Raw genomic sequence first — 71,529 nt, forward strand, 5'->3', positions numbered from 1 at the left:
TTTAGAAAATGCCTAATACTACTAGCTACCTAGTGTACTGAGGCAGCATTAGTATATAGTATATAGTATATAGATTCCCCACTATGACTAGCACTTCATAGTTTGATCTACTTGAAGCTCTTACTTACTTCTAGCTCTTATTTGTACCCAAATGTTTAAATGCACTTTTGTAAGTCTGCTAAATGACATGTAATGTAATGTAATGTAGTACTTAGTACTACACTGAGAAAAGGACAGTAGTCCAATTAAATGTCAAAGTCAAACTACAACTGTACATGAAGCGTACTGACAATGATAGTAGCATGGTATTTTTTTTTTTGTAAATGGCAAGTAATGGTAATATGGGACACTCAATACCACGTCTGATACATTTGCAATATCACAACCTTCATTATCAACTGATACCAATATCTTTGTCTTATCTACTGATATCAATATCAGTCCAATATAATCTTGTTTCCTATTTGAAACAACTGAGCTGTTAATAAGAGATAAGTCATGATGTCATAGGAATCTGAACTCACCAGCACAATGTTGACAATATGCAAACCAATGTTCACAGACATCACGTTCAACCAGGCTCCTCTATTGGACAACACCAGCTGTCAATCACACAGGTGTCCACTCACATGTGCCATGATTTATCTTCTATTTTCTTAAAATTTGGAACATAATCCACAAATTAACACCTTGTGCCGTTGAAGAAGACATGAAACCATACCAACTGAGACTCCTCAGGAACAATGTTACTGATGTTATGAATCAAGTGAGAATTAGACTAATTTTCCCATAGACTTTCATTAAAATGCAGTTTGTTTAGCAACCAGCAGAGTGAAAACATTTCCCCTCCTATTTGAATTCAGGAAGAACCTGGTCGACTACATTTATTTAAAAATACTATTCTAGTCTATAGCCATTACAGTAACATTTAGTAGTTTATATCTAAACATGTTTAATTTTAAAAATCCAATTGTGTCAGACTAAAAACAGACTTTTAAAATACATGTTAACATGTAGTCTGAATTTATTTTGTTCTGGATGTTGGACAAACACGCCCAGATAATGTTGTTTGGAAGCAAATTATTTCTGCATGTGTACATTCAATTGGACCCAAACCACAAAAACACAGAAGAAGAAGACAAGAGCAAGACAAACATGGTGACATCCAGGGCGGTACATTTTTAGAGTAATGAGAAGTCAACTTATGGAAAAACAGAATTTAAGGTTCCTCAATATTACAAAACAAACAACTAGCTATTATTGTTTTGGTCTGTGATTTAATAGGTCAACCAAAATACGCCAAAACACGCCGCACACGAACACACTTCATTCAATACATTGATTCCCCACTAGTGCTTGTATACTGAAACAAAAACGGTCCAAAAAACGACGTTGTTGAGCTACAAACGTAGCCCGACGTAATTGTGCAATGAAACGCAGTGATTATGGTAACAGTACGGTCACATACTAATTTCCATCATAGAAACAACTTAGCTGTTAATAAAACATTTACCACAAGCCAAAAATATAATGCTCCAACTGTGTGGCAGACATTTGGAGCCCTCACTCACTTCCTCGTCACATAGTGGAAATCTCTCCTTACAGCATGTTGCCTTTGTTTAGTGAAGCATTCATGTCATATTAAGGATTTACAAATCATATCGGATTTCATTTCTTTTTCCAATATCTGAGCCAGTGATTTTGGCTCTTGTCAGACATAAACAGATATAGAGTATCACGTTGGCTCATTCCAAGTAATAACATCTTATTATTTTTAGCTCAATATTAACATTCATTTTTAATAAATCTAACTTTATAATAATGTTAATTATACATTTTGATTGACAAAACATGTTCTCATGCCCAAGGTATTACCTGAATATTTCTTTTTGAAAATAACATTGTATCACTGTAATATTAGCCACACTATTATCATTTTTATTAGCATGGTGGGAATTGCATTATATATAAGAAAGAATAATCCAAATGATACTTCTCAATTACAGAATTATTACAGTGCTCTTACTGTAAAGTGTTACCATAGCTTTAATTCTGATACTCTGAGTAAATTCAATTTAAATGTGAGACCTAAAAATAACAATTTTAGGAATGACTGTTTGTGATTTCACAGATGAAACGTCCTTTAAAAAAGCATCATCCACACACGTTTGCAATCGACTGCAATCTCTGGTCAAGACATCAGCCATTTTCTCACAGTTACCCCATCTTATCTCCACCTGTGTTTGATCCATCTCCATTAGACACCCTCTTATACGGCCCGCCATCATTCTCACTCTTTCACTTATTCCGTGTGTCCCACCCAATCTTACTCCTATCAGCACCTCAGCATTTCCATCTTTCCCACAAATACCCTTTTCCTCACACAGCTCATATAATAACAGGCTAAAAATATGCCTTCTTTTTTTTTTCTTTCCAGTATTGATTTTGCCCATAGCATTGTCTATGGAGAGAGAGGGAGAGGGAGGAAGAGAGAGAGAGAGAGAGAGATGGGGGAAGTAGAAGTAGAAACAACTGGGAAAAGAATTACTTTCTACATACGTGGTAATGCTATCACCTTTCCAGTATTACTTAAGCAGAGAACCATGCTTTACCTCAGTGCAATACCTTTCAATTAAAAGGCAAATGTGTTTACTGAAGTCTTCTCTCAGCCACTTTCACCACTCAGCATCGCAGACCACCACAGCCCTTGCACACTGTATGCATTTAATAATAACCCACTGAAATTAGAGAAACCTTACCATTGCAAATATGTTCCAGATCAGCTTTTCAGGGGAAATGGTTGGCTCTTTTGGCACTAGTGTGTAATGGGAATGGAGAGAGCTGATCAATAGGCTATTGATCGTAGCTGGCCAGAGTCTGGGGAATTGAGAGTGAGAATAGAGGGGGAGTTAGGGTGGGGGTTGGCTCCAGGTTGAATTTTTAAAATGCTCTATTTCAGAGATGACAAATAGTCTATTTGAAAAGAGGGAAACAAAGACAGAAAAAGGCAGAGAGAGAAAGAGAGCGTCATAAAGAGAGCCTCTGCTTGTAGTGCTCTGCAAGCTGAGATCTCCGTTTCCCACAAGTTTTGGATGGGAGCTGCTCCACTACAAAGACAAAGGGAGCAGGGACTTCTCAGGCTACAGTAGCCTGTGTGTATGTTCTGTCTGTTCGAGGAGGAGGAAGGGGGATAATATTAAAAAAAAATTCTTCTGATCTTGAAGACTGTGTTGTAAAGGGAACACATGAACAAATGATTTACCACCAGAATGAATCCTGCATCTGATATTACATCTAACCTCAACAAATCCATAATCAAGCTATACATCTGCACAGATCATATATTCTGGGTTTTACAACACAGGTCTTGAGTTCTGAATATTTGCCAATATCTGCTTTTAAAATGAACCATATTCAATACCTGAGTTTGCATTCAAAGTCACCCACATAAACCTCAGATATATATATAACTATCATCTACAAGTGCAACCAAAGCGCGTAGATGAAATATGATTTTACTTCCCGCGCGAGGGTAAACCAGGCAGTTTTACTGGAGGCCTCTAACCCACAACGGGGCAATATAATGACTGCTTATACTTCTTTTAAGACACTAAAGAGAGTAGGAAGCATTTGTAATCTACAGTATGTAAATCCTGAAACCCTTCCACTGAAAATAGATTGTGCAGTCGATAAATGTGGCAGGTACAGAGGAAGTTGTGTGCATTTACAGTCATATTTTACATTTTTGTATCTACACGTTTGCGAGCAGGCACCGCCGCCATGGCAGCGTTTTACAGGCAGCGTCTTTTTGTGTGATTGTCAAAGACAAGCAGATCATGGTTAGGTTAACTGGGACTGAGGAATAACCAGTTTGTGTGAATGGTGCTGGTGACCTGCCCACAGGGTTTAGCCTGATTCTTGACCCTCAAAGGATAAGCAGGGATGGAAGGATGGATGGACGGATGAACAAACAGACCGAGAGATGAAATGGTGAATGGTTGGACGAGGCAGCAGGCTTAATGTGGAGGGGAGTTCTTTGTCGTGGTGACATGTGGCTGACACTTCAATCTACATTAGCAAGATTTAAAGCACCTGAAAGCACAAATTCTAGCCATTTAAAGCATTTAATATGCTAATATGATTGTGATAAGAGTTCCTTATCTTTATTTGGGTGTACAAACAAAACAGAATAGTTTTTCCTGTGCTTCTGTCCCTCTAAAGGTCCAGTGTGTAACATTTAGGCAGGTTTATCAACAGTAATTGAATATACTGCCCATAAGTACGCTTGTGGAAGTGTGTAATCGCTTTAAAATAAAAGCTGTTTACCGTAGCTTAAGTGAAGGCCTTTGTGACCAATCAACACAGCATTCACATTCACAAATGTGAATCCACAGCGAACCAATCAGAACGCGTGTTATTGATGACGTGCAGTCCTAACAGTTAACGCGCTATCAGACCGCTTCATTGTTTGTTTCCCAAAACCCAGTTGTTTTTAATAAACAAGAAAAAAATATAAGACGTGTGGGTTGTGATGGAGCTTCAGTGGGACGCTTGTGTGTAAATCAAGCTTCAAAATAGTTTTCATCGACGTTCGCTCTGAGCTGCTGTCTCCGGCTGCTGCTGCAGCTCAGTGTGTGTGTGTGTGAGAGGCAAGACATGTGATTTCTTCTCCTCGTCCTCATAATTTATTCGTTTCTACTCATCGTGCTCGATGTGCTAGGGTGTGTTGTAATTCGCATCTGAATTATCTGCACTTTCCTCTTGTATATTCCCATCGCATCCAGTGTGCAAAGACCTTAAGTCTTTTACATGTACTTTAGGCAAGGGCCTGCTTTGCAGAGGCTGCCATCTTGTGCCTCCACTGTTCTGTAGAACGACTCTGCCTCCATAAACCCAAGGCTTAAAGTCACAAAGAAGGAGGAAACAGGAAATAGATGGAGAGAGTTGTGAAAGTGCTCACACCCTTTCTGCTATGTGAAGGCCACCGTGCATCAATAATGCTCTAGGAAAAGGGGTGGGTGAGCGGAGGTGGTTTGTGGCACCTTTAAATATCATTAGCTTGTATACAGTGTACCTTTTAAAATAGTTTCACTATCACTGTTTCATAGTAATGTCGAGTCATATGAGAATATGATCTGTGAACAAAAAGGAAATATGTTTGTTTGTTTTCTTGGTCTTCTCATATTTAGGCTTGTGTACAACATAAAATGCTTGTTAAAGGGTGATGAACAACAGATAGAAAAAAAAAACCCCACTAAATCCACATTATATTCCCATCTTCTAAATACTCCACAGCACTATTTATAAACTGCATGTACAGGCTTGTATACATGAGGAAGCAAGCTGGAATCATTACTTCTGAAGGCTTCCCGACTCAACTGCAGGCAATGGAAAGCAGTTAGAGCACTAGTCTGTAAACACCCCAGAGAGGAACCTATACCTCAGTAAAAATTCAGCTGTAAATAATGTATTGAATGCAAAGTTAAGGTCCACAGGGAGATGTAGATAGGCTCATTACTCTTTTAGTTTGCTGCTCTTTTACGTAGTCTACACAGCTCTCAAAAATCGACTCCAGATGCTGCCTTTCTCTGTTTTGATTTAAAGATGCTTTTACCTGCGGATATTGTTATGGACATAGGCATTGTTTCTTTTTTTGCACATTGCCCTGAGGTTTGAAAGCTGTTAACTCATGCACCCACCCACATGGTCTGTGCCCTGTTAAGGTTGGTAAGTGCACATATGTGTGTGTATGTAAGAGTGTGTGTGTGTGTGTGTTATCTGTGCCGGTAGTTGAAGTGAATGTGTGGCCTGTGTATGTGTGTGTGTGTGTGTGTGTGTGTGTGTCCTGTCCGGGATGCATTGATCTCGAAGCAGGATGTCAAACATTTTAACGCCGATCTTGTCCTTGTTATTGCCTCGCACAGCCAGGTTGTTAATGCATTAAAAATCGTTTGTCCCTATCTTTCCAAACTTATCTCACCCTACTGCCCAGAGCAACACAAGAATACCCCTCCATTGTAACATACACTGCCGCCGCCCCTCCTCCCTCCACCCTCTGGTTTTAACCGTGTCCCTCCATCCTCAGTCTCAATCAATCTTTACGACACCCGGTTGCATCTCTCTAATGTTTCCGGACTTGACCGTATCCTCGTTCAAAAATTCTTAATTAAGCCTGTTCTGTATGTTTACCGTTGGGCAAATTACAATCTGACAGGGCTAATAAAACAACACTGGCTAGAGAAGGCCGAGAGGAGCATGTGCTACGACCCTTACCTCCCTGTCACCTGTCTCTATCTCCACCTCAGCTTATCTCCCTCCATCCCCACCTCTTCATATCTCCCTATTTTCTACCTCATGGGTTTTGAGGAGGAAAGGGAGGGGACGCGAGAGAGAAGCAGTAGTTTGGCACCAGTTGGTCAGGATCTTACATCCATCGTTGTCAACACGACCATTTGTTTTAAATATTCACATGTCATTACACGGACATATCTTGGTAATATCACTCAACCTACACGCTTCTCATCTCTTGATGATGAAGATTCATGAACCTGCCTGCCTGCGTGTCAACTCTTGCAGATGTGAGTCATACATCTATGTTCACATCAGCATTTTTCTTCATTTAGGTATTGACTCATGCAGCGTTTTCACGCTCTACAATCTATAGCCCACACAGTGTGCAAGTTCTATCTCTATTTTTGTGTAAGTTTTGTCAGGTCACTTGAGAATTGCCATTTGCCTGACGCTAAAGCGAGATGGAGGCCACGGAGGCCATGTCGTCAGAATCTTCCCGGCTCAACGTTGAACATTAAGTAGCAATAATAAACAGTCTGAACCCAGTAGTGCCAAATGAAATGACCTTTGTCTTGTAGTACACACATAAACAGTATGAAAGAACAACAGCAGCGATGGAAGAAACTAGAATACAAAGATGCTTTTTTTATCAATCCACACTTACTTATTCTATGCAGGTTTTGTGTATGTGGTGTTTTACTAAAACCACACACTATATATAGACACTACTCTCTCACAATGCAATGCACAGAAGTAATCTGAGGTTTAATTGACTGTGACATTCCAAGGTTGCCACTGATTGATGTCTTGTGCGGTGCATACTGTGTTGTGAAATGTCCTGCTCAAGCAAACAATGAAATAATGTTGTTGGGTTTGTCTGTGTCTGAAAGAGTGTAGAATGACTAGTGGTACACTGGATATACAGCACTTTACATACAGTAGTTAGCCGTTTGGATTTGGACCACACTTCATTCCACACTTCACGCGTATAGTGTTCATTTTGAGACATACCCATTATATAACATTGTCAGTGAAAGTTGAACTTACCCAGGTTGTGTACAGTATTTTCTATAGCCATGCATAATACTAATAACCAGAGCAGCAGCTGTCTATACAAAGGACACTTTCCCTTTAAAAATAGCAACATATTGTTCTGTATTATCCAAAGTAACATGAACTATAGGTCAAAGGCCCATAGATTTAACATTATGGCACCCTTGGTTTCAACATGCATGGTAGTCAGAGGCTCTTTCATGCCGACAAATCTTTCTGCTAATAGTTATTGCAACATGGGGACAAATATATGTACATACTGATGGGTGGTGCATTGTAGAGGTTGCTCAGTGAAACATAAACCCAATATGAAAAGCAGCTTTGGTTATTTGTACCTTTTTTCTTTTTTTTTAGCAAACCACAGATCCATCATATGCCTCGGACGTACAATAGCCAATGACTCGGTCCACACTTCACACTGCGGCCATCGGGCCACAGATACTGTGTAAGACAGGGACCTGTTTTTGCTTGTCAGATCAGCATCTGGCTGCACTTCATATTGTATAACACGAACCTGCACAAAACTGGTCTGGTCTTTGTGTCTACTCTGCATGTTTGTTTTATCTATTGTGTAGCTGCTGTGTGGGATTAGAGGGTAGAGTATCAGTGTTATGTGTGAATGTGTTCTAAATTCTGTACATGACTGCACAGACTGTGAAAATGAATGTCCCCCCTTTGGACAATAAATGCTATCTAAATGGTAAAGGACGTGTATGCAAAAGGGAAAGGTTGTTGATTCATTTTTCTATTTTGATTTCAGCATCATGAATAATTAATGGGCCGCTCTTACATTAGGGTGAAAGCAGGACAGTACCTCAGAACCCTGAGCATATCAAGCCAAAACTATCTCACATGGCTGGATAAGAGGGGAAAAATGTGTTTTTGAATTTCAGTGAGCAGATGTAGTGCTCTCATAAATCAACCAGACTGTCATAAAATCAAAGTGAGCCAACAAAACTCAACAATGGTCTGCTTTGCTAGATCAAAAATAAGAATAAAGTGGTGCAGACCCAAACAGAAATATAACTGCGCTATGAAAGCCAAACACAGTTTTTGAACCGGTGTGACTTTGTCACTCAATCTTATGCCGGTATAAAGTTTGTAGGGGGTAAATATCTTTAGTGGACATTAATTATTACAGTGTGAAATTACAAAATAAGTATTTTATAGTATATTATGTAGCTGCTGTCAGAAAGGCCAGTGAAGCCAACAATGTAAAGTTGCTGGTCACAGGAAATCTGGTGAAGCTGTGAGCACACATGTATGTGTGTACATGTGAGTGACAACATGAATGTCGGTGTGTGTTCGGCCGTCTGTATATGTTGCACTACATTACCTGACAGGTGCAAAGCCCTGTGGGATGGCGCTGCCGCATCTTCCACTTGACTGAACATATACAGCAGATCAGAGGTGTAACAAATCCATTCCTGACTGCCAGAACCTTTCAGAGAGTTTCTCTGCCTGTGAACAACACATCTGCAGGTTTCCACACCTCAGAGCTGAGGTGTCTGGCACACGGAAGTGTGTGACGTTGAGAAAAGAGGCCCGGAATCGTAAAGAGTCAGTACAGTATATGTGTGTGCGTGTGGCTGCAGGTGCACGTATGTTTCCATGTGAAACGTGTGTGTGTGTGTGTGTCAGTGGCGTCTATAGAGTGGTTAATCAGAGGAGAGGTTGAGAAGAGTGTCAGAGTGTCAGGCCGGCGTTGGTGAAGTGTCCTCGAGTCCGCTCTCTTTCTGTGTTGACACCTCTTAACCTCAGTCTATCATCTCTCTCACTCACACACTCCACTTCTATTGACACTTGCTACCCTGCAGCTCTCAAAAGACCTGAGGAGAATCCACTACAGTGATTGTCTGTGTGAGGGGAGCCTGCAGAGAAGAAAGCATTATATAATAGAGCTGGGATGATATGTTTTTTTTCACAATGACATTGTGTCACGATACATGGGTGTCAGGTCGTATAGCGATCCTGGTTTACTTAGTATTCTGATAATATCAATAACTGTGATTCTTAAAATACAGTTGAATGATACATTATTCGAGACAATAGCTCACAAGACAAATCAATCCACATTACATGTCAGTCAATCTGACATTTATCTTTATATCATTATAGGTTAAAAACACCACATGTTTTGATGATGGCTACATTTACCCGTCCCTGGTAACAATACAATAATAATTTCACCTACTCAGTGTTCACTGAGCCTCTCAAAGAAGGACACAGCACAAATCAACATGCTTCGTATGTCATTTGTGAACAACACAACTTCTCATACTTTCTGAGGTCGGGGCAGTTTGATTTAATGATTTCTGAGTTTCTTTTCATGTCATTTTTTGGATAAATGAAAGGGAAAGTTACGTGCACAGACACAAATACATTGACAAACTGAATCCGTCTTTGTCAGCCCTCGACAGAAAGTGTAGCATCCTCACATGCATCACTTTGTAAATGAATCTCTTTGTCTTCTCACACCAGGAAGTGTACTGTCCACCACTGTCACTGGCTAGTGTAAGTGGGGTCAGGAGCTCGGGGTCAACCGAGAAGAGGTCAAAGGTCCTTGAGCAGTGGGTCTTGTTAAAACGCCTTTTAGCCTCCTTCAGGGAGATTATGTAATGGCTCTGGGAATAGGTTAGGTTCTAGGTTGACTGTTTTGTGGTGGAGACTGGATGATGTATGTGTTCCGCTTTATGTTAGATGTATTACCCTTTTTAAAAAAATCAGGATGCAAAGGAAGTGCTGGGGGGTCAAGGAGGTCACGCATAAGAGGTCACGTTTATGTGTTTTTCTGATGTATCTTTGTTTTAGCAGGATACATCTAGAGGGAAACGCTCATCTTGTATAACACCTCGGAAGGTTCTCAGGTTGTTTACACAAACGGTAAACAATAAACTCCTCCAAAAGCTTCTCTTTAAAAAAAAAAAGGCTTTTTCCACTTGGACTGTAGCACACGTTTACCTGAGGAGGTTTGGGGTAAAACTGGCTGTTGATCAATATATTGGAAGCATTTGAATATCAATACAACGAATGCCCTGTCCTCAATCTTAATTTTTAATATGGTGATAATAAGTGTATTAATTTTCATAAGTTTCATTCGATAACCTTGGACTGTGAGCGATGGCGGCCCACTTTTGCACAGCGAATATGCATCTCTCTTCTCAGAGTTGCCATTGATCACTCTTGTGCCATTTCTCTCCCTCTCGCTTTGTCCTCCATGTTTCCTGCTACCATTGTACTGTAAAATTCATTCTCACTGCCCGCTTCAGCAATCTAACTGTGCGCATTACCTTTTATCAGTCCAGAACTGTTAAATTAATAAATTGATATTGACGAGCTATCAGCTGTGGGGGGGGATAAATTATTTGGGAGCAGAAGGCTTGGGTCACATGACTTCTAGGACCTACGATTCTGTAATTATCCCCCGAACTGTGGTGTGGTGCAGTGCCCTTCCCCCCTCCAGAAATGAACAAACACACACACATACACAATGAATCACACATAGAACTATAAATATCCTCACATACAGTGGATTACAGGTGCCATGGGAATACTAATGATCATTACTGCTATCATAACCGTCATGATACAGGATGTTCACCCATATCATGCATTTTATCATCACAATTTACACAAAATGGTGTAGAAGGAAAGTGTAGCGCTGAATGCAAATGATATGATACATCATACATGTATGTTGAGCCGTGCATTGCCATGAGCACAGAAGAAAACTACCTGCTACATCGCGGTGCACTGGGGCCAACCTCCTGCAGCTGATGGTCTTCCTCGCTCGGTGATAAAAATGCAAATGAGAGGTGCAAACTGGGAGAGAGGTGAGCACTGCAGTCAGAGGAAGTAGGCAGCAAACATGTCATATGTGTGCCAATCATGGAAGTGCTCTTGTTGCCCTCCGGTCATCGCTGACCTTTTGACCCTGGCCATGGCCTAAATGTCAGAGGTCACCACTCAGGGTCAGTAGGGATCACTGCAAGACCCTGGCCGTATCACCATGGAAACACTTGGCTCACTATACAGGAGGAGAGATGGGGGTGTTTTGCATTCTGTGTGCTGAAATCACACACCTACACAAACACACACACACACACACACACACACACACACACACGCTCCAGGATGAGTTTCATATCTGTGCCGAGCATCAATGGGAGTCAAGCTTCCCCAGTTGGTTTCCAGTAAAGAAGACCATTGGTTTGGGTGAGGAACAACTCCAAACCTTAAAACAAAACTTTTAAAAGGGTAAACCACAGAAAGAGCCACAGAGGAGGGGTTAATCTTTCAAGGTGGACAGATATGCAATAAATATTGTGTGTACAAAGCAAATACATAAGAAAACACATTGTAAACTATAGACACACGTGGGTGCCGCATTGACTGTTTGCCCGTTGCAATGTCAGCATGTCCGCCTTCTTGGTTAGGCCTTCTTGGGAACTGTTGTTGTTTTGGGTGTTTTTCCAAATAAATATACATTTTATATTTAATCATTTATACTGACAATTATTTTATTTGATATAAGTTCCCTGAGAGAGCGAGGCATCCTTCACACTCTCAATGACAATCCCAAGATGGCAGCGACGCTGACGCATACTCCAGCCGTCAATATGGCGTCTACGTATGCTGCATACTCTATGTCTATGTTGAGAGTGATTATGATAATATGTGATGATGCATTACAGTACACAATGTAGGGCTGAACAATTAATCAATTTCAAATCAAAATCACAGTTTGAAACAATAAAATTAGCAAACTCCCCCAAAAAATGTAATTTGTTGTTGTATTTTTGATTGTTCAAAAATATCAAAATATATATTGTTTAATTGTACATTTTTAAAAAATGTTCTCATTGTTGTATTAGAGTGTAGTATTTTGATGATACATCATGTGGTGATGTTAATTCTATACTAAAGTCAGTTGTGGTCACAATTACACTGACTGATTGATTTTCTTTTTCCTGTCATGCACAAAAGTGCCCAATCCTAATGGATTTATAAGAAACCAGAAATGACCGCTGCCGCAGTTTGTCCAATATTTCAGTACATTTCAACTCATTACAACAGTTACGAAATATTGTACAGCTTGATTTTAAACTAAATATCCAGCCTTTTTTGTCTGCTATAGCAAAGGTTCCTTTCCTGTTGTCATCCAACCAAAGGAAATCAGCGCAGATAAAGGACATCTTACTAAAGAGCGCTGATAAATAGGACAATACAGTTACAAAAAACAAGCTTTATTCTCAGTTTCTGATCAAACAGGGATCAACTTCAGCTTTATTAGTATTTGGAGGGAAATTTGCAGAAGCAAAAAATCTGATTTATCTGTTTATGATATGTGACATAAGATTCTACAGTTTTACTACTCTAGACACTTTCCCCTGATCCTTCAGCTCTAATAGATCCACAGTAGTACTAGTATTGGACTAAAAGCATGAGAAGGAAAGAAAGAAAACAACATCTCTTTGTCAATGTATGATTTGTCCTGCTGCAGAAGTCATATTTTGTCTCTCAAAATGGCCGCACACACGATATTCTTTAGTGTAGAGGTCAAATGTCACCAGAAAAGAAAGGATGTGGTAAAGAAAAACATCTTCCTTTGTCAATGTTCATGAAGAAAAACAGTGGGGGGGATATAGACATTTAAATAAAAACATATCCATAAATAATGAGGCTGTCAAAGTCTCGATGAGTCAAAGAAAATAAGAATAATAATCAAAAAAGACGCACTTCCATTCAATGCTTCCCTGTTACACACATTCGCTTGCACCTTGCGACATCTAGTGGTCAGACGAGATTCTCAGCTCGGTTTTTCTCGTCTCTCCTCTTTCTCCACGGGTGAAAGAGGGGGAAAAAAAAAAACCCCACTCGTCTGCTTTTGTCTCCCGGGAGCTGCGGTCGATGCCTCGTCCAACCATATGTCTGATCGCAGCTGCCAATCAACAGGTCAACGCGACCCCGGGGAGGCAGACACTGGTGGGGAGAGATCAAACACTGGACCTCAGGGATGACAGATGCAGATGAAAAAAAAAAAAAAGGCAATAAAACATTGCTTCAAAGATGGCAACGGTGCACAGGGAGGCAAATTATTGTTAACAGTAATCTGCAGAATAGCGCCTCGCATTCTGATCGATTGACTATTATGGAGCCTTTGAAGGTAACGCCAGACTATTGTTCGTGGTGAGACACAACCAGAAAATAGCAGCTGCTTTTGGTTCAACTATAGCGCTTCCTCCTAAGCCTCAAATACTACTTACTTCTGTGCAATCATGCTTTCTAATAGACTCGCAATTTGGACTCCTCCAGGCTTTAAGGCCTATTAAGAGTCACCCATGCAGCTGCAGTCGCACCACGAAGAAACGCCACAAAAAAAGAAGCAAATAATTAAGGGAATAGCGTCAAATAAAAGGAAAATGAACGTTAACGTTTTTGGATATTGGTTGCTTTTAAGGGGTCTGGAAATATAAGCCATTATATTTATCATGAATTATCACCTTTTCCTCAAACTCTGGATCTACATTTTATTTAATTAAATGTAATGTGATTTACATTTTATACATTTCCTCAAGCATTTTATGTATGTGCTTGGTGTGGGAAATGTTTGATTAACTGTTGCTATGAGTGACTGAATCTAATATGATAATAATAACACCAGGTTTTTCCAGTAAATCTTGATTTTATTCAAATATACTGCACACAATAGAAGCCGAACCTGCATTCATTTGATCTATAGTTGCATGTGTATAGGTTCAAGCAAGGGTTTCGTCCTATTTATGTTGTGTGAACTGTTATATGTTGTCAAAATCGATGAGATACATGTAAGCTAAAGGGAATCAGCTTTGGAATGCTGCTGCTGCTGCTGCTGCTGCTGTAAATGTGTTGTATTAAAGCGCAGCCATAATGTTGCATCGCCATCTCAGCCGGGCTGATCTGCTTAGCTCACTCTCTGTTAATCAGGAACTAATCTTTGTTCCTTAATCTACGGCCTCATTACACTCCCTCCACACATCTCATTAGATTAACAGAATGACATGAACACACACGTGACCTCAATCTGACACCTAATAAATTATTATTCTTTTTTTATTGGCTTAATTTTAACCCTTTTTTTGTATGTGAAAATATAGTAGAAATGTTGTTAATTAGTTATTTACATGCAATGTGTGTCTGCAGGAGTCACATATGTGTGTGAACTGTACTGTGTGTGTGTGTGTGTGTGTGTGTGCAGCAAACATATGCAACCAAATTAAAGCCCCAAAGCTGGTAAATAGAAGAGGATTTGATGCAGAGAACTATTCATGGGAATTAAGCAAATTAGGTCTCCAATTAGCAGCTGACATTGAATAGGAAGATTTGGTGCACAAAAATTAATTAGATGGATTTGTCATTGTTCTAATGAACATCACCAAAAAAATAGCTGTTGTGAATAACGCTCTTTCTCCCTCTCTCTCTCTGTCTCTCTGTCTCTTAAGCCTTATCCCTCTGACATATTGTTTGTCTACTCCGCATCTAATTTCATGTCAACTACTCTGTTAATCAAATATTCAATAATTTGCGAATAAGAAGTCCACATGAGCCGAGACAAACAAACTTCAGAAAAGTCAATGTATGACCTAATCCTCTTTGGCTGGAGCACGGGGGAGGTAAATGCCAACCTTTACAAGTCAGAGAGGAATTTCACTATTGATGTGAGAGTTGGACAGGAGCAAAACTGACTTGAATCTCTGGGCATTATATCTTTAATCTTTAATTGAATTGTTCCTGGTCTAAAGAGAGTTTTTATTGTTTTTTAGAGTGTATATGCATGTGTGTGTAGTGTTCTATAGTTCAGTTTATTAAGTGTACTTTACATATTGGCACAAACATATTTATACTAATACCTTAAAAAACCCATGCTCCCTCCTCCCTCCAATAAATGAGCACCTCTCTCTCTGCCTCCTTTCCTTTCCTCTGCTCCCTTCATTCCTAACCTGCAGTCCCTCTTTTTCTGCTGCAGCGGCTCCAGATTATGCTGCATGATAAGCTTCCAATTTCTTGAGACTATTTGGGATTGCTCAGATTATCTGGCCTCACATCCTTGGGAGTGAGCTTTGGGAAGTCCGATTTTAGTCTAATAAGGCTGAAGATTTTGCATCCCAACAGCTTTGGCTAATTAGCCTTTAACACTGGGTGGTATTTCAGCACTGGGCTCACTTTTAGTGCAATCTGTGCACACACACACACACACACACACATACAGAGGGAGGGATTGAGAGAGAGAAAGAGAGAGAAAACTTGAATTTATTATGATTTAATGAGACAAAACTTTATTTTTCATATGCAGACATGTGCATTAACATTTACAAAAAGCCAAATGTAATTTATTTTGCTGAGTCATGTACTTACATTAGCCAAAAATTTACCAACATAATTTAAATTCATAGAAATCCATATTACTATTCAAGGCCTGTGTGTGTTCACTAGTGGTGTGTAATAAGGGTGGGTTAAATGCAGAGGACAAATTCACCATCACTAATTGGTGTGTGTGCAACAATAATATAATAATTCCAATTCTAATTCTACTGGACTAGTTATTTTTGGTCACCTTTTAATGATATTATCCACTTATCCACTAATATTCAATACTACTATTAGTCCTCGTTTGCTGCACGTTCTGCCACTGAAGCTCTCTCCTTAAAATGCAGGTGCACAGGGGAACCAAACAAGACAACAATAACCATGATCCCATGCTGCTTCCCAACATCATCTATTATTTTATTTCATTTTTTTTGATTGAGAGACACCTAGTGGCTGCAATTAGATACAGTACATTTAAATGATTCTTATACATTTTATTTGATCGTTCAATGTCTAAAACTGAATATAACAGTGAAAAAAGGATCAAAAATATTTCTTTTACCAAATAATATTTCACACACAAACATTAAGTGTAACAAGGATAACAAACATTTACAACATGGAATACATCAATACTATCAGTGTACAGAGGCCTGCAGGCCCAGGTGAAGATGCATTTGTCGGTGCAAGCAGGAACAAGGGCAGTAATGTCTGAGTGCCGAGCATGACAGAGGCAGTCTTCGGCCAGGATGGCAGCACCAACAGGTCATTAGATGGGGGTGGGTGAGGGCAGGGTGGTAGGAGGAGCTCAGGGAGGAGAGAGGAGGCTGTCCCGACACCCTGCGTGCTCTCCGCCGGACCCTCCGACAGTGATAGTCCCCGTTAGAAAAGTCCTGATAATTAGATGGGTGAATTGCCCAGAAGTGGCCTCTGCCGTCGCCACTGCGGCCTGCTTTGATGAAGCAATCATTCAGAGACAAGTTGTGACGAACACTGTTCCTCCAGTTTTTGTCCTGTTGGAGCAAGAAAACGTTGTTATGGACTGAAAGCAAATCCTGAATGTAAATGAGAAACAGTGGGTGACCCTTTTTTTTTGGCAGGATACACAGTGTTATGTGTATATGATCACAGTGAGACACGACACCCTAAGTTACCTTTTTAGTATGTCAAACCAGTGATCAACTATAATCAACTAAGCTACATCCAATCTGTTGCTGCACCTGCAGAGGCAGTTTGCAAATAGCAACAGGATTACTTTATTTGTGAATTTGCCAAGTGGGTCGCTCCCTTTGAAAATAGCTGCCATATTATTCTGCAACTACACTAAACCTAAACCTAAAGACTTTTGGGCCTTTAGGCTTTACGTAGCAACTAACAGGTTTGTAGGATTTACTTTTGATTATCACCTCATTTTATTCTCCAAACTGCCTTATCTGGGTGTAATATATGTTGTAAGACATAAGAATAAGGGTGTAAACATACCTTACTCTTGAAGTAAGGGTAGTGGTCCATGATCCACTGGTAGATGTCACATAGCAGAAGTTTCTTTAGCCTGGATGACAGGATTGCCTCAGAGATGAGTGTAATGTATGACTGGTTGGGTTTGTTTGCAGATTTCTCTGAAGCGCTGCGCATGGACGTGGTGGTTTTGGTGGTGGTGGTCGTCACGTCCTCCTCTCCCTCTTGTTGCACTTCATCCCCCTCCTCTTCTTTGACTTTCCTTCCCTCAGAGTCTACCTCTGACCTCTGTAGCTGCTTCTCTTGTATCTCAGGACGTATCCCCACCTCCTCGGGTTTAGAATTCTGACGATTAAGCATGTCGTTCGCTGTCTGCACGGCCATAAGACTTATTGTTGCTTCTTCCTTAGAACCTTTGACTCCTTTATTGAACAGAAGGTAGTCAATAGTGAAACTCAGTCCCAGACTTTCCCTGATGCTGGTGCAGCTGCTTCTGTCCTCCGTTGTCATTTCTGAGTTAAGATCTCAGACTCGTTACAGGCGTCTAATTGCTCCAAAACTGACTGACTGTTGAACAGCTATTAGATGATAAATGTAATCGTCTCTCACCAAAGTCCTCTAAGAAATGTTTGTCAGAATTTCACAACATGATTATCTTCTTACCCTGCTTTAACCCAGCGCCTTGTATCTTTTGCAGATGTAGATCACTGATAAAGATGAGCCTCTCAACTGTGGTTAACCCTGATGCTCTCATGAGTGACACAATCTTAACCTTTGGAAATTACCTAGGTTTTTAAGATTAAACAGAATCTCTATGTTAGCCAACAAAGTTTAAGTATTGTTTTCCTCTGATAACTGAACCTAACCAAAACCTCCCTCACAGCGTCCAACAACCTTTTGCTCCTGAATCAAAGAGCTGTGCTTCACAGTTGTGAAGGTGACTATTTATATGAGTTTGAATTTATCCCTCACAGAAAGGGGCAAAGGAAGCACCAGGGAGGCCCATGTAGGGGGTCTCAATGTAGGCGGATTATTTTTATTAACCTAAGCAAATCTTGTAATTACGGGAGATTAAACACTTAAGATTTAGTGAGACATGCGGGTGCAAAGGGTGAACCATGTATAAGGCCTTGTAGATGCCAGTGTTATCCTGTCAAAGTTGTTTTGTCTCAAGAATTACCTCAGTTACCCCAGAGTTCACTATTTTCTTTTCCTGTTTTTAATATGAACCTTTTTACATTGTGTCTCCTGTGACTTTTATTCCAGTTCTTGCCATATATTAATATAAAATACACTTCTCTATATTCCCACTGAAAATGCTTGTTTTTCATATGCAACAGCTGAATGATTATATACAGATTATTTCCTGTTTTGTCTTTCTTCTGATTTGTTACAATTTTACTGATTGTGTCTTTGTATTTGATCTCATTTTGTTTCTTTAGTATTAAAATTTGTTTTGATTGTGATGCTGTTTTAATGTCAGCAATTAGTTGAGGTTATTTTTGGTTCATTATAAAAAATATACCAGACTTTTTGTACAGTTCTCTTTGCATTACATAATATACATATACGTATATTGACGATATTTGTTTTCCTATTCTTATATTTTCCCTATTTTTATATTTTTCCAATATTTATATTGTTCCTAGTTACATATATATATTATGTTTATATTGTTCTTATACTTTCATATGCCTGTATGGAACTATTGCAGCTTTACTCATTTATTGTGTTTTTCCAGATCCAAACTTCCCTGCTGTGAAACTACTGAAGGATTATCTCGTCTTTGAATATGATATACACATGAAATATAGACACTTCAGGCTCTAGTCAGTTACAGTGAAATGTTGACATGAACTGTGGATTTAATCGCTACACTCATCTGATATGATTGCCATTTAAACAGTTAACATTTGTAGTGGGAACTGTGTTTTTTACATGAAGACCTTTCGATCATTTCTGGGCCTTTTAAATTAAACACCTTATTCATCTTAAGATGTTATAATTTACCATTTTAAATCTTCATCTACTAAAAAGTCACCATCGATTATGAAATTAGTAAATCATGTTTAAGATAGTTTAAAGAATATATCCGCATTTCTTACTGTGTATCTGCTTTCTCATATGAGTCAATAAGGCACTATCACATACAGAGATCCTTCAAAAAGAAAAAAAAATGTCAGTGGGATCAATGTTGGGGATTCTAAACTAATAAAGGTCTATTTTAACAGTGTCTGTGTGCATGAAATCACAAGCCCATGAACAGTGAAACTGCAGAAAATTTAATCTGGACGGTGCTATCACCTCACATTTGTTAGTGTTCTGTCAGTTTTACAAAGGGCATGAATTAAATGACAGTCAGATCAAACCATGGACCAGATTGCCATCTTCTGTTTAAATAATGAAACATGAAATAAATGAATAAAGTAGCACAGTGATTTGGATCTACACGTGTGATATTTTTCAGTGTGTGACACATAATTATTTAAATTGATATACGTACAGTATATCTCCTATATCTTCTATATTTTACCACACAAAATAACAAATTATACATATAATTAAACTGTTTCATGAAGCCGTCTGTTCTTTTGAATGTAGCCCACGATATTATGTATCGATGTTTCACCTCCAAAGTAAAGCAAAACAAAACGCACCATGTTATTACATGATACTGCAATTCCCTCAATTGATTTTCTCTCCATGAGGCTCTTCTCTGCCACATATGAGGCGCTTTGGAAAATGTGGACTGGATCAACAGAGGGAGCATAAACGTGCCCCTTACATGCGTTCTTTACAGTACACTAAAAGCGTGACACAACGTGATCTTTGTGTATTAGATATCGTATGACCCGTCTACAAGCTGATGTGTCTGTGGATTTTGTTAATTATTTGTTTTAATTCAATAGTGTCCAGAGCTCACACAAAGAATTAACACTAAATCTCACGGCTGGACGATAAACCTGAAATGGAATATTTTGCTCGGGGCGGACTTGTTGGGGCCATGCGACCGGATCCACTTAACACCCCAATGCTTTACAGACACCTTGAATTTTGTCCGTTTTTAAGACACACGTCCACAAAATCTCGATACCATTAAACCGAAATTTCATGGATATCAAAACACAACAACACGTGGTGTAATTACAACAAACCGCGGCCTATTTGAGAAATCAGACCTATCTCTTAGTGTTTTTTTAAAAGTTGTACTGTAACTTTAAAAAAACCGTTATCCCGCCCATTTTGTATGCAGTTCTTCGGGCGCCGGATGAACTCGTGGTGTGATTGGTTCAGGATGCGTGTCCATCAAATCAACCTATGTGTTTCATTGGAGAGACACTAGCAGCCGTTTGTGACTCTCGCGGTACTGCTGCTCGAAGATGGCGGCCGAACTGGTGGAAGCGATGGTAAGTAGAGCTTGGCTAGTTTTGGTTTGAAGGGAGATGGGCGCGGGTATGATAGCCAAAGGTCAGCATGTTTTATGGAGAACCCTGGCCTTTGTATGAATATGATTTGGGGTTTGTATTTTCACAGAAGCGGCCCATTAAAGTCACAACAAAACGAACTAGCCTTCACCGCTAACAAAGCTAGTCTGCTAGGTAGTGTTAACAAGGCAAATGCGTTGGCTGAGCTAGCATCACGCTGCCTCCAAAGGGAGACATGGGAATGAATGATGGGATCAGACACACGTTAGCGGATTCGCTGCCAGCGTATTTACAGCTGTGTTAATACATGGCTTTATTTGTTCACCAGTCATGTTTGTCTGAAATAAGATGGTTTGTGGAGCTGCGCACCTGTCAAAATGTCCTGTTGCCATGATTGAATACCGACAGTCCCAGTGTTAGGAGAAGCTAGCCAGTGGGTGGCACTTTATTGTTGATGTTCAAAGAGGCGCTAGAATCCTCAATGTATGTTTGCCACATATTCTGCTCTTTAGCACATTATTGTTCACCGAGGTAGACGTCTGACGTTTTTCTCGAAAAACACAATTTTCGCTTGTTGTCAAATTCCCTCACTCTTCGTTGCTGCTGCCACGAAAACGGCATGGTTTGTCTCCTTTTGCCGATACTGGAATTATTAACTATTCTTCTTAATGTGACAATGCTCCAACATTTATTTGATTGTTTACCAATCGATTCCGCCTACTATTTTCAAAATGTACAAGTTTGTTTGTTAGGTTTTTGGTTTTTTTAATAAAATTTGTTTAAATTTTATTTCAAGGAAACCATTTGTCCCAATGTGCAATTCAAGAATTGCTTCTTAAATGTTCTGGTTTCTTTGCTCCTTATGTTTTTTGTTTGTGGAACTGACAAAGGTTGCCATACTAGAAATTCTGAGCGACATACATATTTGATATATTTTCATGGACATAGTTGCAATCATAATATTGACAATAATTAAAATCTGGACCCATTGTTTAAATTAAATAATAAAATTAGCTCTGTTATTCCTCAGAATTAACTTGGAACAATCATTACATTTCATGAGAAAACTGGCCAAATTATATGATAAAAAAAACCCCCAGCACACATCGATAATTATTGCAATAAATGTCAGATAACTGAAGATTAAGTTTGGCACCTGAGTGGAAGTTGGGGACAAGGTTGTGTCATTTATGGAAGAATAAAAAAACACTTTTTTAAATGGAGAAACATGTCAGATCTAAAGTAAAACTTTCATAGCATTTTTTTGTTCATATTAAAATATGTTTGCACAGTTCATAAATATTACCTACTATCTTGAACCTTTGTTATATCACTATTGGAGAAAGATACAGATGCATATTGTTATTGAATTGTTGTCCATCCTGAGACTTCACACCCAGAAAGTGTTAGTTTGGGTTTCCTCCTGCCCAAGGTTTGGTCATTGCTGTACACCTCCTGGGTAAATCAATTAATCATTTAGTCCTGCTAAATGTCATTTGCAATGATATATTGATAATCAATATACCCATTATACTGGATCATATTGAAAATTTAACTGGAATTTAAAGAACTTGGCTATTTATACATATACATAAGTTGTTTTCTACCACATGGGACTGTAAACAGTTAACTTTGCACACAGCCGTTTTTCAGCATATTGATTACATTCACATTTTTGTGATTAAATCTATGTTGCTTTCAAACCTCAAGCACAAATTCTACATTACTTAGATGATGGTTAAGACATGTCATTTTAATGGTGCTTTATCAGCACAGACATTTTGCCTTGTGACACAGGAAAGACTACAGATGTATGTAATCAAAATAATGATGACTAGAGTTGAAACAATTAATCGATTACTAAATTAATCGAAAACTATTTTGGTAATCGGTTTGAAGCTTTTGTTGTTTAACCTTCTTAAATGTGAATATTTTCTTCATTTCTTTGCTCTGGATAACAAAGAAATTATTAAAAGTTAATCATTTTGGTTTGTGGACAAAACAAGACATTTGAGAACATCATTTCCAGGTTTGACGAACACCAATCAACTTTTTTTTAGGTTTTCTGTTATTTTATGGACCAAACGATTAATTGAGAAAATAATCAACAGATTAATCGATTATGAAAATTATCGTTAGTTGCAGCTCTAATGATGACTGTGTTCATTTAGCTGCCTCAGTTCTAGGGTGTATGCTGCCTCACTACCACACTGTCCTGACTTTCATGAACTGAACAGAGCTGATGGTGTGAACAGTTACACCGGAGTGTTTTCTGCTAAGACATGTCAAAAAAAGCTGTGGTGATGTAGATCCATTGCTATTGCTACCAGAAAAGAGTCAGTTGTGGTGATGTGCTCTGCGTTTTAAACAAGTATCAGTAGGTATTTGTGGCTCTCCCATTAATTCTAATGATAGACTAAAATTTCATACTCATTGTATTAATTTCACATCTCTAAATCTGTCTTTTCCTCCCCGTAGAACATGGTTAAAAGTTTCCGGGTGTCAGACCTGCAGACGCTGCTGGCCTCAATGGGTCGCAGCAAAAGTGGTCTGAAGCAGGACCTTGTGGGGCGAGCGTTGAGGCTGGTGCAGACTGAATACAGCCCAGAGCTTCTGAAGAACGTCAGGCAGCTCTACGAGTCCCGCTTCCCCAAAACATCTGGCTGGCTTGCAGCACGGCGTCCAGAGGGCGTTTCAGTTGCCTACTCATCCCTCAACTCCTCCCCCACTGCCACCTCTCAGGGCGCAGACTACCTCAATGGTATTTCCAAACCGATCCCCACACCTGCAGCAGAAGTTAAACTGGTGCCACTGCCCTTCTACCAAACATTGGAGACACTCTTGCCACCAACAGAGCTTAGTAAGTTTCTTCATTCTAGTATTAAAATGATTGATTTTTTGCATCATGATCTTGCCTTAATTATTTAGCTGTGTTACTGCAACTTGTTGACACTTGTTTACAGTTGCCCAGAACAATGAGAAACTGCAGGACAGTCAATGCATATTTGAGTTAACTCCAAACCAAGCAGATCAGATCAGAAATGCAAGGTAAGAAGATTCCAGCGTTTTTTCACAGATAAGTTATTTTGAGATAAAACCAGAGTTATCTAAAAAGGCATAAGTGATACTCATTTTAATTGGTCAATTCTCCCTTCCTTAGTGATCTTCGTCCAGGAATGAGATCAATCCAAGTCGTTCTTAGGTAAGTTCCCAGTAATTCCTGTTGAAACTTAATATATGTTTCAAAACCCTGCTGTCTAGGTTGTGCCGGTTCTGAGCAGAATATATTGTCACTGATGCATGAGTAAGAAAGGGAAAGGAAAACTGTATTTTTGTCTTTTTCAAAATGATCATTGACTTGTGGGAATAGTTCAGTGCCTGGACTTAGCAGATAAAGATATAGTTATAGTAATTGGCTCAACCAGTCAAGTTACTTATGGTCCAACCAGAAGTAATCTTTCTCTCTTGTCTTTGTCTGTTACAGAATCTGTTACACAGACTCCATTGGTGTCCAGGAGGACCAGTATCCTCCTAATATTGCTGTCAAAGTCAACCAGTCCTACTGTCATGTGCCAGTGAGTTGATTTACTCACTTGAGTTAAGCTACAACCTCAGAACACAAACAAAAACAGGACATCTCTTTGGTTAATTTCTGTGTTACAACAAAATGTTGTTGTACTGGTGTGAAGCTTAAACCTCCCAGATATGTGTATACTGTATAGTTTCATACACGGGTTGTGTAGTCAAAGGAAAAAATGTAATATGATAGCCTTTGCAACACAGCAAGTGATGTTTCCATATTGCACTTGTACACTGAACTGATTCAGACTCTGCTGCAGCTGCTTTTTTGACTTGCACCAAACACTATGCAGTGGTATTAAAGTTTAAAATTTCTTGCATTTATTGCATTTTCAGCATCAATGACATGGTTTACAGTGATTAATCATGGCTCTTCTAGACTTTATAAATAGTTGCATCGTTGGTGTGTTAGGAATGGTTATGTTGGTATAAGGACAAGCATTGATTGAAGCCAGTCGAAGAGGACACCTACATTCTTAGTTCCATTTTATCTCTACAAAAGTGAAGACTAGAAGCAGTTAGCAATTGTATGTCTCTGTTAAAAAACTATGAATAAAAACTCTGCCACCTGGCATTTAAGCAACTCTCTCAACATACATAATAATGTTTTGTGTTTTTTACAGGGATATTACCCCTCTAATAAACCTGGCGTTGAACCCCGTCGTCCTTGTCGACCTGTAAACATCACTCCCTGGTTGCATCTCTCCACCGTCACTAACAGAGTCACTGTCGCCTGGGGAAACTTTGGCAAGGTCAGGGTCTGATGTTTGATCTCATATTCTGGTAAAGCTTATGGTTATTGTGGCAACTATGCAAGAAGAGCTTGTTTCTCCATCTTGTAAATAACAAGGGACTATATGTCTCCAAAAAATGCAGCCATCGTATTTTAACCGTCCCAATTAGCCGTGGGTGGTATAAAATCTAAAGAAGGATGAATTCCATCTTCTCAACTGCAGCTGGAAGACCAATGAAAACACTCTCACCTCTATTTACACCAGGATTAATCAATTATTACTTGATTATTACATTACATGTCATTTAGCAGACGCTTTTATCCAAAGTGACTTACAAGGGAATTGAGTACAACCTGCCAGGGGTGGAGTTGAACTTGCGACCATGATGTCTTTTGCACATAGGGTACTGGTCTTAAGCACTGAGCTACCCCACCCATGATTACTAAATTAATTGTCAACTATTTGGAGAGTTAAGTGGTTATAATGTGTGTTTTTTTTTTCAACAATTAAAACAAGCTTGTTTTCAGCTTTTAAAATGTGAACATTTTCTAGTCTCTGTGCTTCATATAACAAAGAAATCATTACATTTTTTGGTTTGTGGACAAAACAAGATTTAAGATCATAAGCTGCAGCTTTTTGCCCCGCCTTTCCATCATTAAATTAAGATTCAGGGTACTTTTTCAAATGAGAGTTTTCTTGATATGCGTCACTGGGACAACAATTCAGTGTACATAATATTGTAGATATTTTGGAGCTGTGCTATGCTCAAGCATACTCACCGTGTCTGACTTGTGTTTTCAGCGGTACTCTGTGGCAGTGTACTTAGTGAGGGTCTTCACTGCAGCAGACCTCTTCAGCCAACTCAAACTCTGCTCCGTGGAGAGTGCAGAACGTTGTCGTGAACGCAGTAAGTTACTTGTAAAGTCTGCTCAATTATCTGTTCCTTAAAGACTTAAGCATTCTGATGAATTGTAATCTAAATTTTTTTCTTTCTACAAGTTATCAACTCTCAACCTTTTTGGTGTCACCATTTTGATAGGATTTGATTGTGTACATAATGTCGTATGTGACACAATATCATATCATATGTCATATTATACTGTCTGCCATCTACTTACAGTACAAGACAAACTACGCTTTGACCCAGAAAGTGAAATTGCAACCACAGGTCTTCGGGTTTCTCTCATCTGTCCAGTGAGTATTAAACATTTCAACATTAAACTGTCACATGTCTTTTAAGCATTTGTTCCTCTGAGAAGGTCAGTAGTTAACACACTCTCATGTCCCTCTTCCTCACCCTTTCCCCAGTTGGTGAAGATGCGACTCGGTGTACCGTGTCGGGTTTTAACTTGTGCCCACCTTCAGTGTTTCGATGCAGTCTTCTTCCTGCAGATGAATGAGAAGAAGCCCACATGGACTTGCCCCGTCTGTGATAAGCCCGCTCCCTTTGAGCTGCTCACAATTGACGGGTAAGGAGAAAGAAACATGCACTGACTTGTGCCATTCTTGATCATCAACTTTTCAATAAATTCTGAGGATTTTCACTTGTGCAATGTTAATGACCATGCATGTTATGGAAAATTAATGATGTTGGGGGTATTTCAGCACTCTAGATACAAGTTGAATCATGCACCAACCCATTGTGCTTTCATTATTACGGCTTTGTGAGTTTTGTTTGCCATGTTTTCTACACCTGCTATCGGGTTATGTTTCATAGGTTTTGATCCAGCAGGATGACCGACTTATTCTACTTGTACCAACAATGCTAAAATATGTACCTATAAGGCGCAGCTTATTGACACTTCTAAAGGCAACATATTTCAAGCAGAAAGATGTGCATGTTATCATTTTCATTTATGGCTATTTCCCCAGGAAGGAAAATACTGCAGCCCATTTTTAAACATAACTTTTGGGCATGTTATTTCTTGTATTGCTCAACATCTCTGGCACTACATCACTCAAAGACTACAAGCATAGTGTTACACTGTGGATTTGGGGTGTAGTTGCATTTGTTAAAATACACTTGTCAAAGCCCCACCTTTAACTCCTCCTTAGTTTCAGTGGTCTAAATACTTAATTTTGGTGGGTTTGTAGATTGGTGTTTTGATGTTGATTTGGACATTTTATGTAGATTTCTGTAATGGGGCCTAGCTTGAATAATATCTAGTGATTTAATGAAAATACTCAAAATTATAAAGAATTGTTAAGATGTGAATGGCAGACAAAATGTGGTGCCTGGCTGCCATGAATCTTACTTTATGCAGACCTTCACTAGAAATGGCTTTTTTTTGTGTCATTTTCTTATGCAAAATCTGTTATATAAGCCAACTCTAATAGTGGTGTGTATTTCAGGCTGCTATCTGAGATTCTGAAACAGACGAGCGAGGACATTGAGGAGATTGAGTACCTAACTGACGGCTCCTGGCAACCCATCAGCGATGACAAGGAGAGGGACAGGGAAAGAGAACGCAGCGACACACCGGAGTACCCTGTTGTTGATATATGTAAGTGTCAAATCCTGAAACAATACCTCAATATGTGCATTTTTCCCACTTAGGTAAAATGTAAAAAAATTTAAATGGCATCTCTATCTGCAGGCATTCCTGAGGCAAACGGTCATTCGCCGGCCCACAGCAGCACCAGCCTGACGGGCAAATCTGGAAGCAGTTCCGTTGGGATGGCAGGAGTCGCAGGAGGAGCTGCTGTGGCGCCAGGAGGAGGCGCAGTGGTAGATCTGACTCTTGACTCCTCCTCTGAGGAGGAGGGGGGTGGGGCAGGAGGAGACAGTGAGGACACGGAGGATAGCGCTGACAGTCCTGCTCCCAAGAGGGGCCGATATAACTATGACAAGGACCTGGTTACTGCCTACTGACCCCGCAGCTCTGTCCCCTCATAGACTGACACACAGACAGAGACAGAGGCAGGGGGCTAAAAACATGAGGACAGGAACACAGTAATCCACTAGATGCAACGACCCTCCTCGATGCTCCAAAACCAGAGCCTTTTAGCAGCTCTGATTTATACCCAAACAAATCAAACATGCACTGTTGATGAATCTTCAGTCTAAAGTGATTAGGATTCCTCTTTGTACTGTACACCACTGGAAGCAACTAACTCTTTTTGGTCAACTGTCACCTTGCAGTGAATATCTGCACCATCCTGCCTGTACTAAAGAAACTGAGTGGATCGAGCACCCCAACAGCACCACCACCACCCCCTCCCCCCCTCCTTTCTTCCTCCCCTCCCTGACTATTTCCTCTCTACAACCCATCACTCTTTGTATTTGACTTGGAATGACAGGCTCTTTTTTTTAGCCCTGAGCGTTCAGTGTTTGCATTCATTTTTGTCACAGGTGTGATAAACAGGCAAGTTGAAATGGAAGGTCCTCAGTAGTTTTTCTTCTTAAAGGCGACCAATTGGAAAAGAGCATGGCTAACTTTGGGGTTGGACAAGGTAGAATATGTGGTGTGACGCTAATTTAAACCTCTTCTCTTAGGTTATTGTTTCTTAGTTAGCAAAATGAATTCAAAGCTTGAAAGGGTTTTTTCAGGAATTTAAACCTTTTTAATTATGAAAGGGCAAAACACAATACTGGCCTCAATGTGTGATGCTTTCCATTTTTATTTTGTCCTTCGATAAAAAGAACCTACCTCAGTCATAACAACTTAGCAGACTGACCAGGGAGTAGCTAAGAAAGAAGCATAGGGCAGAATTGATGAGTCTTTCTGAAGCCAATTTTACACTGGAGATTTTGTTTTTCCGCATTGTTTTTTATTCTTTAATTCAACGTTCCATGCTGCTCTGTTTCGTCCAGCAACAACACCATCTTTATTGAAGGGCAAGTTAGACTGTGTTGACCATTGTTGCAGTTATCTTGCTTTTAATATAATTTATTGAGGTGTATATATATCAGCATTGCAGTTGAGATAACTCATCAGAATTGCTGTATGGCAGCTGTGCCATCGCAGGAGGGATTTAAGAAGGAAGCGTTCATAAGATTTTGGTGCCTTTTTTGTGGTAAAGAATGGAACCTGTCATTTTTAAGACTAAGCTGAGACCTGCAGCTGAGACCCCAGTCTGAGGTTTTATTTCATTTATTTTTTTCCTTTGGTCTTTTCCAGTTAGAGAATGTGGTACAGCATTCAGAAGAGCTCTCCTCCTTAATTTTGCCCGTGTGTTGGCATTGTTCTCAGCAAGTATTTTTTCCTTATTTTAAAGCTTCAGTCTCTTAACAGTTATTTGTGATACATCAGCATCATTTTAAGGCTTAGTTCTGTACAGATTGCAGCCTTCAGTTGTTTGGGTGTTCTGAGGCTCCTTTTTTGCCCTGTGATTGAACCTGACCCGGGTTGGAGAAACATTCAGAATATGGTTGCTGTGATGGTTTCAACATGTCTGAGACAACAGAAGTTAGTTAAGTGTGATCAAGTAAGACCCCACCAAGCTTTAAGTCATTGATGAAATTGCAAATTGTCCTGTCTGGAACAAGTCGAGCTACTTCAACCAATGATCCTCCCTCAGCCTCCCTTCAGTGTAGATACAGTCATCATATCTTTTTGCTGGAATATAATTGTTATTAAATGGGTACATGCAGTAGGCTTACATCTAAGATTCCCCTGCACCTGCACTTATATTCTGAGTATGTGATTGCTGTTCCTCAGGTAAGGATACACAGGCTGCATGTGTGGGTGTTTCAGTTTGTCCTCTGGAAGCTGGTTTGCCTCAAGAGAAACTATGTTGCTGTGTTCATTGAGCTGTTTGCACTTTCATTTGATAACATCATCCCAAGTTAATGGCTTTTTTAGTTCAGTTCCAGTCGTGTAGTGAGTATTAATTGAGAATAAATGACCATTGAGACCTGATCTCTTCAACGATGCATGGGAATAAGATGTGATTCTCGGAATGGGAGCAGTCCTACTTCACTGTAAAACACCGGAGGGAACAAGTCTTGACTCAAGTCGTGCATGGGTTTCCCCCTCTCTTATCATCGCCTTTGTTGCGTTTAATCTGGTTTTCTTTTGCCTCGCTCAAATGCACAGAGAAATTATATTTTACACATTAATCTGGGGCCTTGCTGTTAGTGAATGCGTCACATGATAGAGTTGGTGTTAAAAAAAATAGTCAAATCTGGTCTTCCATTTCTTTCCTCCTTTTGACAAATTGAAGTAGCTTATAACTGTTTAAGAGTGAGGAAAGTTTGGTAGTCACCCAAAATTGATGGCACTCTGCCTGTTCTACATCTGAGTCTGTCCCTGAAAATGATATACTTTAGAAGGTGCTTAGATACAAAATAGTATAAAGAACTCAATACCTGTCTTTAATAAGGCAGTTTGTAATTTTAGGTAAATGCTATACATATAAAATTGTTCATTTGTTTCTAGGTATAGGTCATCATTTGAACAGATCTCCTAAACTTCTCTATGCCTTTTGATTAAAGGTGAGAGGCGGTGCAGGTTGTTTCTGTGGGTCTGAGCCAGAATCGTCAGCAGGTTGTTTTGGAACTCGGGAAAACTGAGGGTCTGGTCTTTATGTAGTTGGCATCTCTTCTTACAATAATGCATAAGGTAGCATGGGCAGAGGCTTAACAATCCAGGATGTAAATGTTTTGTTTGTTGTGTTTTTCTTTTTTTTCTTTTTTTTTTTTTTTACATGTTCATATTAAGACAATAAAACTAAATAATATTTTATTAAGCTTGAATCGCCTCCAGTTGTTCCTACAGACGAGAAGCTATTGAGGGCAGCTGATGCCACTGAGGACTGGTTAAGGTGTGGATTGTTATGTCCTCTACCAAATGCTCATGCTGGGGACACATCTGATGCCTGATGAGGATAAAAACTGTAAAATTTAAAATGATCATATTCTAACAGCTGTTCTTGACGTGTGGAATTAATTAAAAATCGATTCTTAAAAATCTGTCTGCCATCATTTTTTTTAATATAGTTATGACTGTGTTTTGAACCACATGGCAAGTTGTAACCAAAGCCACTGGATTTGTGAGGAAGACTGTTGGGTAACTGCTGGTGAATGCATCATGCTGTGGAGGTACTTCTTTGACAGCAATGTGGTAAAGGAGTATCCAGAGAAATTAAAACAAGGTCCTTGATGGAAACCTGTTCCTGAGTACCAGTAACCAAGACTTTGTTTAATTCTTCTACTTGAGGAAAGGTCAGATGTCTGCTTTTTTAAATGCTGTCTGCACAAGTAAATCAAACCTGAAGCAACAAGAGGAAGCTGTGTTGTGAGATAATAGTATGTGTGTTTCTCTGAGTGGGGCATGAGGAAGCTCATAGTCCTGTTATGATTCCTGTAACCAATTTAATGCTTTAGGGATCCAGGAAAAGAAATGTATATTAGCATATTTAAAAGCATCACATTGGCCAAGTGAGCAAGTATGAGGAAATTAAAAAACATTACTCAATATAGATACACCTGTTTTTTAGTAGTATTGTTGTGATGTTATTGGCCACATTTATGAATTTTTATGTCTGGCTGTGAGCAGTATAACTCTTTTAATTTCAATTTTCTGGGGATGTAGGTCCTGGCCAACAAATTACTTTGGTGGTGATGTGCTAAACTCAGTGGCTTTTGCAGTTTGTCCTCTCTGAGTGCAAACTGCACTCAACTTTGCAAAACAAAATGATGACATATTTAGTACCTTGGTGTTCACCTGAACAATAAATTGTACTGGACTGACCGTGCTCTTGTCTTGTACAAGAAAGGTCAGCGTTATCTTTATCTGCTGAGGACACTGATATATTTTTGGAGTGCAGGGGGCACACTATAACATCTTTGATAGCTCTGAGCTGGCATCAGCCACCCTTTTTGGAGTAGTTTGCTTGGGCAGTGGCATGTCAACCACAGACAGGAGGCTTAGTCCTAGGATGGCCCCTTGACACAGTGGAGGAGGTGGGAGAATATTTGGTTCCCATCACTCCCTGCAGGACATCATCATAGCACTGGGCAGCTCCTTCAGTAACTGACTGGTCCCCCTTGATCCACACAGTGTTTCAGGTGGTTTCTCCCTGCTGCTGTTAGACTGTGCAGCCAGCACATCCTCTTGAAGTCCACAATTTCTCATGTTGCTGTAGTAACTGTGCAATTGTACAGGAAGTACAATCATGTACACTGTATATGTTCTGGTGTTTTACTATATGGGCTGCTGTAAGACTAAAACATTTCCCCCTGGGACTACCAAAGTGATTATTATTACTATTATCATCGAGCTACAGGGTGCTGCATTTTAGAGATTTTAATTTTCAATTTACTGTGATAATGTGTGGCTTCCTTCAGTCTCCTCATGCTACCACTAGATGGCAGTGATGTATGTTGTAGCTTATTAACCTGCAGCCATTTAACACATATGAAGCAGCAGTAGGGCGGCTGAGTATCCGTTGTGCTGGGAATGTGTAGCTCATAAAAAGCAGCAAACCGCTATCTCAAACTAAAGACGCTGTGAACCTCTCGCAAGGGTTTCTGCATCCCTTGTCATACAGCTTCGGTCTCGCGCTATTTACGGAGGGCTCTCTCCCCCTGTGGTTGTCACACAGGTCTGATGCTGCAGCTGCTGCTTCCTGTACTCAAGCACCACCAACCAGAGCCAAAGCCCTTTTCGCTTCAGATCGCATACCCCGTGAGTGTCAGAGATTTTTTTTTTATCGCTGAGACGCCGCCGTCCTGTGGAGGGTAACCCGACCGAGTCGGTTTGAGAACCGGTAAAACCACGGCGGCTTGTTGTCTTCTTCGCGAGAGGCTGCACTTTTGGACTAAGCAACGCAGGACACGGTTTTTCTTCCAGGAGCTGGTGCTAGCTAGTAGCGGCTAGGTGACTAATGGCTAGTAGCAGCAGGTAGATAAGCAACGAAGGAGCATAACGTAAAGAAATGTGCTGACTCCTAACGCTATAGCGGCCCAGACAAACCACCCAACATTTAACTGTCGCCTCGGCATGATAGAGTTTTTAGCACACTGACATGCTACCGAAAGTATACTAATCTTGCTAACGCTAGCTAGCTAAGTTACTAGCCACCTAGAGTTGACCCTGTTGCTTTTTTAAAATTTCAGACTGAGTTTCGGACAAAGAGAAGATACGTTTATCAGCTGCCCAGCTCCTTAGTGATTTATTTCGAATAAGTCGTTTGGGGGTAGTTCAAGAAATGGCTCCCAAAAGAAGACCCGTGCCCCTGAACATAACGCCCATTGGGGAGGCACAGGCCACCTCCAACACCATTGATGCTGCATCTGAGTGAGTAGCTCTACTGATATAACTGTGAAAAAAAGAAATGGTCCTTCAACTGTAGACAGAAAGATACTTTCATTTTTTCTTACAGGGACACGGTTTCAGGTACTGAACGAAACCATGAAAATATGTACATGCAGAAAAATGAATGAATGAATGAATGAATGATCTTACTTCGAATATGAATTAAAAGTAACAAAAAACCGATATGAAACACCACTTTCTCGCATTTGTATTAAATAACTAAATGACTTCAAACATATTTGTAATGTAATGATATGTGATACAATGGCATATTAAAGATATGAACGGAATAACTTCATTCAGCAAATATTAGAAGGAAGTATATCATCTAAGTTCATACTCTACATCAGTATGTGTCAAATTAACCAGTCAACAATGAATAGTGCAACTGTCTTGGATGATATTCTATTTGATCATAGGTTTTGATAAAATTATGTAAACTAAGTTGGTAGTGACAAATTTCCATTATTGGGATCAATATGAATGGTTTTAAATGTGAATATTTCACATGAATTAGTTGAAAATTATTGTTTAGCTCACCCACATACATTCTTTGTATGTTACAAGGGAGCCACAAGGGGTAGCCTGCATGATTTATCTGCAACAACGTCTTAACTAAAGTGTCCTTTTGTAAACCAAAAAAAAATATATCTATAGATATAGATATATAAATGATGATGATAAAAATATTTTTTATCATAACATTCTAATGGCTCACAATTATTTTGCTCAGGATAATGACAACAGGATATTATTCCCTTCATGCCTACTGTGGAAGACGTTATTACTGTGTATCAACAGCACTGTATTGCATCAGTCCCATGCACTGCTATTTGTAAACAGTCCTTAAATGTCCCTGTCTTATATTTTGCCACCTGTGTCACCATCTAGAGCCAATCTTGAGGCATTACAGAAGAAACTGGGTGAGCTGGATCTGGATGAACAACAGAAGAAACGACTTAACGCCTTCCTCACCCAGAGGGCTCAGGTTGGGGAACTGAAGGATGAGGACTTTGAACCCATATGTGAGTTGGGCGCTGGAAATGGAGGAGTGGTGAACAAGGTCCGCCACAAACCCTCGGGTTTGGTCATGGCCCGTAAGGTGAAGATTTACCTTTTGAGTTTTATCTTAATTGTTATCTTGCATGTCAGATGGAGGGAGATTAATCCGAAATACTCATTTGAAACATATTTATACCGAAACCGAGTTTTTTTTTTATTATTATTCTTTTTTGTTTCTCAGAAACTTTATTTTAAAATGTATACATGTTTCCTGTATTATCTGGACATGGTTCGATAAAGTGAGTCTAGAATAATTATATTGCATGGTCACTATAGCATTCCTAAAACAACTAATCTAATGGTGGCCTAAGACTTTTGCATAGTACTGTATGTCACATTGAAGTACTGCAAATTGTGATCCTCTGTGTCTTACTTTTCCATTACTGTTTTTTTGGTCCCTCTGCCACAACAATACAGTCTCAGTTGAGCACTTAAAGATGTCCTTGTATAGTGTTACCTACTTATAGCCAGTTGGTCTGTCCATTTTCCCTCTATTTGATCACATATTGGATTTAGCACTTTTTGACAGTGAGTTATTTGGATTTCAGGGAATCTGCAGCAACAGCTATTCAAGCAACATGCTCCAGCTTGTTGACCATCCAGCTTTGTTTTGACTTGTCCTGAATAAATCTTTTTTTTGTTTAAGTTTACACTATTTGAAACATATGGATAACTTTCGAGAGAGTGTGTTATATGCTTACACAGCAAGTATTAGCTGTATTGTCCACCACTTGTGTGAAATGTGCTATGCTAAGACATAAATCACCCATTGAATGGTGTTTCTGCATCCAGTCCACTTGTCTTTGTCAGAGCAGTAACTCATGGTTTTGTATTAACCCTCCTCAGTTGATCCACCTGGAAATCAAGCCAGCTATCAGGAACCAGATTATCAGAGAGCTGCAGGTGCTGCATGAATGCAACTCCCCCTACATTGTGGGCTTCTATGGGGCTTTTTATAGCGATGGTGAGATCAGCATCTGTATGGAGCACATGGTGAGAGACAAAGACTTCTTAAGTGAATTGGTGTGATTTGATACTAGAGAATATTCAGGTCACATGTGCTGTGATTGCAAAAAAAAGAATATATAATGGATGATTAATTGTGCAACATGTCCCTACAGGATGGTGGGTCATTGGACCAGGTCCTGAAGGAAGCCAGAAGAATCCCAGAAGATATCCTGGGAAAAGTTAGCATAGCTGTACGTAATTATCAAGTGCTTTTTACACATATCCCAAGTATGTCAGATTTAAAAGAAAATATTTATTAATTTATTTTTTGGTGGCAGCTTATTATTTGTTTGTGAAAAAGAACAATGTTTATCAGTTCATCTGATTTTATCAGTACCACTGCAACTTGTTAGTAACCATGTTTTTGCATTTCACCTCCATTCCATTGTGGGTGTGTATCTTTGTGGTGTTGGTCAATTAGCAGTTTGTTATCTTGTCATGGGTGACTCATAGCTTACTTTGTTTTCTTCAGTGTTCATTGTTTATTAAAGTCCAAGTTTAAATTATTGGAAATATACACCATTGGCTGGCAGTTGGCACATTGTCTCTTCTGTGCAACATTAAATATTTTCCTCTCTTATTTCCAGGTACTGAGAGGATTAGCCTACCTGAGGGAGAAGCACCAGATCATGCACAGAGGTAAGGATGTTGCAATAAATCACACTGCTCTCAATTGTTTAGTATTTTAACTATGCACCTAAGCAGATCCTAAATGTGTGAACACCAAGGATCAGGGTTAACTTAAACATCAAAGGCTGGTGTTACAGAAATTCACTTCCTTGGAACGCCTCTGACTTCAGATATTCCATATCATCTAGGGCTACATCTAAGGATTATTTTCATAATCAACTAATCTGTCAATTATTTTTTCTCCAGAAACCAAAATGATTCCGTTTTAATTATTTTGTTGTCCAATGGAACAAAGAAAAAAGCAAATATTCACATTAAGAAGCTGAAAAAGATAGCTTCCTTTTGATTATAAAAAAAACATGTAAATTGATTAATTAATTATTAAAACTGTTGACAATAATAAATGAGTAATTGCAAAATCATTGTCAAAAATAGCCGTATATGTGTATTAATTGTCATTACTGCTAAAGGGCAACAGGGCCAGATTACAAGAATCAACAGAAGTTGTCAAAAATACAATGTCTGTGTTTTTTTTCTGGACAGTTATGACTCATGTGGTTTCTGTTCTCTTAAGCGTTAGTGGTGGATAGATTATGCTGATGCTGGTGAGGCTGTTAGCAGACATTCAAGTCATACAGTTTGCATTCTATATTCAATAAAAAAGTGCAGGATAATTTCTGCTATCAATATCTATCCACCTCTGAAACAGGCTCAGACATGCCAACAAAAACCATTTAGCTTTAATGAATATATACAAATATCTATTAACTTTTTTTTGCCAGTGAAAACACTTAAAGATGCACCACAGGAACTAGATTTTCATGTTGTAAAGGTCTTAATGCCTTTTCAACATCAAGGTCAAGATGTATGAACGTCTTGGTGTGAGACTGGCTCACCAAAACATAGGCTCTAATTTGGACGTACCGCAATATCTTGAGCTTCAAAATTTGCAGCATGGAGCTAAAAACGCTAACATTAAACCAACCAAAAGCATAACCATTGCTTTCTAAAATAATTAAAAGTCAGAACACTGCAAAGAACAAGCTAGACATGTTTTTCCACAGGATACATGTTGTTTATTGTTGTGAAATTGCTGTTGAAGGCAGCAGTTGGACATACACAGTGCAGCACAGTGAAGTCTAACAGTGCTTACAGGGTCGGTGGTACTGAAGAACAGAGTTGTCTGTGAGCTCAGGCAGTAATTACAGCCTCTCCGATGTGATTATACAGCAGCCGCACCCTGGTGACCCCTCCCTCCATCATTCTCCCACTCTTTCATTCTAACTCCTTCTCAGTCACTCCTCACACGTCCTTGGTCAGTGAGAGGGGGTCAGTCACCGCAGCGAATAGATTGTAGGCCTCAGTCAAACCTGATTATTTTGCAGGATGTGTTTTAGTGATGAGCGGGAAATGTGGAGGAGCAGCCTTGTTTATAACTGAGGCTTAGCCAGTAACTTTAGCTATTTTCCCCTCAGCACTTAAGGCTATGTCCACATTACTCTGTTTTTTCATTCAAAAACACAAATTCTGCACCAAGTATGGCTGCTGTCCACAAAGACCTGTGTATAACTCGAGTCTTTGAAAATGCCGCCGTCTTTTCTAAACAGAAAAACATCATTTAGAAATGACGAAGCAGTTGCCCACATTTCACTTCCTGATTGTTTCTTGTCAGCCACAACTGGGCTGTCGGCTGTGAACTAAAAGCTCTGTTAACACTTGTCATCTGTCTCATAACACTAATCCTTGTTATTGCTTTTCACTTATTCTGTCAAGTCAGTAGTACTCTTGTCAAAAGAAGCAAACTGCAGAAAGACATTTTCAGTTTACAATAAATATTGTAAATGCCCAGTGTACCTGAAAGCTGATGTGTGTTGGTGTAGATGCAGATTGCTTCTGATTATGTTCACTGCACACTGTATATGTTGATATTGCAGCTTTTTTAAAGTGCCATTAATTTGATTGTCCACGTCCCCTTTGCCACCTAGATGTCAAGCCCTCCAACATTCTGGTCAACTCTCGCGGGGAGATCAAGCTGTGCGACTTTGGTGTGAGCGGCCAGCTCATTGATTCCATGGCAAACTCCTTTGTTGGAACGCGCTCCTACATGTCGGTGAGTCAGCTCTACACGCTTGTGCCCCCACTCCTTTTCCTCTGGCCCTATCCCCACTTTCCTTCTCCTCTTTTCTCACATTGCTCTTGCTCAGTGGCCACTCCTTCTGCCTTCCCTTCCTTTGGCCCTCCCTCACTTTTGCCTGCCAAGAAGTGAGGGCTGTACCCTGCAATGGGCTCCTTGGCAAGGAGTTGGGCAACAGTGCTCTCTTTTTCTTGTCCTCACTCTTAGACACCTGGTGGGTGCGGGGCTAAAAGTTGTTTGTCCATCCCGTACCCATAAAGCATCAGTGGTGTGGAGACACTTGCCCTTTTATCATAATTCTCAGCACACACACATCTGCCCTTGCTCACCCTTCCAACAAAAACACTCTAAAGCTGCTCTTCACTTCCTGCCAAACCCTCCCATCCTCTGTCCTCTTGCCTGAACCACACCCCACCTCTCCCTACCATAATACCCCCTCCTCCTTCTCCCCTTCCATTATCCTCTCCTCTACTTACTGTACCTTCCCCGCCCAGCTCTCTACCCAAACCTCTCTCTCCTGCCTGGCATCTTGGCTCTTCTTACCTTCTCTGACGTAGATTGTGTGTTTCTCAACAGCCGGAGAGACTGCAGGGCACTCACTATTCGGTTCAGTCTGATGTGTGGAGCATGGGCCTGTCCCTGGTGGAGCTGGCAATTGGCCGCTACCCCATCCCCCCACCAGACGCCAAAGAACTGGAGGCCATCTTTGGACAGGCTGTTCTAGACGGAGCAGAGGGAGAGCTGCACACCAACATGCAGAGGCCCAGACCTCCAGGAAAGCCAGCTAGCGGTATGAAACACAGAGGGCATAAATGCATATACTAAGGGTTATATAGAGCTTATAAAGGTAACAGCATTTCTACATTTAAGTAAGCATAATAAAACATTCTATATGTCATGTATAAATGTGTGTTTTATTGACAGGACATGGGGTGGACAGTCGACCTGCCATGGCCATCTTTGAACTTTTGGACTACATCGTAAATGAGGTGCGAGATATATTCCGTTAAACACACACACACTTTCTTTCTAGACTTTACCTGTACTTATCTCCTTTAACTGCCATCTTTAAAAGTTTAACGTTTTTTTCCTCAGCCGCCGCCAAAACTGCCTCATGGCGTCTTCACCAATGACTTCCAAGACTTTGTGACAAATTGGTGAGCAATGTGTCGACATGCTATGTTTAGAGCACTCTCATCTTCCACTAGAATTAATCCTTAGAGTTCAGCAGGTAGAGAGATGCCAATTAACCAACAGCTAAAGTTAAACTCTTGTCCATCTGTTACTGTTATGCAGTCTTACTACAGTATTATTTAGTTTATTTAGTTTCCCAAAACACATTGAGAAATTGGACTCACATCCAAGAGGCTTCTTCTTTTCTGTAAAAACGGATGGTGTCAACTACAGTGAACAAGTTTGTTTTGTTTGGTGGGGTAATTGCAGAAACGGATGAATTTAATAGGTGGAATAAGAAATTGTTTAATTGTTCATCCACAAACATTGCCTATCTAAAAACATACAAGTGTATATATATATCTCTCTTCTCATTCAAACGTCTAGAGTCTTAAAATTAGCTATTGTTTAATTACTACATGATGTGCCATAATTCACAGAAAAGTGTAATCTTTATTGACACTGGAGGTTTCAGGTTTCCACAAAATGCTGATTTAAATTGCAGGCTAATCTGTTAGCTTTCAAACTTAAGTGTCACAAAATCACAGATCAACAGAATTTTAGGTAGTAAAGTATGTAACTGAGTTATGTTGGTAACTGTCTTGTTTATGTTTGCAGTTTGATCAAAAACCCAGCTGAGAGAGCAGATCTAAGGAGGCTGAAGGTGTGTATTCATTACTTGGTTGTTTGATTTCTATTCTAACCAGTGCAGTGTCTGTTGAGCTCAAGTGTGACTCAGTTCAAAAGAAACTACAACAACAGCAAGCATGTTTTACAATAAATGATTGATTCTGCACTTTCTCAGGCTTGAAGTTGATCAATGACCAGTTGTCAAAACGCAATATTCCTGTTGAATTCCAGCAGCAACAACATTGGTTTGCCTTTTTGTGTTTTTTCTTTCAGAGTCACACGTTCATCAAACGATCAGAAGTGGAGGAAGTGGACTTTGCCGGCTGGTTGTGCAAAACCATGGAGCTCAACCAGCCCAGCACTCCCACCCGCAGCACTGAGTGAACAGAAGCCCTCTTCCTCGCCCCCCCACCCCCCTCCACTGCCCTGACACACACCTCTGGGTCTTGCTTGCATATGCATACATAGTATACTGTACATACACGTACGCAAGCCATCTCACATATTGGCTCTTTTTTCATCTTGCTCTTGGGTAAAAATGGTTCCGGGCTTTCCTCTACATTTATTTCCCCAACAGCAGGGCACACTGAGTCGTACTGTAAGACCACAGCTTCACGATGCCATTGTCGAAAGTAGTTGCAGCTCACTTTTCCACGCAGATAAAGGGGATGTACAGCACTTAAGGGCTGCTAGTGTGTTGACTGAATCTGCATTGATTGACAAAATTATTTTGTATTGTTGAATACTCTGTATTAATCTTTTCTATGGCAACAGTTGATGGCTTGTGGGATTTTAATAAATTACCTGCTATAGAGTTTTGTCTGGCTGAAATTGCACAGCCTGAGATTCAAACTGATATGTAATGTATTACCTGCAAATTCTAAATTGGTTTTATTTTGGGAGGATGCTGTTATTTTGATTTAAAATCCCTTTGTCGCACTTACTTTCCCCAAAACGTGCACTTGCCTCCAATAAAAAAAAAAAAATTGTGAGTAGAGTACACAGGGCAAATGGGCCTATGCAGAGTCATTTACAATATTTTGGTAATTGAGCAATCACTCAAAATCACTTAGTGAACAGTGTCACAAACCAAAGAGGGTACTCATGACTACTAATGCCTAAATCAGTTTTTTTTTATGTACATTCATGAACAGTATATCAGTGTATTTTGAATGTTTTTTTGCTCCAATTAGTGACCTACGCTCCTCAGCATACATTTCAATTCACACCCCCATGTCTGACTCAAGGCCAGAATGTCTCCTTTTTTGAAGTTGAGAAAACAACGATCAAGCTGTATTCATGGGATGAAATAGCATGGCTTATTATCTTTCTAATTCTGTGTGTGTGTGTGTGTGTGTGTTTTTTATTTCCCAACATCATGATGGGGATGATTAGCTGGTGTTTTTATCAGATGCTTGAACCTCTGCAGTGTCGAAATGGACTTTCAATCGCGTTGAATAATTTAACTTCTATTTTTCTTAGTTGTTGGTCTGTACTATTCCCCTGATGTGTATTCCGTTATATTTTCACTACTGCTATGTGTTGCGCTCCAAGCTTTTTCTTGGGACCTGACCAGAAGAGGTGTGCTTTCAGAAAAGACTGGTTGAACACAATTGGAAACCTTTTCCTTGTGGTCTAATCCAGAAATTGTTGACTGCAAATTTCAAGTAGTACGAAGGATTTGGTGGCAGAATTTAACCCAGGTCAGTGTTGGTCACATGGTGGTGGTGGTGCTGGTGGTGGTGTTATTTGCTAGCCTCCTGTCTTGCTAAAGCACTTGTATTCTCTGTAATGGCTGCTCTTAGCCCCCACCCCCAAAATGTGTATTGTTCAGCGCTAAATGGGTACATTGTCACTTGTGTGTGTACAAAGCTATATACAAATACAGGAGTACTATTTTGCAGTCTTAATATACAAATTTTGATTTATGTAAATGACAAGGGAGAAGAGTCATTTTATTATAATATAAAAAAAATGTGTTTATGGTTAAAATGTATAAAAAGATGAAAATAAAACTTATTTGTGAATGTACTGTAAGTTGTTACTCATTAATAACATCTGTTACATCAATTCAAATCTAATTTTAATAGATAATCTACCACCATTGTGTAAATTCCATAGTCTGGCATCACCAGGAAATCTTTGTTTGCAGTCTGGTCAGGTGTCCAGTCTTCAAAGTTGTACATTTCACCACCATGCAAAGACCAAAACTAACTTAGATCGACCATCCTTTGTTTTTCCTGTAGTTTGATTTTTTTTTCTTTCAGGTTTACATTATATCCCACAGGTGAGTACTGATTATTTCATTATTTGTTGATGTAAATGTTTTGCTAACCTGATAGTGACCTTATGAAATGGCTGCTTTAAGTACTGTCCCACAAAAACCTACTTTTTAAAAGATGATGGGGAATTTAGGTGTTGAGAAAAGACATAAAAATTGAATGTGGAACGAATGAACCGCGCCGTTTGTGTGCCCCGCCCCCTTTCACTTTGATTTTGTCCGTTGTCCATTAAATCAACGTCACTGCTCCAAGCTGCAAAATGTCAATACTTTGACTACAGATACTTGACACAAAAAGAATATCATGGGTTGAATAAAGTCGGTTTCCAAGCTCCTGGAGGGTGAGTGGATTTTAATTAAACTTTTTTTTCTCTCTTTTTTCCTTTTCTAGTCTCTAGCTACCATTCAGCTTGAGAGACTTATGCTAAGCTAATGAATGTTAACAGTGTGTTTGAATTCTGTTTCGTGGGTGAAACGTGTTGTGTCTTGTGATTGTACCCTTAACCCACAGTGGAACACTTCTCAGCGGAGAAATACATTCAATGACTTTATTTTAAAGTTACTGTGAAGGTGTTGAACTTGTGACTGAGGCCCGTGAATACCGAGTTCTGTTATCTAGTCCTGTTGGTATGGTTAGGATGGGTTTGGCTTCAGGTGAAGATTAGTTGGAAAACATGAGCAACTAACTAATGTAATAATCAGTTTTTCCTCGATGAATTGAAAGGAAATTCAGAAAATTAAGGATGTTGTCATGTTAAGGTTTGGCAAATACCATTTTAAACAATTTGTGTTTAGTATTGTGTTTAGCTCTCAAACCAAATACATTATTTTTACTCTCACAGAGGCATATCATAAGAAGAAAGAACTTGTGTTTAAGAAGTTAAAATCATTTAACTTATAATTATAGTATAAATATATACATATATATAAAACTCCAACAATCAAATCAATAGGGAATGGGATTATGTAGTAATGCCGTGTTGCATCATGGGCGTGTCGGCCATGTTTGAGGCTTTGTTGTCAGAGTTATTGTTTACCTTCGGTCATTATTCTTTCTTTTACTGTTACTATACTGTTAACTACATTTAATAAGCCTTGTGTAAATATGGTGAAACATTGCTCTGTTACAAGGTGCATCAACTCCTCACATTGGAAAAAAATCGACAAGGGACTGAGTTTTGCATCTTTACATGTACAAAAGATGTATATGGTTTTTTTATCGATTTCTCATGTATTTATTTATAGTATCACAGCATTCATATCGAGCTTTCTTGCATGTAACAAGCATGCAAGGCATCATCTGAGAGCTGCCTTTATATTTTTCTATCAGAACCATATTTATTCTATCTGAATAATATTAATAATATTTATCTTCATGCCTCAAGCCTGGTCTGCTGTCTCCACATACTCTCCCTCATCCACTTGTAGCTTAACTAGACTGTTGAAAAGCAAACACTACTATATTTAGCTTCACGTACATCGAATGACAATGGTCACATTTTTTGCCAACTTCATTATGTGAAGGTCCTGCACCCAGCCGTTAGTGAACTGTACATGAGAGGCTAAAGATTTGGAGTGGAGACTGAACCGATGTGTAGGCACTCACCACAAACAAGGTAAGTGAACATGTCTGCTGTGAATAATGGAAGTATAAGGTCTGATTTGTTTATGTTCACCCCTGACACATCCCACAATGCAAAGCTGTTCCCAAGCCCTATTCATCGATTATCAGACTTAATTAATTTAGTAGCTAAATTATTACTGCCCTAAAACACATCTTGACAGAGAAACAGATTTCAACACAACACCAGCATTATGGTCACGCGCTCCAACCGCTCCTCCAAATAATTCCACTGTACACACTGACATGTTGGCAGGAAAAACTTTAGCAAAAATTGGTGGTGCTAGTGCTGATTTCAAGCTGTCAGAGTTCATTGCACACTTAAAATCCTCAGAGATTAAGCAATATATCGCAGAACTTGACAGACTGAATAAGTCTGACCCTTATAATGTCCCTGTGGTGCTTTTTCTCAAGTATTCCATCATCTACTTAGACATTGCGATAACAGTTTACAGAATACACTTTTTCACAGGAGCAACATCACAAATATTAATAATCAAACAAGTGATGGCTGGGTTCCATTTAGCTTCCAAAGTTTCAGGATCCATGAAAACATGTCGACATTTTAACATGTTTTTTTTGTGGTGAAAAAAACAGTGCATATTTTGTAAACTCCAATCTAAAGCAGTTATATTGTAGGATTCTTGTTAACGCCCCTCCTTTTTAGCTATAGTTAATGAAAACCATTATTCAGACAGTAATGACAGATCTGATGTGGGGTGTCTGGAGTCAGAGAGAACCAACTTATATTGGACCGAGGGGCAATGCTGCCATAAAAAACATCTGACATACTCTCAGACAGCACATGGCCAGACAACAACTAATTTTGTCTGTTGGTAATTAGGGAAAAACTGAATAGAAGGCAACTTGTGTAAATATTGTGCATTTATGTGAAAGTGCATATCCTGTTGTTTTCATTCCACTAAGCTACAACTTATTCACCTGCACCCTCGCAATTCAGCATTGGAAATTCTAGCGAATTGTGGCACTAAATGTCCAAACACTGCAATTCATGCACACCTTTGAAGTTTCTATGCATATAGACTGTGCTCAATGGTGCCCTCTAGGCAGATTTTGTGGCACTGCCTTTTCCTCTTTCCATGACTCCCCCTGCAAGGTTATCTGTGCAGTGTCGAGCCCTGCTGCACTGTGGGACACACCTGTGAGACTGGTAAAAGGCAGCAACTTAAAGGGCAGAAACATTGTGTAAGTTAATACATTTTCTTGTGTGTGTGTGTGTGCATTAAATATATCAGTTATAGTGCATACAGAGGCAAGTTGAGAGGGTGCAACAGAATCATCAATTACATCTTGTGCTCATCCCACTCTATATGGCACAATGGCTGGCTTACACTCACTGAGGGGGCGTGCAGTGGGCGGTGGGAAGTGGCGCAACATCAACTGCATGAGCTGCAAATTTACACATGGGAACTTGCCATGTGCAACAATGGACAAGACTCATTTGAACTTGGTAATGTCTTCTTTGATGCCTCACCTGTTGGAGCATGGCAGGTTTATGTACAGAGACTGGGCTAAGCCAGAGTATGAAGGGGGTTGCTGGCAGCCCCTACCGTGTGTGCTGGAATGTGCCATGGCTTGCTTTTGGGATTGGACACCATGACCTCAGGCAATAGGATGGGTGGGTGCGACTTGACTCACATAGAAAAGTAAAGGAGCACTGAGAGATGTGGCATGAGAGAAAAGACAACTTAATTCAACCTTACAACAGATATTCGAGCACCAAGAGAGGGAAACAGTGGCTGATGTTCCCTGTGATACACCACAGTGGGAAGGTATGGGTTAATGGTTTGTGTGATCTATGATTGAGATTATGACTTTAACAACTGTCCACTTTTGAGTGCATGTGAAATTTCCACTTTACTTTTGCTTTGCTTCACAGTGGGAGGAGGGAGAGGAGATGGTGGGTGAATGCTGTTTCTTTAAGGGAGAGGGAGAGACAGAGAGAGAGAGAAAGGGAGGGACCTCTTTGCCCTCCAGAAACCAGGAAGGGAATTGAGTTGATCTGCTGCTGCTTGGTTAGCGCATACGGGGCTTTAAGCTGCACAACAGTGAGAGGGTGAGAGAGAGCTCCGGAGAGGAGGAGAGGAGAGGGCTGAGCTAACCCACAATAAGCACCACCACGGCCATCGCAGGTGAGCTAAAGGCACCCTGCCATCCCCCCGCTGTCTACCCTGGGCCTGTCGAAGAGAGGGGAGCAGGGCAGAGGAGGAGAAGAGAGGAGAGAGGGAGGAATGAGGGAGGGGGACAGAAAGGAGAGCAGGGTGGAGGGGTTGGCCGGAGAGGAGAGGAGAGGTGGGTCACAGCACTAGTCCCCTGTCAAGGTTCCTCTTTTTTTTGTAATCCTCTGTAAGTACTTCCTCTATACTGCTCTGTACCTCTGGGGAATCATGAGGTAAAGTTTATAGGATGTGTTCAATGCATTAACTTTTCAGGCAGGTGGAAGCACTTAGAGGAGGAGGGGGAAAGAGGGTGGGGGGTACTGAACGAGGGGGAAGAATGACCCCCAAATAATTGTTCTAGACAAGGCAGAAGCAATTGTGAAAACTTTTTGGGACAGTGGCCATGGAAATGTTTAGTGCAGGGCAAGTTGTGTGCTGCGTGCGCAGGGCATGTTGTGGTGGCACTGGACTGTTTGGAAGAGCAATAACTCAAAATTTAGGTCAGGAGTTTTAAGCGTGTTTGAAATGTCACTCGATTGCGTGCACGTGACACAAATGCACCTGTAATGTTTGCTTACTGCTGTGACAGTTGAGGCTGAAATGTTTTTTTTATTTTTTCTCCTGTGAAGCTCAGCCCTGTTTGATGGCTGGTCTGTACTTTAATACCTGGTAGCCTGCTAGCAACAAACAGTAGTGTATAATTCAGCCCAGAGTGCTTACGTTAAAGCAGGCTTGGAGATAGTGGGGGCGGTGAGGGCAAAGAGAGCTGGGACTCGTAGTCCACAGCAGGGGATGTAAAGCATGTCAAACAGGGTTTCAGAACTCTGTATCCCAGAGTGCCTTGCCCTTGGCCATCCAGGAAAGGGAACAGCCGCCAGCCTATCCCAACGAGGAGGTGTGGTGAATGAGCAGCCGTCAAGCCAATGAGAGCAGGGGATGCAGAGCAGAGTTGTGGGCTGAAAATAGAGGGGGTGGGGTGGTGGTGGTGGTGGTGGTAGTGGTGGTTGGGGGGGGTAAGTGTCTGTTTGTGTGGGATCAGGCAAGGGCTTGCCTGTATGACTAGGGCCACTCGCAAGTTTCCTGTCTGGTAAAGCTGCAGCCCTGCCCAGAGACGGAGGCAGCAGAGCTGGCCGACAGGCAGGGGAGTCAGATAGGGGGAAACATTTTCTGCCTATTTGGTAAGCACACCAAGACATCCACACTCACACGCGCTCTCTCTCACATACACATACACACATACACACATGCTGTCTGACGACTATGGCTGAGAGGAGAAGAGAGGCTAGCAAAGGCAATAAAGACCATGACATGCTGTGTGAAAAGGAGAATGTGAGAGATGGGGCATGATAGGGTTCAGAGTTCTTGACCCACTTGCAGTTAAAGCAGGGAATGACAAATAGGTCAGTACTGAACTGAGTGCAAGGTGCTGCAAACACTGCTCAGAATAGTCTGTAAGTTGTTCTTCCTGAGCTAACTGTTTATCGGCATGCAAGCTCCCGGTGCATTAGTGTTGTTTTTGTCTTATTTTGGCACAGTATCTTTCTATGTTTTCATATACTGCTGTGATTAAAAGACTGCTTCTATAATCGGTCAAGTGAAAAATAAGAGGACAGTTGCACACCTCATATTGGTGCTTCTAAGTGAAAACCATTACATCAAATGTTTTCTATGCTGATAACCGGCAGTGTACAGGTGGGTTGTGGGGTAATCCTCAGTAAGTGACATCTCCTCTTCCTGAATGGTAGACTGTGTCTTACATCTTGTGATCGCTGAGTTTGTACTGGAGGGATAGGGTTAGTTTCAGTTCATTCCATGCAATATTACATTATATGTCAAGCTCTGGTTGAGTTGTAATTTTGATCTTGATAGATTTTCAGTTTTTCTCAGCTACTAATCTCAGGACATCCCTCCTTGCTCCTACCCACCCCCTCTTTTCTCACCTGCATCTTGTTAGCAGATTCTAATCTTTCCTGTCATGTACTGCTTGCGGGTCGTGGTTTAAAAGACTTCACAGGAACCCTGGCTGCCTTGCTCAATAGCTAGATGCATCATTTCTGGCTTTGCATACTTGTTGAACCCGTTTTTTTTTTTTTAATGCGCGTGCATGAAGAGGGTACACGAAGAACACAGTACACAAAGACGCCCATATGCTGGGAAAGTGTGTGTAATGTTTCTCAGAAGTTATAGCAATAAACAAAGTAAAACACATGTTTTATCTGTAGATTAAATGTAACAAATCCTATTATATATTGTCCTGGTGTCACCCTCTTTGCCGTTTGCTAGCACTAAGGAAGTATGGTTAATACAAGTGAATTCCTACAAGAGGTTAAACTAGGACGCCATATGTGTTTGTGTATATGAGTGTGTGTGTGTGTGTGTGTGCATCTGTGTTACCAACAATAGACTCCAGGGGAATTGCAGGGGACTTCAGTGGCTGTGGGCAGGTCCAAGACACCACCCATCAATTTGGCGGTGAGGCTGAATACAGTTTGATATTCCTGTATGTTTGTGCCTGCACCACTACAGCCTGAAACTAGCAGGTTGAGACAGACTGAGAGGACAGGTTGCGTGATGTCGCCGTGGCAGTTTGAGGTTTTATTTTAGAGTGAAATATTGGCTGCATACAGACAACTCCATGTAATGGTCACTATGTTTGTTCTGACTTGTTTTGGTGTGGTGAAATGATGCAGGGCTGCAACTAACAGTTATTTTCATAGTCAATTCTGATTTTTAATCAGATTTTCTCAATTAATCTATTGTTTGTCATAAAATGTTGAAGGTGTTTCGCAAACCTTGAAATAATGATGTTCTAAATGTTCTTGTTCTGTCAACAAACCAAAATTATTCAGTTTAAATTACTTTTTTGTTATATGGAGCAAAGAAACCAGAAAACTATTATTATTTTAGAAGCTGAAAAAACAGAGCTTGTTTTTATATTAAATTCAAAGAAATTGGACCGATGAATTGATAATCAAAATAGTTGATTAATTTAGAAATCAATTAATAATCGATTAATTGTTGCAGCCCTAAAATTAAGTATTGTTGGTAATATGGTAGGATCAAAACAATAAGGGCATACTTTCTGTGCTGTTATTCTGTCTCCGTATGTGTATTTACATTTATCACATTTATTTATCTTTTAAATTCTTTGATTGGCCTCTTCCTTGGTGCATGAAGCTTCACTTCCCTCTAATGTTTAGTTCCCCTGGTCAGCTGCTCAGTATACCACAGCCTAACTAGGCAGACAGACCCGTCTCTGTTGTTTTACTGTTGTTGTGCTCAAGTCTAGGGGGAGTAAAGGGGCTTCTTCTGTTCTCTTCTGGGACATTTATTATGAGGAGGCCAACACAACCTGATCAAATTAGAGTGGGAGAGTAAGAGCCTGGGATGTTTTTCAGGGTGGGAGTTGAACTAGGCTTGCATTTTCATACTTTTTAGATGTGTGTTTTTTTGTAAATTGTCAACTCATGGTTTGCTTTTTACTCATATAACTGGATTGTGTCTAGAATTCAATTTGTTAGGACTGTCCTACAGAAACAAGCTCCTTTTAATTATTAAAGCAGAAAGATTTATCAGGAGGCAAAAATGCGACACGTTATGGAACTGTTTTGATGTTGCAAAATTGTTCAGGATGAAACAGAAGACAAGGTGGGTGGGTTGCATTAAAGGATGGTGAGGCATGGGGGTCGGAGGGTCTTTGCTGCTTTGCCTCCTCAGCAGTGAAATCAGGAAGTGGGTGGTGTGGCAGTGGGTACTGTGCGGAGTCAGAGACAGAGATGGAGCAATGATGAGATGAGAGCGACAGGAGAGAGAGAGAGATGGGGAGAGAGGATCAGACATTAGGGATGGAGAGAGCAAGCCAGCAGAGAGCTGGTCATCTGATAACAGAGCGGGTTCTGTTACACACTCGCCACAAACTCACAGGAAGTCCTCTTTCCCTGCTTGGCTCATGCGCATGCACAGAGTAGAGCAGCCAGGACATGTTTGGGCCTGTGGACTGACCAACCAGCCAGCCTGCGTTCTGTTGGACAGTGCTGCGTTGCGATGTACTCTTGTTTCTGATGCTGTGTGATAGGGTTTGGTGTACTTCCTGGTTGGCAGCATGGCAGTGTCAGAGCATGTTACTAAAGCTAAAAGGAACTTGGACGGTGGATGTGGTTTTATTACACTGCAGATTGAGAAATCCCAAAACAATTTATGGCTACAAAATGAAATCTCCAAAGGTATAGTGTGCTATGATTTATAGACTATACTTTCTGAAAGAACTCTCATTAAATGATTATATTAATGCACTGTCACTGTGTGTTTCTCTACATGCAGGAAACATTGAAACAGTACAGTCACTACGGTTCTGTGCACAGTTGACCTACAGTTGAAGCTCAACTATGCCTTTCAATTGGACTACTGTCCTTGTCCCAGTATCCAGGTTCTAGTTGGGAAGTGATTTATTGAATGTGTCTGCTGTATGCTAGGAGGTGATACAACCCCTTTCAGCTTGTTAGTGTAAGGAGGTTTACACTTTAACATCAGACTAGTTTTTAGCTCCTCCACCATCCATAAAATGAAAAAATATCCAATTCCTTAAGCTGTCAGAGAATAAAATTGGTCTCCTTGTCAATCCAGGTAACTATAACCGCCTTAATTTTGCAATGTTTTTGTCACTATTCATATGTGTACCAGTTTCTTATATTATTTGTGGGTTTAAACCGGAGATTGGGAACCGTGTGTGACCCTGACTCTGGTTTCAGACATGTTTTTTAAAAGTCCAGTTTTAGTTTGCCTTATATAATGTTTTTTTTTCTCATGTAAACATACTGAGTTGCATATTGTATGTATGCTGTCTCAGCTCTGTAACTTTTGTAGTATTTCATCATAATATTACCTCCACTAAAGAGCTCATGTTTTCACCTGCGTTTGTCAGTTTGTGTGTGTATTTCAACATTAGTCCAAAATAGGACTGTAGGTTTTGGGCCAGAGGAAAAAAAGGATTAGATTTTGGTGGTGGTCTGGAAATGAGAGGCCTTGCTTTGCGCTCTCTGAGTGCTTTCTAGAGTTATAATTATATTTTGTCTGCCTCACAGAGAGAGGAATGTATTTCAAAATCTGTATAGTATAACACAGTCCAATACAACACTGTAAACTACAGACTCAAATTGGAGCTCGAGATTTAATCACCATGTTTCTGCTTTTATGTCAAAACAATTTAAGAACAAATGTATTGAAAGAAGTAGTAGCTCATAGCTGTTGTACTGTATTAACGATAAACCATTTGTTTTGTTTTTCTTGGCATCCTCTATATTCGCTTGCCTGTAACTATATAGTGCTCCTGATACAAAAAGCAAAAAATAAAACACAAGCCAAATTTCTAAAGGAAAAAAAACAGATGTCATGTTTTCCAACTTCTGTGCTATGTCAGCTTAAAACTCATATAAAGGCACTGTAAAATCCCTTGCTACCTTCCTCACATTAAACCTTGCCCAACTTATGGGCGGTCACCTTTCCTCTTTCTGAAGCAGGTTACACCAGGTAACTGAATGAGATCGCTTGAGTTTATCATTGACATCTGAGCTGGATTCCTACCATGCACTCAGGAGTTATGAGTGAGCTTGTGAGTTGAACGCCCTGCCTCGCCCACTACCTTTTCACTGTCTTTGTGTCTGAGCTTTGGCAGCACTTCCTGGTTAGTTTCTAGTGAAAGCTGCCAGGCCTTAGCCTACCCCTAGCAACTTCAGTTTTATCAGCCACTTGCCCTCTTCCTGCTTTTCTCCCAATCAGGTTTCCTTTCACTGTGGGGCAGGAGTGAGTCACTTGGCCATGGCACTTGTTCAAAATCCACATTTCCGAGGCACTGTCACCCCCACCCCCATTCCGATAATCTTGTAATATCCTCTTTGAATTTTCTTGACTTAATTGAAGTGATTCCCTTGTTGCAGATTGAGTTTAACAGGGTTGTTGTTGAGAGATAGTGAAGCAGGAATGGTGGAAAGAGCACAGGGCAGCCAGACTGAAACCTGCCATCTAGCAAAATGATTTTTCTGTTTGTGTGATCTAATGTTGTGGTGGTCATAATATATTAATTAATTATTCTGACATCAAATGTGAGTGACAGATAGCTACTGCATTTAAGTTACTACATTCTCACATGACTAAGATTAGAAGTTATTTGATAGATTGTTATCAAATTAACTACTGCTCGGTATATCAGTTGTAAAAAGTTGCTTCAAAGTATCAATGATTCCCTTGTGTTTGTTCAGTCGCTCCTTTTTTATAGTTGTGTTTTGAATTGTGAATAATTGTTATAATTGATCACTTTATGTATGCCAAAGCTTAAAATAATAGTAACTGAAAGAGAGGAATGGGACACTATTCACATTAAAATTTTGTAGAGTCAAAGCAAAGGGCTTCCTACATAAGTGCAGGACCCACTAGAGTAACTTGTTTTAGGGTGCCACTATACTATTTATTTTCTTGTCTATCAAAGAAACATCTGAGGTTGCACAGGGTTAACAGTTTGTTCCTTTGTATTTATGGAATGACTGGTATGTGTCAGCCAAAGACAGATACTTTGAGAGTGGAAATTCAGCAGCCCTTCCATAGATGATACACATCAGACAAAATAAAACAGCTTTCACTAACTGTAACGTCTGCCTGGAGTCAATGTGTTTGTCTGTGAATGACAAACAAATTGGGTGTGACCAACTTGGCATAGATATTAAGAACACACACAGCTCAGACCTAACTGAAAAAAAACTGCAAGAGGAAGATCATTGTGGGTTGTTTCACCCCTGAAGCATGAATTTAATATCCGTCCTTGTAGATATAATGGAAAGGGCTGTGGAATGTGTCGGCTGAAGTGGCGGCGATGAGGGTGGTAAAGGTATTGGAAGATCCTGCGTTGTGGCAGTTTGCCTTGCAAAGCAGATGTGGGTGCTCACAAACCAGCCACTGAGAGAAGACCTGGAAGTGGACTTTCAGAGACACAGACAGCTACTGCGCTGCTTTGTGCTGGGCTGTGGGGCCTCGTCACCCACAGACATGAATAAATGATAAGGAATGTTTAAAGCCATGAGGAGGTGTCAGGATCAGGTTTGTGGCACTGTTTCCTCTTTCTCCGTACTCTTTGTGGGTTATTCAGGGACAGGTGGCTCCTGCATGCCAAGTAGTACCTTCATGCTTTGTTGGCACTGAACCAAGTTTGTGTATTATGTGTGTGTGTGTGTTATCTCCTCTCAGCTCAGCGTCTTTACCTCACAAAGCCGTGACCCAGGGTCATCGGTGTATGTCCCGGGGATAGCGCAGTACACAAGCATCCGTGTTGGTGAAAAACAGGTTGGCTCGGTTCTGGAATGGATGGGCTCACTGAGATCTATTTCCACCTGTGAAGGACGTGACCGACAGCCATGTGGTTGCCCTTTCTCTTGCTCTTTTTTCCATCTCCACTACACTCTGCTCTCTCTGCCTCTCTCTTTCTCTTTTTTCCTCCCCTCCCTTAGCATATTCAGATGAGGAGCAGGGTTATAAAATATACGCATACCATGTTCGACAGAGATTTGTAAAAGACACTGGAAGCACTTGCAGTTGCTTTGTGGTCAGCTGTCTATCATTCAGTGCAGTTGGAAGCCAAGCAACGCTGTAGAACTGGGTGTTTTTACATTTAGTCAATCAGTATTCTTAAATAAAATACCTGTTATTTTCTTGTTTCATAGTGCTTTGACTTAATGTTTTTGACTTATTTAAAAGATCATAAGTGGGAACAAGAAGCATCTGCTCTTCTCTCCCACCCTCGCTGCAGAAACACCGTTTCTCAAGGTGTGGTGACAGATAGGCGTTGCATGTTGCATGGAAGAACTTAACATAACAGAAGTGAGAAAAGTAGAGGTGATCACAGGTGAGCTGGGATGGGAGAGAACAGGCAGCCAGGTTAAGCAGGTTTGGTCATTGGGTGCAGTGCACAAACATGCTATGAGGGCTGGTCTTAAGGAATGTAATTTGAATGACTTGCTCTTATAAAGAGAAGCACATTGAACGCATCCTCAATTCACACCCCTTCCCAACTCCACCCTTAACCTCACCCCTGCTGGGTCTTCCTGGCAGATGGAGAAGGGGGAGGAGGAGGACAGTTGGACAGAGCGGATGTCCTGAATGTGTTGTGTTATGTGTTGTTGTGAATTTCTTTGCATTATTGATGTATCTGTGATGCTACAGGATTTGCTTGTGTGTTAATAGAGAAACGGAGGATGGCCCGTCCTGCCCAAACTCCCCTCCAACTGCGCAGGCTTGAGTCGATCGTTTTAATCTCCCCCCACACGTGAGCGAGGGTACAGCCTTTCCTGAAACTTGGCACACAGTACAGGGTGGGGTAACCAGCTCAGACCGGATTGACAACCTCCCTTTTTAATACTGTTCCCTCGCAGCTTGTTGCGTGTCCTCTTCCTCCTCCCATGGAGTTTTTCCACAGGGTCTGCTCTGGCAGCCCCCCTCCCTCTCTCCCTCCCCTTTTCCTCCACCTCCCTTCCCTCCCTGGCTCTCAACTGACATAGAGTGCACAAGCTGCACAGCCCAGCTCCCAGCATGCACTCCGATCCCCACTGCCCTCTGCCTATCTGTCCTCCACGACCTCTTACTTGGTTTCTTGCACGAGTGCATGCACACCCACACCCATGTACACAAGGAAGGAGGCATCCATCCACCTGCACACATACTTTATGTATTGTACTTAACCATCGTCACTCACTCATGGTGGGTTTTCACAGGTAAAAGTCTGGAGAAATGCCCATTTTTACAAGCGCCATCAGAGACTAGATTACTTATTGTCACACTTGTGTTGTTGTACAGTTTTTGCAGCGATCCAGTAAATGCTCTGTCGTGCCAATAGATTTGCTTTAAAATCAATTCCAAGCAGATGGAACAGGCAGCCTGGTTGCGTTACTTGGGATATACTCTCAGGGCTTTTGAAATATTTCAAGTTGCAGTTGCTGAAACTATATTGTTTTGGCTGAGCCAAAGCAGCTTATAACATGTGGCAAATGTAAAGCATTCTTTGTGGAGGTCAGATCAGACACAAAGGGACTTTCTCAATTTAAATATATTTAATGTGTCAGAAACATCAAAGCACAAGGGATTTTGATATTGGGTATAAAACACACGATTATATGATGAATTATCATCATATTGGCATGCAAAAATAGTAGAGAAGTGTTTGAATTGCCATGATATTAGAGTGAATAATTTTAGAGTTTATTTAGAAATTGTGAACATTAATCAAACATTCAGTATGTAGGTCAGAGAAAGAAAATGTATAAAAATACATACTCATGTATTTACACACACATTAAGGCTCTGTACCCTAACAGAACAGAACCGTTGTGTCCTTCATAACACCTGTGTTTACTTATTTAATATTAAAATGAGTTTGGCACGATACACAGTCTTTCTTATTGTTTTCTTTTGTCCATTGGTCAGATGTTTCCGTGACTTTTTTTAAGCATTATACAACGCTTTGAAGTGTAGCTTTGAAATCTCTCGTATCAAATGCTAAATGCTCAACCTGTTTTACAACTGAAAAGTGTGCTAATTGCTGTGTAACCTGATATGATCCCCATTTTGTAGAGGAGTCCACATGTACATTATTCCCATTGTATGTTATACTCTCCACCCTGTTTTTAAGCTTTTATATTTTAGCTATGTTCTATTGTGGGGAACAGTTAATTCCGTTAACATCAGACTTTATTATGGACCCATAGTCCACTAATAACACAATTTAAAAACAACATATATATAAAAACAGCACAAAACATAAGAAGGTTTCAAATGCAAAAAAGTTAATCGTTCTTAAAAGGAAATATCTGTTCCACCAGAAGGGCAATATGGACAAAATCATCAGGATTTTCTGAATCCATCCTTTCCTTTGACCTTGAATGACTACAGTTGTATTTTTATTGTATGTGATGGAAACTTGCCTTTCTGAATAAAAAGTTAATTTAAAAAAAAAAAGAAATATCTGTTCCAACATTTCCACAGCTGGGACTGATAACAAGCAGTGCTGAATCTGAGTTTGGGCAGGATTAAAATAATCTCGTTAACTGACACATCAAGTCAGCAAATGCATGTCAAAACAAGAGTCCTTAAAACACTTATTGACAATTCACCAGGTCTTCTCTAGCTAGGCGTTTTAATATTTCAGAGCTTTGTTATATGCTTCCTGGAGTCTGTTGGTCTTTTTTCATAGAGGACTTTTGACCTGACACTGGAGGAAAAGCGCAGGTGTTAATACTGAAATTATTGTGTAGGACTGTTGAATACAACAGTGCCATTGTTAGTGTTATCAGGAAGTCAAAATGTCTGATGAAAAAAACATATATATCCACAAAAGTAATGTTACAAAATGATGTGTTATTTTCCCCTTTATATTCCCTTCATGACATCTCCTTGTCCAACTCTCTCCCCTTTCAGACAGGCAGACGGACAGACGGCAGGACGGATACACGGGTGGGGGCTGTGCTCGGCGGCTCGGCGGCAGGCTGGTGGAAGATGTCGTCAGGAGCCGGTGGGAGGGGCGGCAGGCAGCTCAGGGGGACGGCAAGCAGTGGCGGTGGAGGAGGCAGAGGAGGGGCAGGAGAAGCAGAGGAAGGCCCCGTGGGGATCCCTTTCCCTGAGCACAGCGCAGACATCCTGGGCAACCTGAACAAGCAGCGGCTCAGTGGCCTGCTGTGTGATGTGCTCCTGGTTACTCAGGATCGGGAGTTTCCAGCTCATCGCTCCGTCCTGGCTTCCTGCAGCTCGTACTTCCACAAGCTCTTCACTTCTGGGGCTGCTGCTGACCAACAGAACGTCTACAACATCGACTTTCTGGCAGCAGAGGCTCTGGGAGCATTGCTGGACTTTGCCTACACGGCCACTCTAACTGTCAGTCACAGCAGTGTGGCTGACATCCTTGCTGCTGCACGCCTCCTGGAAATCTCACCTGTCCAGGATGTCTGCACGCACCTGCTGGACACCAAAGTGCTCTCCCCGCCGGTACGAGTCATTATTGAACTACAAATGACATGCGCTAAAGTCAAATTTAGACTTTGGTGATGAGATTTGATCTGCCTAAATAAGTGACACCATAAGTAAATTACTCTAAACGATGAATTAATTCATAAAAAAACACAGATCAAGATCAATTACATTTATCATTCAAAACGTAGTTATCCTGGTTCAGCCCGTGAACTGCATGTAAAAATGCATATGGTCTTCTAGTTTGAAAAGTAAATTCCAGGAAGTATGACTGAAGTAACAGTTAGCCACCATAGGGAACTCTGCAATAAGAAGGGATATGTTTCAGGTCTTCTTTAATAGCACATGATGACATATTTATCCCATTTAGAAGAAAATAGATGATAAACACAACACATGAGTGGGCATTATTGTGATTGCATCATACTATAGTTGCTTGGTTGCAGGTGACTTCTGTGAATTTCCAGATGCAAAAAGTGTCATTGCACCTGTCAAATCACAAATCCCGACAATCCCGAGGCTCCCGAGGCTACCAGATGACCATTTTTATACATGGTCTATAGTTGAGCCACTCAGAGAGTGGGTAGTGTGAATATTTTAACCAATTCCTTCATTAAAAAGCCAGCATAGTCGAGCTTACATCATGGCCTTTATCTTTATCTACCCCACCTTTATATTCCATCTCACTATGTACAGTACAACTTACAACTGCAGCTTTGGAGTTAGTTCAGTACTTACTCATTGTGAGCCAATAGTGATATCATATAGAGGCTACACTTCAACACGATCAAGTGTAGTTGTAATATGCTGTGTCTGAAAACACTGCTCTACATAATCACTGTTATGCTTCAATGTCATGGTCACATTATACTTTTTTTGCCCCATATTTCCAGTTAAATCACATTTGGCACAAGTTCACTAAGCTGTAAATACCTCAACACTGATGCTTTTTAAGAGTTGGTGATTGTGTCATTAACAACACACTCAGGGCTCCTTACCGCTGCTTTAGTATTCATAAACACACCAACTAAAGGTCCAGTCTGTAAGAACTGAAGTTGCATCGCATACCAGAACATCATTCTTCTATGTTGACGTTGTATGCTTCTTCTTTAAAGCTCAAGCTGGACATGCTGGCCACTGTAGAAACATGGTTGCACAAGATGGCGGCCTGTGCAAAACAAAGCAGGCTTTTGCCTAGAGTACATAAAGAACTTGTTCCAAGGCTATGAAAACCAAAGGGTATTTTATTTTAAAGCAATTATTCAGTGCATGTATACAAACATAGTTAAGGGGAGTACATTCAGTTTCTGCCAAAAAACTTTATTTTTAAACTGCTGTACTTTGTTACTGTACTTCTGTTTCTTTGTTACTCTTTTATTACACAAAATTGTATTGACTTTATTTTTCTCGCTTCATGTTTCTCTAGGCGGGCAGTGAGCAAAGAGATGAAGATGAAGAAAAAGAGGGAAAGGGCAGAGGAGGCAAGGAGCAGGGGAACCGTGTGCGGGCCCGGGAGTACCTGGAGTACTTCCAGAGAGGGGCACACTGGAGCAGCAGCTGCAGCACGCCAGAGCTCAGGGACTTGCCCACGCACCTGCACTTTAACCACGGCAATGGCCCCAGCAATGGAGCTCCTGGCGGCCATGGTGAGTACTACTCCCCTTTGGCCCTCGCCTTGGCCCAGGCCCCAACACAGGAGCACGAGGAAGAAGATGAGGATGATTACGAGGAAGAGGATGGGGAGACAGCGCAGGGAAATGGAGCACGCCTGGAGTCATCTTTCTATCCCTCGTCCCAAAATGGGCACTTCTACCTCCCCCCTGACTCTAGGTTGGGGCAGGAGACAGAAATGGAGGATGGGAGTAGGGAGGTGTTGACAAGAGAGAGGGGTTCAGCCAGTGCCCTCCTGCAGCAGATGATGGACTCCATCGAGAGGCAAAAGGAGCGCTCAGTGACCGGGGAGGAACCAGCAGATGGGGATGACCCAGACATGGAATTTTACTTGAATTATTTTAACAGCACGCAACCCGAGGATGCAGCTTCTGCTGCTGTGTCACATGGTGTGCCTCCACTCTGGTTATCAAGGGGCAGTACAGGCCAAGACAGAGCTGGAGGAGAGAGAGGCAACGGGGGTGGAGGAGGAGGTGGTGGAGAGAGGAAGATGCGCTCTAAGGCCTTCCAGAAGTGCCCCATATGCTCCAAGGTCATCCAAGGTGCAGGCAAGCTTCCCCGCCACATTCGAACGCACACGGGAGAGAAACCCTATGAATGCGCCATCTGCAAAGTGCGCTTTACCAGGTAAGTCCAATTAATGAAGTGAATTCCCGATGTCACATGTACTCATAGTCTTTGACCTGGCACTGAAGACAAACTGCACAGCAGTGGGCAACACCACAAAGCCGAGTATTAGCACTAACCAACTTAGCTTTGCATTAAGGAGGCAGCACAGTTTGTAAATCTACATGTTTACCTTCATGCTGGACTGACTGAGTCTGAACCTTTTTTTTTCATATATACATATATATATATATATATATATATATATATATATATATATATATATATATATATATATATATGTATATATATATGTATATATGTGTGTATATGTGTATATATATATATATATATATATGTATATACATGTGTGTGTATATATATATATGTGTATATACATGTATATATACATATACATAATGTAGCTCAATCAAAAAAGGCATGTGTGATATTCCAGCTCTGGGGGTTGGTTCCGGTGGTTATAAAGGTCTTATTATAAAGGTTTTATTATATTAGCCTTCATAACAAAGTCCTGGAATTTTAGCACAGGGGTCCTATAAAAGAAGGCTGTGCCATGGCAGTGTTATCTAGTGGAGGGCTGCTATAAAGTGCTGTGCTCTGATACAGAGGGGGATCACAGGCCCTGAATGGTGCTCTATGTGCTTCAATGCAGTAATTTGAACTTTTGATCTCTGGTTATGTTGATTATTGCCCACGGCAGAGTAGTTACACCACCCCCTCCTCTCTCTCTCTCGCTCTCTGTCACCTCTTTACTTCTCTAATGAAATCTGCCATGTGCCACTCAGATAAATGTGGCTAGTCTGAGGGACTTGAGTGCACATGGTTTCCTAGTATTTTTGAAGTCCCGTCTTCAACTTGAAATCATGCCTTTAATTAATTAATCAGTGGACTTGTGCAGAAAAAAGATATAGTACACAGAACCAACGTTTGCATGACAGGTAGGGAGGACCAGTCTGAATTTGCCTTCCAGTGGGAAGGGGGCATTGTAATCATAATTCTGTTTGATCAGGATAAAAGTGTGCCTTGTATGGTAATCAATCCTGTCCACTTTTCGTGCTCTTCTTGCTTACAGACATGTTTCTTTTTAATTTCTATGTTTGGGACACAGTTCATACAGACCTGTAAGGTTAGCAGTTGATTTACTTGTTTACTTGAATGACGGCTAATCCACTTACATGTAAAGTGTATTTGTGTTTTCAAAAGGACTTGTGACATTGCTTGTTTATTTAGAAGCCCTCTGCCCAGGATGCAGAAGAATAAGACGATTTAAGAGCTTGAGAGCTAGAGAGATAGAAAGAGCTACAGGGGGGAGGAAAGGGAGGGGGCAAAAGTCGGATAAAGGCCAAGGAAGCCTGATAAAGTTCAGCGGACAGTTTATCAGTTGCAAAGTTTTATTGTTCCAGGATGTAATGAGATGACTGATGTTAGATTTACAGTAAGTATGTAATCAGTGAGTGATTTGATCCTGTTCACAGATATTTGGGGAACTTGCATGTTACTGGAAAGTAATTCCTATCAGCCATTAAATTTGTATAGAAGTAATGGTGACAGAATACTTAGTACTCACCTACTGTGAGGGCAGAACTGGGATACAAAGGCCTGCAAACAATTTCCTGTTCAACCCCAGGGACAAAGGTCAGGTTTCCTGAAAGCCTTTGACCTTTGGAAACATTTTTAATTGATTTCTGAATATCTCAGCTGCATCGTACGGTTTAATATTAATTTAATTTTCTCAAAACACAAGAATTGTTTGTGGAATCAATTTTGGTGTCATCCTCAAAGAAATGCTGTCTTATTTTGATTTGATTGATTTAGTTTTTTCAAGGTTTTGCTTCCGGCAGATACACATCAGATAAGCAAATACACACAAACAAACAAACAGAACTTCCCTCAAATCTTCAAACTGTCTGGCAGAAATCCTAAACCTGTCAGACAGTTAAATAAGTTAAAAGTGATAAAGTTAAAGCTCCTCCTCTCTTCTTCGGTATAATGGTTGCACACACGTATTTTTTCTCCTTATTTTTTTTAGCACCATCTTATAATCTCTAGATGATGACACTGCAAGTTTTTCATTTGACACAATGTTTGTCTCTGGTCCTTTTTACATGTTATTTACTTAAAGTTACTGTGTGTAAAATGTAGCAACATTTATTGGGGAAGTTGCATGTTGCAGCTGAATATCCTTTAACTCACCCTTCCCTTCCAAGTGTGTTGGAGAACCTATGTAGCCTTCATATCACTCAAAACTCAAAAGATTTATAGCTTGTCTATTGTGGGCTACTGTAAAAGTGTGGGGGTTCAAAATGGCAGCCTCTGCAGAAGTGACCCATATAAGGCTCATTCTGGGGTAATGAAAAACAATTCATTCAATCAGGTGATTGTATACTTATATAAGGTTTAAATATTGTATCTCCATGTTCTGACAAATGGGGAAAAAAGGTCACCTTAATTTAGGCATTGTACCTTTTAAATGTATATACTAATAGTGTAGTGTGTAATGGCTCTTTTCCACTATGATCCCAGCTCGCCTCGCCTCAGCATGGTACGGTGCGGTTTAGGTTGGTTTTCCACTGCAAAAATAGTACTTACTCAACCTCACGGCAGCATGAAACTGCCGTGACTTTGTTTTACACGTGACACACACACACAAACGAGTGACTGGTTTGTATCACTCAACTAGTCACTCGTGAAGCAGTTATTTTCTTTCAGTGTAACTGGATCATTAGAATCATTTATTTAAAACTATTGTTGGTATAGCCGGAGCGCTGACTCCATCTGACACAGTCACTGGACTGACCTACAGCAGCAGGGTTTGTGATGCTGCTCGCGATCAGCAGCAGCATCACAAGCATCATGCATCATGTGCGAATAGTGACAGTGTATCAAAATCCACCTCTGAATTGTTGTGCTGTGTAGTTGCGTCGTCATTGATGTGCAAATGCCTTTTAGGCATGTTACATGACATTCTATAGCCTGATCGTAACTGAAAGTAAAATTAACATTTAGAGCCAGCTGTGTTTACAAGATGCTTTCTTTTGAAAATCTTTTTGAAATCTCTGTATTCTAAGACGACTTTCTTTTTCTCCCTCGCAGGCAGGACAAGCTCAAGGTTCATATGAGAAAGCATACAGGAGAGAAGCCTTACCTGTGTACGCAGTGTGGAGCCGCCTTTGCTCACAACTACGACCTGAAGAACCACATGCGTGTACACACAGGCCTGCGTCCCTATCAGTGCTCAAGCTGCTTTAAGACTTTTGTGCGCTCGGATCACCTGCACCGCCACCTTAAGAAGGACGGCTGCAACGGCATCCCATCCCGCCGGGGTCGAAAGCCTCGGGTGCGGGAGCCAACGCTCCTCGAGCCCCCGTTGGGCCTGCTGAGCCCCAGCTCTGACACGGGCCCCGGGCCTCGTACCATCAGGGGACGGCGGCATTCAGAGTCAACCTCGGCAGCAGAGGTGGGGGGGGTTTCTGGAGGTCACACACTCAGCCCTCAGCTGCAGGAGCTGGCAGAGGAGGCTGGGCCCTGAGACTGCAGGAGCAACAAGGACACTGCTGGATACCATAGTCACTCTGTGCTGCCTGTGAGACAGGCCAGTGAACAGAGGAGAAAAAAACATGCAAAGGCAAACTTAAAAAAAGAAAAAAGAAAAAAACAAAACAACTAACTATTCCTCTATAAACCAAATCAGGGTGTCACAAAAATCTAATATTTTTATTTCTTTCTCGTTTTACTTTAGAAAACAGTAGACTTGCAAAGCAATTTGGTTTATTTGTGAAAGAGCAAAGAACGCTTCAAATCATGCGCCCATCACGTCCACTTTCTGGGTCATTTCTTTCTTTATAATATTCGGGGTTTTATACATTGGCATATGTGCTTAGGCAAATGTATAATAGATACAAAGTAACTCTGAGCAACTATGCAGTTGATTTAGGTTTTTATTGGTTTTGTCCTCACAGCCTTCAAGCTCTGTGCAAGGTGTCTCTCAAGTACCTTCTGGCTGCTGTACGGGTGAAGTGAGGACAAATCCTCCCAGTGAAAACAACTCTTTTTTATTCTTTTGCAGGTCTGAAATGTACAGTTACCATAGAAACAACATTGCCACAATATGGCATATGCAAGGAAACAAAACGCCACAGTTTTGATGCAACAGGTTTTTTTTTTCTCTCTCTCTCTCTCTCTCTAAATGTTCCAGAAAGAATCAGACAAGGGTTTGATTGAAGTGTTACTTACTCTATAAAATGCATTTTAAGAATCTATGTTTTGTCTTACTGAAAAACAAAATCACGTTGAGTCGAATCCACTTTAACGGGGGCTCGTCAGTTGCAGGAATAGGGGAAAATAAGAAGCGAAGGATTTGTGTTTTTAAAGCACTACCATCATCAATGTATCTGTTGGCTTGACTACATTGCCTCTTATTCCTCATGACTCTGCAATCTCAGCATTTCTGTTTTCCATTTTGATTTTGTCTTAATTTGTTTGTTGTTCCTTTTTGTTGACTGCTTCGGGTACTTGACACTTTATAATTGTATACATGTATATACAGCAGGTGGTTATATGACATTGGTCCCCTCTTAATGCTGAGGTGTACTTACTAATCGGGTTTTTCCTCTTCGGCTTGATGTCATATTTCTCACAGAGTGACGCTTGTGGGGTGAATGGAGAGAAAAAAAAAACTGTATGAATGTTTGATGAAACAAAAAAAAACATAGTCACCCATTTGTCCTAAACGTTAACACTTGACATGTATAGCTCCTGCCCAAAGGATGAGGAGGTTGATCCAATGAATGTGCTTAACTTTCAGTGCAGTTTTTTCGGAATCTGTCCTTGTGTGACAAGGCGCGGGTAGCATTTAACCAACCGCAGGTTAAAGGAATGGCAGGGAGCCCGAGTGAAAGGTTGACAAAAGAAGAAGAGATAGATGAGCACCTTTTTTTTCTATGTTTGCACAGCTTTACTAAAGATATCCGACGGAGCTAGAGAGTGGAGGGAGGGAGGGACAGAGAGAGAGAGAGAGAGAGGGAGGGAGGTATATTTAAAGGAAGTGGACTGGGAGGGAGCGAGTGCAGGTTTATGTATCATGCTTATTCCAATCTTTTTGCTCGAGGGACCACACAACCGTGAGGCAACCTGTATGATGAAGAGAGTAATAAATACCTGTCCAAGTTGGGAGGCCAAATAGGAGCGCAGCTGCAGCTGGTTGATGGGGGGAGGGGAACAAGCGAAAGGGGAGGGGGATCTCACAATGTCTGTTGCATTCCAAAAAATAATCTCCCCCAGCTCAGCCACGTTTCCAGGCAGGAGGGGATCAAATCAGGCCTTTTTCTCTCCCTCTCTCTCTCTCCTATGTAGTCTGCTAATGCCCCCGAACCAGCCTGGAGGGGATGTTATTATATTAGAGGCTGGTGTTGCTGTGGGTTGGAGGCCCGGTGCTGGCAGTTTGGTGTGTGAGTGTGTTTACATGTACGTGTGTTCCTGTGCGTGTGTGCGCGTGGCAGCCAGGGTCCCTCTGGCCACATCATCACTGTGTGAGTCAGCCCCAGCCTGTTCAAACATGCACCCTGAGCTGCCAGGCCCAGTGCACTTTCTCTGTCTCTGTCTCTCTCACTCTCACACACACATGCTCACATGCTTGCTGAGTCCAGGTATCCTGTAGAGAAGGAGAAAATGCCAGAACTAACATATCTGTTTCGAACTTTGTCAGTAACTCCATATGTCTGGATTTGTCAGTTTTGAACCATCTTAGAATGGAAACACTTAACATTGCAGTACAGTAACGATAATTTTGCAATTAGGGGGTAATATTATGGCCATACATCATATTTCCATAGTAGATGTGAAGGTAAATACTGTAGTCATTTTCATTACCAAGCTATTGCCAGGATATTACTTTGGAAATAACTTGGTATTACTGTAGTATTATCTCCTTATTACTACACAACTACTGTTGTTATTACTTTAATTTTACCTTCCTTTTCCAAAATGAATGCCATTTTATTAGCATGTTGTTATTGTACAGTAATGTTAAGTGTTAGCAGCTGTGCTTTTGTCCTCTACATTTATTTAAATGTATATCCCGAGTGAGCACACTGAGCCTTTGAGGGAAAAAAAAGAAAAGAGGACATCTCTGTGGTTTAGAGCCCCTCCCACTTCACTGCCCCATAGTACCTGCAGTAGTGCAGTAATTTACCTACCGGCAGGTTATGAAAACATTTTCTTTGTTACTGACACAGGCACTTTTGTCAACAAAACGGGTACTTTGAAAACAAACCACTTAAAAAAGAGATAAGTCCTTTCTTCTCTCCATGGTGGAGACATTCAGCTCCATCCCTGGTTTTGTTTAGGTTTTGATGACAAATAAATAAACATCAAACCAAAAATATGCAAGTTCAAATCTTTAGAGGAGGAGTCAGGCAGATTTAGCAACACACAAACAAATGAATCAATTAATCCATATGAACAGATTGCACTTCAAGTTAGTTATTTAAAGAGGTCTAGTGATTTGTCTTTGTCTTAAAGTGCGTGTAAACACTTTCTCTCCAGTCTTGTGTTCAGGATTGTTTTTGGCCTGTTATAAATATGGACTAATGACGCTCCAGTGCCATAGTTAGCATAACCTCTCAAACGCTGTAATGACATGAAAGTCTTCAGTGCACTACACCTACACTACTGCCTTTGGTTTGCCAGCTAGCTGACATGTCTGTGTCCCAAAGATTTGTCTTCCCTTGATGGAAAAAAAAAAAAACATGCAGAATATCTCTGTCACATAATTTAAAACTCTTAAAAGATGAGTAAATGCAGTAGAGAAGAAGAGCAGACGTCTGCTGTAAGACCGCAGGTACCACTGAGGACTGTAGCTAAACCAGCTCTGTGTTTGTGTACGGTATGTCGTTAAACTGCTGAGCTTTTATGTTTATATTCTGTACAAACACTGACAAATAGTGATGTTTACCTGCTTTGGTCTGCACTAAAGCATGTGTGTGTGTGCTTCTGTGCATATGGAGTGGACACACACTCACATACAGGCTTTAGTGGGGACCAAAGCAAGTGAACATCACTTTTTTGTTGTACGGGAAGTTTGAAACCGGTGCATTTACGTTAATATCCTGTACAAACACTGACAAACAGCGGCGTTCACCTGCTTTGGTCCGCACTACTCGAGCAGAGAATGTTGCTGAGTTTTACATGATTTAAAACCTTATATTTGAACACAAAGACATGACTTTTTTTAATCATTCAAATCTGGCAAAGTGGTCAGTAACGCGTTTTCCTGTGAGACGACAAAGTCAGAAGAGTTATTTTTCATCGCTTTACACGCACTTTAAGGTTCAGACAGGGGATGGAAAGATGAGGCAAAGAAAGAAGGAAAGGTAGTGTGTTTATGCGTGTGTGTGTGTGAGAGTGTGCACAAGCATGCATTGCTGGCTGGCAGGCTGGAGGGTCTCGAGACAAGCTTGGATAAACAAACTTCATGTCTACCCCATCTGTTCACCAGCTTCTCTCATAACTACACATGTTCTCAGAGGATCCACGGCGATAATAGGTCCACGGTACCACAGAAGCAAAAAAAAAAACAAAACAAAAAACCCCTCCCTTATTGTAACTGTGTGGCTTGTTTACTTCACGGCTCTCTTGGTGCAGATTTGCACAACTCTTGGTTTCGTTTACTCTCGTCGGTCATTCTTCGGCATTGGCAATGTCTTACTGCAGTCTCACCTTTTGTTATTGCTTCTGCATTATGATAAATATGGGGTTCATGATTGCACAGTGTGACTCCCACAGGTCTACCTGCTTTGTGATGTTTATGTGTAGAGGTACTCTGTATGGACTTCTTGATGAGGCAGACTATTGTAGCTGTTGAGACCTGTGAGCCCCATTGCTTGTTCAGTAACCAAAGCTTTTTTTCCTCCTCAGTCTTAATCTCATATAGACCAGAGATGTTAAAAATATGTCTATAATTTATCCAGAAGGGGCCTCCTCCTCACCAAGCCACACAGAGATGCCCCCTCCTCTTGAATGGATATGCAGAAATGTGTGCAGAGTCATACAGACATTTACTTGAGTTTGCTGTCTCTCGCTTTTTGTTTTCTTGTGAACAATATAGAATCAGAGGTTTAAGGATGTATAGATGTTTTTTCTGTCTCCACTCAATTTTCTTAATAACCATTTGCTAATAGCTTTTTTCTAGCAATTGTACATGGCTGTGCGTGTTAAGTGTGTGTGTGTGTGTGTGCATGTCTGTCGATGGGTCGGGGATGGTATGGTGGGGTTTTTCTTTTTGTTGCTGTGCCAGGGGGGTGGGGTAAATGGGTGCATGGGTGGGGTTATGGATATAAAGCCTGATAGCACTGGAAATGGTGCTTTAGCTGAGAGAGCAAAAGTTTGCACTAACGTTCAATGTCCTTGTCCTGCTTATGGAAGAAGGGCAGGCAACCTCAGAGAGACCTGCGAGTTTCCACAAGCACAGAGCTGTGTGGTTGCTACTCAACTGTCTCATAAAAAAAAAAAAGTCCATCCAATTCCCGCCATAGAAATAATCATGTACAGTGTATTAAGGAGTACACAGACGTCCAACAACAACAAATACCAAAGGAGAAACAAATGGCTTGCACTCGAGTCATTGGACATTTTAAAGCCACCAATCAAATGGATTCATAGTTTTACTGTTGAACCTGAAGGCTCTTGAAAAGAGATTCTGGACACTAGAAATTGTGTGAAAACTGCAAATCATATTTGCTTTTGTATTTAAAAAAAAATATTCCAAATATACAGCGTTTAGGCACTTAGACATTAGCAGCGCCTCTATGAAAACATTCAGAATCTATGAGTTGGTCCTGGTCTGAAAGCTGAGCTGTGTATGGAGATAAGTCTTTTTTCAACCTACTTAAGAGACGGGACTTTATCCACATTTGTTTCATGTTTGTGAGCTGATTTGAAATTATAATGAAAGATATTGTGAACTCTGTCACTTTGCTCATCACTAAAATGGGTGATTTCAGTTTAATTTCTTTTCTTTTTTTTCTAAAAAAAAAAATTGAATTTAAATGATCTTCAATTGAAGCAGACTGTGAGTCTGTGGCCTTGCCTGAGCAGCACTAAGCTTATTGTCTTTATTTGTTTTTGATTTCTTCCTGACAGTTGTATTGTGCAGTGTGGGGCTGAGGCTCACTCCCACCAGGTGGACAGAGCGACATAATGAGCCTCCGTGTGCCTTAAGTGGGCAGGGACCGACAAAAGTCACACCTCCTCCTTTCCTCCGTTATTATTAATTTTTTTTTTACTTTGGTCTTTGTTTTCTACCAATATATTAAGACCAAATTGAAAAAAAAAGCCCAGATTGGATTAGGTCTGAAATGGATCATTTACCTTTTAAAGCTTTACTTGAATGAATTCACAATAACATACTCGCCACTAAGATCAGAGCTGTGTCTCTACTATCAACTGGTGTGTCCCCAGCCTCAGCCCCAGACCAAGGTCACTCCAACTTAGTCTGACTACTTCACTACAGATGTTTTAAATTTGACCTTCATGAGGTTTTTTTCCTGTGTGGTTATCAAACGATTTGTTGGTGAATCTATCTATCTGGGAAAGGCTGTAAAGCAAAGGCGACCAACAATTACGATAACAGTGATAACTGTAAATAATCAACGGCAGCAATACAGGCCAACTGTCATTGCAGTGATTTGTGGCAGCAAATTTGCTGCACACCTGATTTTTTTTGGATTTTTTTTTTTTTTCCTCTCTCCGAGTGTGAGTGTGTGTTTTCCATCAGGCTCTTGATGCACACCAAGCTGAGTGCAGCATATGCAGTACGGCACCATGCGCAGCATGGCTCTGGCACTCGCACAGACAGCCCTGGGTCCTTCAGAGAGGCGGGCTGTTGTCTGTTGGCTGCTCTCAGCAAAGTGGGGACAGTTTGCACTTGGAGTCTATCTCGGTCTCTAGGGTTTCAAAGGTTGGCACACGGGGAGCAGGATTAAATACGGACGGTTGGAAAAGGCTGAGTGTTGTTTTCAGGGATGAGGTTGGAAAGCCAAGGTGATCGACTGTTTATTGAGCAATGGTTCAGTGTTGGTCCGCTAAGCTGGTAGAAACCCACAGGCCCCCCGTGTGACAAAGAATTGCAACACAAAGGAGGACAGACGGATTTCACATTGTATAACTGCGAGAAGGAGAATGTTGCTTGTCTCCTTTTGTCTTTACAAAAGTACTTCTCAGGTGGAAAAAAAAAACACTGCTATGCATTGGTTTCAATGTCTGCTAAGTTTATGGTTGTGGTCATGTCTGATCACCAACCAAGTTTGTCTCTCCCTTTCTTGTTCATACCAATTTACTATAATGGTTAAACACAGGAACGCCTGGCTCATTGTAAAGTTCATAAGTTATACTTATGTATATCTCTGTCTTATATTGATCCAGTGGATTGTTTATTTGGAAAGAAGGCCGCCAGTGAAGATTCAGTCTTATAAATCAAACTGAACATGTTTTTTTTAAAGGAAGTGGGTTTGGAAGATCACAGATTGTTGTTGCACGTTCTCTTTTTTCTTTCTTTCTGCTCTTTTCCTCCCTCTGGACTCAAAGTCTCCATCTTTGCTGCCGACTGGCCTTCAATCAAAGATCACACTCCCTCAGCAGGAGAATCGGCAGGAGAGACAGAGGGGAGGCACACTTGGGGGGATGGACAAGGTCTGGAGGAAAGACCTATTTTCAGTTTTCAGCCACCTAAACCAATTTAAGGACACATTCCATAACTTTGTGTTTGGCAGGTGTAAAGGATGAGAGTTGGAGATGACATTTGACAGTTGGCTGCTTCAGTCAGTCTGTCTCGCCTCAATATTCCAAAAGGCCCCCAGTGTCCTGCTGTCCAACTGCCTTTTTTTCAGCTTCTGCGATTGTAACAAAAGCACTTTTGCGAAAAGGCCATCCTGAATTTCGTGTGCTTTTATTTGAACGTTATCACTATTGTTATTCTTTTTGTTGTTGCTATTGTTTTATTTGTTTGTTTTCTCGGTGCGGATGATTATTTAAATGCAAAAAAGAAAGAGATAATATGATAATGAATATTAAAAAAGAAAGAAAAGACATTTAAAAAGTTTTAAAAGAGTTTTTGGTATCTGGATTTAAGGTGGTTTGAGCTGTCACCTCATCTGGACATAAATACATCTTTGTTGTACTACCACCACTACCTGGTGTATGCAGCGACTGCATAGACAAACACAATGGTAGTGTGAGGGTAAAGGACAGATCTCCCCTCAGCTGCTCCCTTACTGCTTACTATCTCAGATCTTGTTTGGGCAAAAAGAAAAAAAAGAAAAAAGATTGAGCTCATTTTGGGAGACTCATTTTCTTGACTAAAGAAACCTGTATAACAGTTGCAAAGCTTTCTGAGAAGGCTCGCTGTGCTGAATGTTAAACATGCAGTGTTGTATCCACTGCAGAATCTCTTTGTCTGCAATAACACTCTTTCTGTGCAGTTAAAGGTTGGATCTGGTATCCATGTAGAACTTGAATAAACACACATTGGATGAAATGGCCAAATGATCATCATGGACCTTTCACAAATCCCTTTTATTTAATTTTAGATGGCCTTACTGTCTATGTCAAAGCAAGTTTATTGCAGTAGAGTGGAAAAATAATATTGATCATAACAAACATGACATAAAGCTATAGTTCAGTAAATGGTTTGACTTGGGAGAGAAAGAAATAGGCTACTATTTATGATAGATTGCTTTGTAACTGTGAGTATTACGCGTCATTATTTACAGAGAGTTTTTTTGTTTTTCCTGATGTACATTTTACAAAAAGGTGGGACGCGTCCCATTTCTCATAGCTAGAAATGTAAGTGTAAATGCACAAGGAGGCACATTTGAGCAGAAAACTGTTGCTCCACTTCTCTCTGGTGGGACACGAGTGCATCCCAAAGGCGTAAAAAACAAAACCTGCTGTGAATTCACTAATTGAAAGGAGTTACTGCCACAAAGTGCAACATCATCATCATCATCAAGCTTTTCAGCCGACAGAGCGCAGCAGCCATTTTCTTTCCTTCACATGGTTCAGTGTGGATTTACTCTTTAGTCCTTTCTTCCTCATCAAAGTTTTTCTGTTGTCAGTGTAGCAGTGTGCCGGTCCGTATCTATTGGAAGCTGCAGGGAGAAAATGTAGGTGATTTTTCTTTTTTTCTTTTTTTTTGAAAATTTGCACTTTTTGGTGACGAAAAATAAATTGTATATGAGACCACTAAATCTACACCGTCTAACCATATAATTCCATTTTGTGTCATTATTTTTGTTGTTCTGTTCTTTTTTTTTTTAATATATTCAAAAATGTCTGGCATCTGGTTGTCTGGTTTAAAGAATATAAAAAAAAA

The 71,529-nt window shown here is 40.6% G+C and overlaps 4 protein-coding genes across 5 annotated transcripts; 3 read left to right on the forward strand and 1 right to left on the reverse strand.

Annotated features, from left to right (window-relative positions):
• Nucleotides 1–16,142: 16,142 nt before the first annotated feature.
• On the reverse strand, nt 16,143–18,161 carry foxq2 (forkhead box Q2). The gene is made up of 2 exons (XM_044044628.1): nt 17,173–18,161; nt 16,143–16,703 (listed from the first exon to the last, which is right to left on the reverse strand). Exons 1-2 carry the CDS (start codon nt 17,656–17,658, stop codon nt 16,329–16,331), a joined length of 861 nt encoding a protein of 286 aa, XP_043900563.1. The 5' UTR covers nt 17,659–18,161; the 3' UTR covers nt 16,143–16,328.
• Nucleotides 18,162–20,506: 2,345 nt separating this feature from the next.
• pias4a (protein inhibitor of activated STAT, 4a) lies at nt 20,507–28,723 on the forward strand. The gene is made up of 11 exons (XM_044044639.1): nt 20,507–20,555; nt 23,052–23,433; nt 23,537–23,621; nt 23,734–23,775; nt 24,058–24,148; nt 24,776–24,904; nt 25,688–25,793; nt 26,007–26,080; nt 26,195–26,355; nt 27,239–27,390; nt 27,484–28,723. The coding sequence occupies exons 1-11, from the start codon at nt 20,529–20,531 to the stop codon at nt 27,756–27,758; spliced, it is 1,524 nt and encodes a 507-aa protein (XP_043900574.1). The 5' UTR covers nt 20,507–20,528; the 3' UTR covers nt 27,759–28,723.
• A 3,520-nt stretch (nt 28,724–32,243) lies between these two features.
• map2k2a (mitogen-activated protein kinase kinase 2a) lies at nt 32,244–40,598 on the forward strand. Of its 2 annotated transcripts, XM_044044590.1 has the most exons (12): nt 32,244–32,733; nt 32,949–33,129; nt 34,039–34,249; nt 35,056–35,202; nt 35,331–35,408; nt 35,805–35,856; nt 37,833–37,957; nt 38,558–38,771; nt 38,906–38,970; nt 39,077–39,138; nt 39,773–39,818; nt 40,058–40,598. In XM_044044590.1, the coding sequence occupies exons 2-12, from the start codon at nt 33,041–33,043 to the stop codon at nt 40,166–40,168; spliced, it is 1,200 nt and encodes a 399-aa protein (XP_043900525.1). In that variant the 5' UTR covers nt 32,244–32,733; nt 32,949–33,040; the 3' UTR covers nt 40,169–40,598. The 2 variants fall into 2 exon arrangements, with proteins under 2 accessions (XP_043900525.1, XP_043900524.1); XM_044044589.1 differs by having other exon boundaries at nt 32,244–33,129.
• Nucleotides 40,599–52,363: 11,765 nt separating this feature from the next.
• On the forward strand, nt 52,364–65,820 carry zbtb7a (zinc finger and BTB domain containing 7a). Its single transcript, XM_044043855.1, has 4 exons — nt 52,364–52,952; nt 56,319–56,882; nt 58,291–59,162; nt 62,256–65,820. The coding sequence occupies exons 1-4, from the start codon at nt 52,920–52,922 to the stop codon at nt 62,689–62,691; spliced, it is 1,905 nt and encodes a 634-aa protein (XP_043899790.1). The 5' UTR covers nt 52,364–52,919; the 3' UTR covers nt 62,692–65,820.
• The last annotated feature ends 5,709 nt before the right edge of the window (nt 65,821–71,529 follow it).

Source organism: Solea senegalensis, linkage group LG14 (genome assembly GCF_019176455.1).
Source record: "Solea senegalensis isolate Sse05_10M linkage group LG14, IFAPA_SoseM_1, whole genome shotgun sequence".
Taxonomy (NCBI): Eukaryota; Metazoa; Chordata; class Actinopteri; order Pleuronectiformes; family Soleidae; genus Solea; species Solea senegalensis.

Coding starts and splice junctions, on each gene's coding strand:
- foxq2 (XM_044044628.1), bottom strand. CDS start 17,658: ATGACAACGGAGGACAGAAGCAGCTGCACCAGCATCAGGGAAAGTCTG. Junction 16,704..17,172: donor ACCCTTACTTCAAGAGTAAG/GTATGTTTACAC, acceptor TTGCTCCAACAG/GACAAAAACTGGAGGAACAG.
- pias4a (XM_044044639.1), top strand. CDS start 20,529: ATGGCGGCCGAACTGGTGGAAGCGATG. Junction 26,356..27,238: donor GAGCTGCTCACAATTGACGG/GTAAGGAGAAAG, acceptor TGTGTATTTCAG/GCTGCTATCTGAGATTCTGA. Junction 27,391..27,483: donor GTACCCTGTTGTTGATATAT/GTAAGTGTCAAA, acceptor CTCTATCTGCAG/GCATTCCTGAGGCAAACGGT.
- map2k2a (XM_044044589.1), top strand. CDS start 33,041: ATGGCTCCCAAAAGAAGACCCGTGCCCCTGAACATAACGCCCATTGGG. Junction 33,130..34,038: donor ACCATTGATGCTGCATCTGA/GTGAGTAGCTCT, acceptor GTCACCATCTAG/AGCCAATCTTGAGGCATTAC. Junction 35,203..35,330: donor GCATCTGTATGGAGCACATG/GTGAGAGACAAA, acceptor ATGTCCCTACAG/GATGGTGGGTCATTGGACCA.
- zbtb7a (XM_044043855.1), top strand. CDS start 52,920: ATGTTTAAAGCCATGAGGAGGTGTCAGGATCAG. Junction 52,953..56,318: donor TGAGGAGGTGTCAGGATCAG/GTTTGTGGCACT, acceptor CTCCCCTTTCAG/ACAGGCAGACGGACAGACGG. Junction 56,883..58,290: donor CCAAAGTGCTCTCCCCGCCG/GTACGAGTCATT, acceptor ATGTTTCTCTAG/GCGGGCAGTGAGCAAAGAGA.